This window comes from Nicotiana tabacum, chromosome 4, assembly GCF_000715075.1.
Source record: "Nicotiana tabacum cultivar K326 chromosome 4, ASM71507v2, whole genome shotgun sequence".
In the NCBI taxonomy this organism is placed as follows: domain Eukaryota; kingdom Viridiplantae; phylum Streptophyta; class Magnoliopsida; order Solanales; family Solanaceae; genus Nicotiana; species Nicotiana tabacum.
The window spans coordinates 36859627-36931715 of record NC_134083.1 but is presented as its reverse complement, the minus strand read 5'-3'; the positions used below and the strand labels follow the sequence as shown (position 1 = coordinate 36931715).

Below are 72089 nucleotides of genomic sequence, written 5' to 3'. Positions count from 1 at the left end.
GCATAATATAATACACATTTAGATTGAAACATATAAGAAACTAGCTATAAAACGAGAGTGCTTTAAAAAACCAACTTTTTAATCCTCATCGACGTATTGTTCCTCGTCCGAGAATTCTTCGTCCTCACTTGTTTGAGCTTCATCAGTTGATTCTTCGTCCTCATTTTCTATAATTGTTACTTCATTTATATCAACTTCTTCCAATATGCGTTCAGGATGTTCCAAATTATTTTTTAACTGATCGTCCACTATTTGGTGAACATTGGAGATATCGTTTTGATATGCAACATCTAACATATTATCGACTTCCACCCTACCTACATGCTTAGTTTTTATTACAACCCACCAATTGGACTTATTCCGCCGCAATGGATAAGGAGCATAATACATTTGCCTAACGTTATGTGCAATTATGAAAGGATCATAGCGATCATACTCCCTCGTATGATTAACCTCAATTATGTTGTATTGGTTGTGTACTCTTGTACCTCTTGTTGGATTTGGGTCAAACCACTTGCATCTAAAGAGTATCAATTTCTTATATGGCCAACCTGTATATTCTAGTTGTAATATTTCTTTGACCACACCATAATAATCAATATCTCCAACTTGGTTGCCATCACCACCTTGAACCCACACCCCGTTATTGTTGCTATTTTTATTTTTAGAGCAATCATCTGTATGAAACTAATAACCATTCACTACGTACTTAGACATTGTTGTGACCTGAAGCCCAGGTCCCCAAGATATATCTTTCAAAAATTGATTTACATCATTATTTGGATTATTTACCTACATAGAGTTAAAAAAATTCATAAGTTAGCACAACTTATGAATCAATTTTTATACATTCACTACATATTATGAATCAATTATGAATCAATTTTTATACATTCACTATATATACACTTACAAACTGTTTGAACCACGTATCAAATCTCGTATATACAGCATCATGGCCAAATTGACCCACGAAGTGACTGTGACATATCAAATATTTTTAGTAGTTGCATCAATATGTAGTCACAGTAAATTTTATATTTTGATAACTAATAAATCAATACTTACTTGAGAAATGGTACAACTTCGGGACAATTTAGCAACACATGAAGTGTAGCTGACTTACACACACACACACACACACACACACTTACAAACTGTTTGAACCACGTATCAAATCTCGTATATACAGCATCATGGCCAAATTGACCCACGAAGTGACTGTGACATATCAAATATTTTTAGTAGTTGCATCAATATGTAGTCACAGTAAATTTTATATTTTGATAACTAATAAATCAATACTTACTTGAGAAATGGTACAACTTCGGGACAATTTAGCAACACATGAAGTGTAGCTGACTTGTACTCCATATCACTTAAACTTCTCTTTCTAACATCCTTAGAACATCGGCCTGGTTGATTGAATATGGACATTGGTGGATATAATAAATCATTCACACATTCGACCGTGTACCTATTGGGCCTATTCCTAGAACATGGCACGTTACTCTCAAAATAATAAGAACAAAAATGTGCGGTTTTCTTTGCAAGATAGGCTTCGCATATAGATCCTTCAATCGTATTCCTCTTCTTAACAAATTGTTTGCATTTGCCAATTGTCCTACATAATCTCATGTTAACCAAGAACATTCAAATAAAATAGAATATTACATCAAACTTATAATATTACCTCTCAAAGGGATACATCCATCTGCATTGAACAGGCCCTTCAAGTCGTGCCTCATGTACAAGGTGTATTGGAAGGTGTTCCATCACATCAAAAAAACCACATGGGAATATTTTTTTCATCTTACTAGAAATTACACGGTTGTTCTGGTCCATCCGAAGTAGGTTTTCTTCCCTTAATATGGTAGAACATAAGTCTTTGAAAAACAAACTAATCTCTGTGATGGATTTCCAGATTCTTTCAGCCAAATCACAAAAAACAATAGGCACTAAGGTCTCCATGAAAATATGGCAGTCATGACTTTTCAAATGGCTCAACTTCCCTATCTCCATATCTACTTTTTTTCCAAGATTCGACGCATAATCCTCAGGCATCTTCAATTTTGTAACCCAATCACAAATTTGTCATCTTTCCTCCAAAGTGAATGTGTAACATGCTTTGGGCTTGAACACCTTACCATTGTTTGCTGTCTGCAAGTATAATTCAGGCCGCCTGCAATATTCTTGTAAGTCCATTCTAGCCTTCGGGTTATCTTTTGTCTTACCTTTAACATCCATCACTGTGTTGAACAAATTATCAAAATAATTCTTCTCAATATGCATGACATCAAGGTTGTGTCAGAGAAGATTATCCTTCCAATAAGGCAACTCCCAAAATATACTCTGTTTCATCCAATTATGATTAACACCATATCCGGGGAATCTATAAGGTGGAGCCTCAGTAACTTTACTGAAGTTCTGGACCCTCTCCCAAATTTCCTCACCTGAAAATATCGGAGGTGGAGAATCATATTCCACTTTATTCTTTTTGAATGCATTTTTCATCCTTCTAAACTCATGATCATCAGGCAAGAATTGACGGTGACAATCAAACCATGATTGCTTTCGGCCATGTTTCAAAGTGAACGCTTTACTATTTTCCATGCAGTAAGGACAAGCTAGCTTCCCAGCAGTCATCCACCAAGACAACATTCCATACGCAGGAAAATCATTAATAGTCCACATTAAATTAGCACGCAAATTGAAATTCCGCTTAATTGATATGTCATATGTTTCAACACTATCATACCACAATTGTTTTAGCTCATCAATCAAAGGTTGCAAATATACATCAATCAAACTTTTCGGATTACGTGGACCGGAGATAATACAATTTAAGAATATATATGGACTAGTCATACAGAACTCAGGTGGTAGATTATAAGGTGTAAGAAAGATAGGCCAACATGAATATGGTGTCGCAGATATAGAAAAAGGCGTGAAGCCATCCGCACACAGACCTAACCGAATGTTCCTTGGTTCACTAGCAAAATCTGGATATGTCCTATCAAAGTGCTTCCAAGCTTCTCCATCTGAAGGATGACACATAACACCAGGTGGTCTTCTATTTTCAAAGTGCCATCTCATATGAGGAGCAGAACTCATCGACGCATATAACCTCTTTAACCTAGGTATAAGAGGTAAATAATGCATCGCCTTGACAGCGACCATATTCCCGCTGGAAAGCCTCTTGAAACGAGGCTTTTTGCAAAATTTACAACTGTCTAAAGTTGCATCATCTTTATAATATAACATGCAACCATCTTCACAACAATCAATTCTCATTGACGAAAGTCCTAACTTAGAAACCAATCTCTTTTCCTTATAGAAATCACCAGGTAAGTTGATATTAGGGTCAACTAGTTCACTCATAAGGTCAATGAAAGAGTCCATGGCTGCTTGAGAAATATTCCAATTAGATTTGATACTTAGTAATCTAACTGCAACAGACAGCTCAGAGTGCAGACTTCCTTCACATAGTGGACGACTAGCTTCCTCTAACTGTTCATAAAAACGTTTTGCATCATCATTAGGAGTTTGTTCAACATTTTCATTGGGCTCACCCCCGAAGTGCATCCCAAAAGCATCTGTAACCATATCCTGAATTCTAGAATCAAGATTTGTATTCTCCACTGACCTACTACTTTCACCAACAACCATGTTATGAAATATCCCATGGCTACCATCGATCTCTCCATGATTAGTCCACACAAAGTAATTCTCTATAAACCCCTTCCTATAAAGATGAAGCTTAACTTCCTCCAATTTTTTAAACTTCATACAATCGCACCTGACACAGGGGCACCTAATTACTCTTTCACTTTGGTATGGTGGAAGTGACATTGCATGTCTAATAAAGTCATCAACCCCTTCTACAAAATCCTCCCGCAATCCCCGCCGATTAGGATAATTCCTATTGTACATCCAAGTACGATGTTCCATCTATATAAATAAAACAAGAACAAATTAATTTATTCTATAATTATAAATTAATTATATCTTTTTTAGTTAATTCAAGATAATAATTGGCTCCTAATTACACCAATTTATATCCTAAAAGTTCAATTCATATCCAAAAGATCCAATTCATATCTTAAAAGTTCAATTCATATCCTAAAAGTTCAATTCACAAGAACAAATCCTAAAAACTAAAATTTCAATTCATATTCTACGAGTTTAAACATAAACTAACTAAACTAAAGAAATTCAACCCATACCCTAAAAGTTCTATTCACAAGAACAAATTAATTTATTCTATAATTATAAATTAATTATATCTTTTTTACTTAATTCAAGATAATAATTGGCTCCTAATTACACCAATTTATATACTAAAAGTTCAATTCATATCCAAAAGGTCCAATTCATATCATAAAAGTTCAATTCATATCCTAAAAGTTCAATTCACAAGAACAAATCCTAAAAACTAAAATTTCAATTCATATCCTACGAGTTTAAACATAAACTAACTAAACTAAAGAAATTCAACACATACCCTAAAAGTTCGATTCACAAGAACAAATTAATTTATTCTACAATTATAAATTAATTATATCTTTTTTAGTTAATTCAAGATAATAATTGGCTCCTAATTACACCAATTTATATCCTAAAAGTTCAATTCATATCCAAAAGGTCCAATTCATATCTTAAAAATTCAATTCATATCCTAAAAGTTCAATTCACAAGAACAAATCCTAAAAACTAAAATTTCAATTCATATCCTACGAGTTTAAACATAAACTAACTAAACTAAAGAAATTCAACTCATACCCTAAAAGTTCAATTCACAAGAACAAATTAATTTATTCTACAATTATAAATTAATTATATCTTTTTTAGTTAATTCAAGATAATAATTGGCTCATAATTACACCAATTTATATCCTAAAAGTTCAATTCATATCCAAAAGGTCCAATTCATATCTAAAAAGTTTAATTCATATCCTAAAAGTTCAATTCACAAGAACAAATCCTAAAAACTAAAATTTCAATTCATATCCTACGAGTTTAAACATAAACTAACTAAACTAAAGAAATTCAACTCATACCCTAAAAGTTCGATTCACAAGAACAAATCGTAAACCCTAGATTCTAACTAAACTATTCATGACAATACAAAGTTAATAATTCAATTCTAACTAAACTATTCAAGACAATACAAACTCAAAATTGAAACACTCATCAATTAAAACTAATTCATAACTAATTAATTAATAAAACTAATTAACTAAATTAATTAAAACAAGACCTAAACCCTAATCCTCAATAAAATGCAATGTTCAAATAATTGAAACACTAATCAATTAAAACTAATTCATAACTAATTAACAAAACCTAAAAATAATAAATAAATGGGTTATAATTCAAACCTAAAATTTTTAGGAGATGGAGAAGGACAGGGGCGGCAGTGGCAGTGGCAGCGGCGACGGCGACGGCAAGGGCTGGGCGGTGGCGATGCGGGGTGGGGAATGGAATTTATGCGAGGGAAATAGAGAAGGAGGGGAAGGTTTTGAGTGAGGAAAATAGAGAAGGAGAGGGGAAAATAAGAGAGAAATGGGGGTTCCCCCGTTTTTCAATTCTCTGATTTTAGAATTACCGACCAAAGTTGGTCGGTAATTTTGGTCGGTACATTAAGTGTTGACCGTTTGACCAAAAAACCGACCAACTTTGGTCGGTTTTTTTTTTAAAAAAAATTAAATTTTTTTTTTTGTGTTTTTTTCTTAAAATATTATAAACTATAAAAAAATATTATAAACTACAAGCATTTATTTTATTTAACTATGCAATTATTATAAATAATTATAAACTATAAGCATAATCTTTATAAATAATTATATTAACTATTTAATTTTAATAAATTATAATAGCATCTATCTAAGTAAATTTTTTAAGTTATAATTAAGTATGTGAGTAATTTCTCTCACACACACATACACTATATTGTAATTGATGCTAATAACTTCTTTTTTCATTCGTTCATCACTAATAATGCATGATATAGATTAATCGATATATAGGTCGAGACGTTTTGATGAATCATCGATTAATATTCATCGATACATCTAAGTAAGTTATAAGTCGATGAATCAATTTATAAATAAATATATTTGATGATAAAGTATATATACTAATTAGTATCTTCCCAAGTCTATCCCTAAAAGAACCCGACCCTGTGGTCCTAGCGCTTCGTATTCTTATATATATACGGCTATACATATATATATATATATATATATATATATATATATATATATATATATATATATGTCAAAAATGTTTAGTATTAATTTTTTTATTTTTCATTCATTCATCACTAATAATGCATGGCATAGCTAGATTAATCGATATAGGTCGAGACGTTTTATTTTTACTATTAGTCGATATAGGTCAAACGTTTTATTTTTAATATTCATCGATGCATCTAAGTAAGTTATAAGTCGATGAATCAATTTACAAATAGCATGTTATATATAGTATATGTTAGTGTATTCATTATTTGTATTACAAAAGTGTTAATGAATTACATTTATACTATTTAGATAGTAAATATAAAAGTAATTCGAAAGTTTGACGAATGTTGACTATAATTCCAAGAACATAATCGGGAGCAAAGACCGCCGAGTTCTTTAAAATCACAACCAATTCTATTTCCAGCAGAAACAAATACAGGAACAATCCAGAAAATGTGCAGCAGTGGTAGCGAGAAAGAGGAAGGAAAAGAAAAGAGAAGAAAAAGGGAAAGGGGGGGGGGGGAAGGAAAGGAAGAAATATGCCCTTAACGGTGGATTTCTTGCTGGTGCGCCGCCAGATCGATCGGCCACCGGAAGAAATTGTAACATTGTGGACATTCATGGGTATTGTCGCGATGAGCTTTCTGGTTATGAAGTAGTAAAGCGGATGAAGTATCAAACGTCCTTCGATGGCAGTTGTAGCAGATAAATTCAGGGTTGGGGTTGGGGAGCAGGAGGAAGAAGAGGATGGTTAGCATCAGCCATGCATGAACAAGAAAAACAATTGCGACTTTCAACTGACTGACTAGAGGGAATATATATAGGCGGGTCACGTGAGTTCATGGCAAAATTGTTAGTTTGTTAAGAGAAGTTAACAAGGTCAGGAGTCGGTACAGTGTCATATCATTTGCTTGGTGTAAGATTTACCGCCTCAATTTTGATACTTATTACCCATTGCAAGTTGAGTTAAAATGTCTACCATGCAGCACTATTTCCACCCTCTCTTTTTTTCACCAACGAACGGTAAACTACTTTTCACTCTTGAAAAACAAAATTGAGAAATATGAATGGGAACATTTGTGTAAATACTCTTTACCCGAAAAATAGATAACAATTGAATTTATACTTGGCTCTAAGGATATGTAATATAACTTGGTACAAACCGAGAAAACGTATATATATCAGTACTGAAATTAACTATAAAGAGACAAATGCATACCAAAAAAATCAATTAGCTTTGGCCCTCGAGTTCGGTCACCCTCGAAATAAGTGAGTATTCCGCTAGTATATGAACAGAGTAACATATAATCAAGCTTTCAAAAAAAGTAATGTGTTATTTTTATTGCCTCGGAATATGTTCTACAAATGATCAAAAACCCCTGTATATAGTGAGGAAGTCCTACTTTATTTATAATTCTAAATATATAAGGAATTTCATGATAGATTAATTAATTGGTCTATCCTTGATATGCGTCGGAATTTTCGCCAAGATTCTCGCCCTAATTACGGATATACCGGCTTTTTTGTTTTCTGGCTTGATCTCGATCTTGGCCGATCACACACTTTATCGGTCTCAATCTTGGTCGATCTCGGCCGATCTCTATTCTGCTCGGTCTCAATCTTGACCGATCTCGATCTGTCTCTATTTTACTCGGCCTCTGTCTTGACCGATCTTGATCTTGATCTTGGTCGATCTCTGGGACACGAGCTCGGCAACCTAACTTTGCATCATAACTTGATATTACACGAGGTTGAACCTTGATCTATCATATTCCAGTCTCGATTAGTCATATGAAGGGCAAGCTCGGTTTTGACCGTATACAGATAGTTCTTTCGTTTCTCGGAAAGAAGATGGCGAGAAACGATATGAATTTCTGAACTCCGACTTGATGGGTAATGACATCAGCGACGAACCCGATTATGACGTATGCGACGAAACATCCCGTCGGTCCAGTTACCAAGGCATTAAATACCTGTCAGTTGTTGGTCAGCCATTACCGGTTCCGAACCGTCGCTAGCAACCTATAAGAGCCCAATCTTTTCTAATTCAAACTTTACACTCAAAGCTTCTTCTCTACTCTTGCATCTTCTTCAGAAAAATCCCTTTGCTCCATATTTTTTAGACCCAAATTTCTAAAACTCTAATTAAACCGCATATCATCCTAATTCTCTTTTCCCTTGTTCATCAATGGCGAAAACCTCCAATACAGTGCTGCAAAAAGAAGCTGCTTCTTCATCACGACCTGCCGGCGATGAGGATGCGGCGGAGCCCCACCCTGAGGAATTCGTTCTGGTAGGGTGCTCTATCGTCATCGACTTTAAGTTCGAAAAAGCCTCCTTGGTACCGGGCCGATGTGAGCCGATCTCGAGGTACATGTGTTCAATCACCAAGAAAATCCTCGATAAAGTAAAAAAGGAATGCAACTGGGGTGAAAAGCATGTGGTAGTCCCATTGCCTGAAGAATTGATCACTACCCACGTAGAAGGGTTCTTAAGTGTTTATACTTACCCCTTCACGTTGGGTTCCTTAGACCCTGTCATTGTCGCCTTCTGCAAGATATACGACGTGACCCTTGGCCAAATCTATCCTTGTTTTTGGAGGATAGTGATTCTCCTCCGATTCTTCTCGAGCAAAATCAAGGGGTGTCTTTTCACCCTCGATCATCTTATGCGGCTTTATAGTCCCCGACTCTATCGAGGTTGGTTAATCAACCTTGATCGCCGAGCCACCAAAGCCTTGTTCTCGCACATAGACGAGACTCGTGACCGAGGTTGGATGGGCCGATTTGTTCGAATCAAGACTTCGGACCTGATCCCTACTGAAGACATGTCGTTTCCTGAGAAATGGAATATGAATCGTGAGTAGTATTCCCCTTTGAACGTTTAATTTTGTGGCTCTGCTTTTCATTTTCTTTATCCACTTTTTCTATGTTGTTACAGTTGTGGCCCAAATGCCGGAACTGATTCCGAAACTTAAGCAATAGGTTGAAGGTATGGTGTTGCAGAGACCATACTCCGAGCGTGCTTGGATGGAATTATCAAAGGGTCGATGGGAGGCCCGCAGTCACGGTAAGTTTCTTCTTAGAATAGTTATTGTTTGATCTTTTTCTCTAGCTTAATCACCTTTTTTCCTTTGTAGGCCTCGAGAAGGACATTGCCATGAGGCCCCCGTCTGGTGACGAAGAAGTCCCTGCTCTGAAGCAGGCCAAAGAGAAGAAGAGAAAAGAGGCTTCGAGTTCCCTAGTCTCTGAAAAGAAAAACCGGTGAGGAAGTCTCGTTAGCCCAAGGAGGGCTTCGGTGTTATGCCTTTGGATTTGATCCACCGATTAAGGGATGAGCCCAAAGAAGGAGAAGAGGAAGTAGCATGTGTGCGAACTAATGTTTTGATACAAAAATCCTCTGAATCGGCGGAGGTTGGTGAGGGAACTCTGGTGATAACTCATGAACCATAAGAAGTTGAGGCCACTCCGTCCCGAGCTGAGATGAACGAAGGAGAGACCGGGGGCGAGGCTTCTCGGACAGCGGAAGATATCTTGAGGTACGAGCTCAGGATGGTCGATATTTATAGATCCCCTCAGATTTCGGATGCTATGTTCCGTGAGGCCAGCATATTGGAAAGTCGATCTTACGAGGGTATTCAGGGGGCAGCCGATATCCATGTTTTTTTGTATGGGCTCGAGTCCGCTGCCTCAGAGGATATTACCTGGTTCAGTAGATTACCGGAACCGAGGAAAGTATCATGGTCGGGAATTGTCGGGTCATCGTTGAGCCCAAAACTGGTGGACCGATTCCCTACCCCGAGTGTTAATCCCGGTCGTAGGCGGAAGATAGTGCTTTCCGTCCCGGATGATGCTCGAGTTTTCTCTCTCCCCGTGGGGATTGCTAGTTACCTTAGATCCTTGGTGATCGAGGAGGATCAAGCCGTAATGAACGCGGTAGGAGCCGCTTTCCTTTTCAATGAGGCCTAACATGCTCTAAATCGGGTATTTCCGAGGGTACCTCTATTATTTCTCTTATACTTACAGTTGTATATAATTCTAACATCTTCTTCCTAGTTTGCAGGCTTCGGTGTTGCATCATGAGGCTTTCCTCCGAATCCGGTAGGAGCATGAGGCTGAGGTTCGGGACCTCACCGAGAAGAATGACACCTACAAGCTTCTTAGTGAGAAGCTTCAGGCAGATTTGGTAACGGCTCAAGATGAGCATGCCGAGATGGCTAAGCAGGTATTTCGAGTGCTTCATGATAGTGAAGATGAATTGGACATAACTACTAATGATCCGATTCTGCAGGTTTGACAGAGGCTCGAACAAATCGGACGGCTCCAAACGTAGGTGAATGCGATAGAGGCTGAGGCTGAAGAATTCAAAAAGAACATGGACATTCTAGCCTCAAAAAAGGAGATCGACCAAGCTCAAATGGAGTCGGCCGAGGCCCAGATCCAAGCTACAAAAGAGAAGGCCTCGGTGCAGGTCGAGAAGATTAAGGAGCTTCAGTATCGGTTGGATTTGGTCGTTTCTGATAAGGCAAGCTTGGCCAATGAACTCGAAGTGTCCAGATCAGAGGTGGCTGTAGCCAGATCTGAGGTGGTCGTGGCCAATAAAAGAGCTGATGCTAAAGTGGCCCAGTTCAGGGTTGATGTCGAAGTCAGTGAGGCCAAGGGCATGGTTGAACATGCGAAGTGGCAAGCTCGATGTGAAGCCCTCGAAAGGTTTCAGGCCCAGGGCATCGATATCATGGCCAAGATCGAAAAGGCCAGGGTAGAGTAAGCCAGGGCCCGGAAGCTGGCCTTCCCTAAGGAAGACTCCGAGAGTTCAAGTGAATCCGAAGACGTAGAAGATCCCAAGGATGGGAGTGCGACCTCCGATGAAGACCAAGCCTCTTAGGACTTTTGTTTCCCTTTGTAATTTTTTTTTGAGGCCGTTCTTTGGCCGTTTGTAAATTTAGGCTGATTTGGCCATTGTAAAAACTATTTTGTATAAATATAAGGCTTTTATTTCCCTTTCGGCTCTCGTATTTTTCCTTTGCTTTATTTGTATTTACAAAGGTTGAAAATGCCTTAGCATGAAACAATAAAGTTGTGTTCGAGTGTTCGAACAAACCTTGCCTTTATTTTCTTTCTAGATTAAGGCGTTATTGGGGTTTGATGTTACTAAAGTTTTTCCCGGAAAACATCTTAAGTTTGAGATTTTGCCGGGGATAGCCTTTAGAACCGGTTGTGAAAGAATTTTTTATTTTTCGAAGGCCTATTTTTACAACAGATTTTGAACGTCTCCGAGCCGTGTTAAATTTGTCGTAGCCTTTTAGTTCGGGAGTTACCCATTGGGTTTGTTTTCCCATTTTATCTGGGATTTCTCGAGATAATAGTTCCCGAGTGGGGTGGCCGTGACTTTTAGAAATCGGGGTGTTGCCTATTAGGTTTTTTGCTCCCGAGGCCCGATGATTTGGGATATTTGAGTCGGATGGCAGTCCCCGAGTGAGGGAGAGATCATTCGTATTCCGGTTAAGTATTGCCCCTGGGCTTATTTATATTCGGAAGTACGAAGCTCTTTTGTAAAGAGAAAAGATAAGGAAGAAAAATATCTAAAGCATAAGATGTTTGTAAGGAACATACTTCTCTTTATTCTCTATTGAAACAGGGTTCGAGCAATCTATATGGACATGGTTTGATTCGACCGTTTGACCCTTACAATAAATCCTATCTATCGAGATCCTCCCTTTATGAAGTAGTTTTCTTTCTAGAGTTGATATTCGAAGATAACGCATATTCGAGGGTAGCCCTCCCCCCCCAAGTATTCGAGGTTGATTGTAAAAGAACCTCGAATAATGTCGAATGGATCTCCGATGTCGATTCGTGATCGGGATTGATTCTAAGTTAGCATGATTTGTTGTTGCCTCGTTAAAAACCTTGCCGAAAACACCCATCTGGGACAAAATCGGTCAGAGGAAAAAAGAGTGCAATACTTTCTTTCAGACCTAAAGACTTCGTGCCGTTTGCTAAAAATCCATCGTCATTTCTTGTCGACCACCTGCAAGCGTTAATTTGAAAATAGAAAAGAAATGGAAAAAAGGCGTACCTCAGTAGTAGTGCTGTTTTAGGTGAGATGCGTTCCAATTATTAGGCAGTTGTTCCTCATTCATCGTACCGAGCTTGTAGGACCCTTTCCCTGTGACTTCGAGAATTTGGTATGGTCCTTCCCAATTCGGACTCAATTTCCCTTTATTGGGATTTTGGGTGTTGAGGGTGACTTTTCTCAGCACTAATTACCCGACGTTAAAATATTGAAGGTTGGCTCTTCGATTGTAGTATCTCTCGATTTGTTGCTTTGGGCCAGCTAGTTGGATGAGGGCTGTTTCGCGCCTTTCATCCAATAGTTCTAGGCTTGTATTCATGGCCTCATCATTTGATTCCTTTATTGCATATCGATACCAGATACTTGGTTCTTCGACTTTATCCAGTATTAGAGCTTCGGCGCCATAAACTAATGAAAATGGGGTAGCCCCGGTACTGGACTTCGAGGTTGTGCGATAACGCAAATGGGTCCGGGCTCAGCATCGTACTAAAACCACCCACATGCAACGTGGTTAGACAATCTATTAGAATTGTAAAATTGACTAACAATGAGGCCGAATACGAGGATATGATTGCAGGTCTCGAACTAGCCAAAGGCTTAGGAGTGGAGGTGATCGAAGCCAAATGTGACTCCCTCCTCGTAGTAGACGACGTCAGCGAAGAGCTCGATTATGACGTATGTGACAAACGTCCCGTCGGTTTAGTTACCAAGGCATTAAATGCATGTCAGTCATTGGTCGGACATTACCAGTTTTGAACCGTCAGTTACAAAAGTCCACTCCTTAAATCGGTGCAAAGTTACTTGTAACTTATCTAGGTATATTTGCATTCGGTCTTCTCTAACTTCGAAGGTTCCGTTAACCTGATTTACTACGAGGAGGGAGTCACATTTGGCTTCGATCACCTCCACTCCTAAGCCTTTGGCTAGTTCGAGACCTGCAATCATATCCTCGTATTCGGCCTCATTGTTAGTCAATTTTACAATTCTAATAGATTGTCTAACCACGTTGCATGTGGGTGGTTTTAGTACGATGCTGAGCCCGGACCCATTTGCGTTAGAAGCACCGTCTGTGAAGAGGGTCCAGATTCCTAAGGACGTACCCGAAATTATCAACAGTTCTCTTTCGACCTCAGGTACTAGGGCCGGCATGAAGTCAGCTACGAAGTCTGCCAAAATTTTAGACTTAATTGTTGTTCGGGGTCGATATTCGATATCATACCCACTGATTTCTATGGCCCATTTGGCCAACCGTACTGAAAGCTCGGGTTTATGCAAAATATTTCGAAGTGGATAAGTTGTTACAACACATATGGGGTGACATTAAAAGTATGGTTTTAGTTTCCTAGACGAGTTTATCAAAGTGAGCGCTAATATTTCTAGGTGGGGATATCTAGTTTCGGCCTCACCTAAGGTCCGACTGACATAATAAATGGGAAATTGCATACCTCGTTCTTCTCGGACTAGGACTCCACTTACCGCTACCTCTGATACTTCCAAATTTAAGTAAAGATGTTCATCTGCCTTTGGCGTGTGAAGCAGCGACGGGCTCGATAAGTACCGTTTAAGCTCTTCCAAGGCCTGCTAGCATTCCGAGGTCCATGTGAAATTATTTTTCTTCTTTAGCAATGAGAAATATTGGTAGCCTTTATCGGAGGACCTCGAGATGAATCTCCCTATGCCCGGTTAACCTCTGCACCGCCTTTACATAGTCTACCACCGTGATGCCATCGATAGCTTCGATCTTGTCGGGATTAATCTCTATTCCTCGATTGGATACCATGAACCCAAAAGATTTGCCTGACCCGACCACGAATGCATATTTTTTCGGGTTTAGCTTCATGTTGTATTTCTTCAATATACTGAGAGTTTCCTGCAAGTGCTTTAAATGGTCCTCTGCTCGCAGGGACTTAACTAGCATGTCATCAATGTAAACTTCCATAGATTTCCCTATTTGTTCTTCGAACAGCCGATTTACTAGGCGTTGATAAGTGGTACCAGCATTTTTTAATCCAAATGGCATTACATTGTAGCAGTAGGTACCATATTTAGCGATGAACAAAGTCTTTTCCTGATCATCTGGGTTCATTTGTATTTGGTTGTACCCGGAATAGGCATTAAGAAAACTGAGAATCTCGTGGTCGGCCGTGGCATCGTTCATGCGATCGATATTAGGCAAAGGAAAAGAATCCTTGGGGCATGCTTTATTTAGATCCTTGTAATCTACACACATTCTAAGTTTGTTTCCTTTTTTAGGGACTACTACCATGTTTGCTAACCATTCGGGGTATTTTACCTCACTGATGGACCCTATTTTAAGAAGCTTAGTTACCTCATCTTTGATGAAGGCATGCTTGATCTTGGACTGGGGTCTTCTTTTCTGCTTCACCGGATGGAACTTCGGGTCCAAGCTTAGTTTGTGGGTGGTCATTTCCGGTGGGATCCCTATCATGTCAAGATGGGACCAAGCGAAACAATCCATGTTAGCAATAAGAAATTTAATAAGCTTTTTTCTGAGCTCGGTATTTAACCTCGTGCCCAGTTATACCTTTCGCTCGGGCAAATGTTCGATTAGTATGATTTTCTCAGCTTTTCATCCGTTGATTTGGTAGCGTAAGAATCATCGGGGACTATAAAGGATCAAGGGACCCCATAATCATCATCTTCGTCAGTCCCTTGCTTCTCTAGTTGGGTCGAGGCCAGTATTTGTGATTGTTATTTGGTCTCCTATTTTCCCTTCGAATTTGACCCCTTTATCGAGGAGAGTGTTGATATCGGGATTACTTCGTCAATGGCAAACATTTCTTTTGCAGCGGGTTACTCCCTGTAGACTGTTTTGATTCCCTCTTGTGTTGGGAATTTCAGGACCCGGTGAAAAGTCGAGGGCACTACTCTCATGTTGTGGATCTATGGTCTCCCGAACAGGGCGTTATACCTCATGTCGCCCATCACATGGAACTTTGTCTCTTCGATGGTCCCGGCCATATTTACTGGAAAAGTTATCTCGCCCTTAGTAGTTTCATATGCCATGTTGAATCCGTTTAGCACTAGGTCAGTGGGCACAACCTGGTCCTGCAGACCGAGTTGCTCTACAGCCCTCGATCGAATGATATTGGCCGAACTACCTGGATCAATTAACACAAACTTAACTTGAGTCTTATTCATGACTACCGATATTACCAGTGCATCGTTATGTGGTTGCATGATTCCTTCTACGTCTTCGTCATTGAATGATAAGGTTTCTTTCGGTATGTAATCCTAAGCCCGAGATCGCTTCTCCCTTATGATTGACACCTTAGTGCATTTTAACACTGGCCCTTGGGGAACATCGATCCCTCCGATAATCATATGAATAATGTGTTGCGGATCTTCTTTCTCGTTTGTCTATTGAACTCTCTGTTTTTGAAGTGATTCTTGGCCTGATCACTTAAAAACTCCCAAAGGTGCCCTTCATTGAATAACCGGTTCTCTCAACTGCTTGCAATCTTCCGTTCTGTGTCCATGAGTGCCATGATACTTGCATACTTTATTGGTTTTCTCTGGGCTGGATCGGTCTACAGAGGCCGAGGCTATTTAGTATCTTTGATGCGTCTCATAGCCAATACGATGGTAGATGCATCAATATTGAAGTTATACTCTGACAATCGCGGTGCTTCCTTAGGTCCGGTATGCCTATCGAAACCATTCTTGCTCATCAGCCCTCAAGAGCCTTGGCCTCGATCACTTCACCTTTCACCTCGTACGGAGTTGTGCCCAGGTCCGTTGCCCCTACGATCTCTATTATACGGCTAGTATCGATCCCTGTTCAACCTTGGTTCTCGATCGACGTCCCTTTTGATAATGGATCCAAAAGGAGCCCCCAGCTGGTCGTCCTCGACTCTAATCTTTGATTAATATCGATTACGTATATCGGCCCAGGTAACAACCGGGTACTCAATCAAGTTCTGCTTCAATTGTTGTGAAGCCATTGAGATCCGTTCATTTAGTCCTTGGGTGAAACCCTGAACGTCCCAATCGTCGGTGACCGGTAGTAGATCCATTCGTTCCATTTGGAAACGAGATACAAACTCTCTGAGCATCTTGTTATCTTTCCGCTTTACCTTGAAAAGGTCCGACTTCCTAGTTTCGACCTTTATGGCTCAGGCGTGTGCTTTTACAAAAGAATCTACAAGCATGGCAAAAGAATCGATAGAGTTAGGTGGTAAATTATGATATCATATCATTTCTCCCTTTGACAGGGTTTCCCCGAATTTCTTTAGTAACACGAATTCGATCTCGTCGTCCTCTAGATCATTTTATTTAATGGCATACGTGTAAGAGGTGACATGCTCGTTGGGGTCGGTCGTTCCATTATACTTAGGAATCTCGAGCATGCGGAACTTCTTGGGGATCGGTTTGGGATCCGCGCTCGAGGGGAAGGGCTTTTGTACGAATTATTTGGAATCCAAACCCTTCAATATTGGCGGCGGCCCCGGGATCTGATTAACCCTGGAGTTATAAGTTTCCACTTTCTTGTCGTTTTCTTCGATCTTCTTTTCCCCTGACTCTATTCGTTTTGTCAGTTCCTCGAGCATTTTTATAATTTCGAGGATAGTCCTCGATTCTTGTTCATTTGACCTTACCATAGCTAGCCCCGTTCTGTGGGTGACTTCTTGGGGTGAACCAGGCTCAGCCCTGCTCGGTGCCTGGGTTTGGCTCTGCAACTGAGATATCTCCACCTATTGAGCTTGCAGCATTTCGAAGATCATACGCGGGTTGATCCTGTCTTCTCTAATATTTTGGGTATTTTGAACCACATATCAGGTTCCACCATGGATTCTGTTTTCGGGACCAGAATGTTGGTTTGCTTCGATGGCCACATGTGAATTAACATCAACTGGATTCACGACCCAAGTCCCAACAGGGTCAGCAGGTGGCCTTTCATCCCCGGGCATCACGTTGTTATTCTAACCATGATGGACAGATTCGTTATCGATATGTCTGAGAGTTCGTCATTTTTAGCCTAAAATCAAAGATACTTCCAATAGCAAGTATAAAATAGTGTGTTTTACAGAGATTTGTATCAAATAACCACTATTATCCTTAGCCCCACGGTGGGCGCTAAACTGTTTACCCAAAAAATGGATAACAATTAAATTTATACGTGGCTCTAAGGATACGTGATATAATTTGGTACAAACTGAGAAAACGTATATATATCAATAGTGAAATTAACTATAAAGAGACAAATGCAAACCAAAAGAATCAATTAGATTTGGCCCTCGAGTTCGGTCACCCTCGAAATAAGTGAGTATTCCGCTAGTATATGAACAGAGTAACAAAATAATCGAGCTTTCAAAGAAGGTAATATGTTATTTTTATTGCCTCGGAATATGTTTTACAAATGATCAAAACCCCTTTTATATAGCGGGGAAGTACTGCTTTGTTTATAATTCTAAATATAGAAGGAATTCCATAATAGATAAATTAATTGGTCTATCCTTGATATGCGCCGGAATTTCCGCCGAGATTCTCGCCCTAATTATGGATATACCGCCTTTTTTGTTTTCTGGCTCGGTCTCGATCTTGGCCGATCATACACTTGATCGGTCTCTATTTCGCTCGGTCTCAATCTTGACCAATCTCGATCTGTCTCTATTTTACTCGGCCTCATTCTTAACCGATCTTGATCTTGGTTGGTCTCTGGGTCACGAGCTCGCAACCTAACTTTACATCATAGCTTGATATTACACAAGGTTGAACCTTGATCTATCATGTTCCAGTCTCGATTAGTCATATGAAGGGAAAGCTCAGTTTTGACCGTATACAGATAGTCCCCTTGTTTCTCGGAAAGAAGATGGCGAAAAACTATATGAATTTCCGAACTTCAACTTGAGAGACAGCGGGGGATCCCAAAGTCCACTGTCGAGAGACAATCTTGTTAGACTAGTTTTAATCACAATGCTACAGGACTAATGAGAAACACACGAAGAGTGATGCATCATTATTCACTATAATTTAATTCTATCCTGCTTTTTTTTTTGCGGTTGTGATAAGTTAATTCAGTCCTGCATATTCTAGAGGTTCGTTTACTAGCTATCCATATTTGAGTAACACAATTAGTTGATTAAATCATTCCAACTAATTTTTTTTTAAAGGATGTGACCTGAATTTGATATTGCGAGTTACTTACACGGATCGAATGAGAACTTCTCAATGTTATCTGGGGTGACATCAATGACTAATAAAGGGCCTATAAAATTAATTTATTATTTGTTTACCCTTAAAACGGATAACAATTAAATTTGTACACGGTTTTAAGGATATATGGACTAGTTCAATGCAAATAATCAAGAATATTAGATAAACGAGTTAAAGACAAAATAAATGATCAAACCAGTTGTAATGTTACGGCCCAGCCCGAACCTAGGTTGAATAGTAGTTTCGCCATCGATTGGACCCTTGGTTAGAACCCAAATTGGATAAAGAACAAACAGTTATGTAAGAACTTTTGCAATAGCTAGAAAGCAGAAAATGAATTTGTATTACCTTGCTTTGCATGTTACAATCTCCCTATCAAAAGAAAAATCCTCCCATTTATATAGTAGGAGAGTTTCATCCTTAGTACAAGTATAAAAAGGTTAAAATCTTCTTTTCTCGTTAATTACTGATTTATAAACGAAATCGAGCAAGACACGCATCGTGATATACGTTCAGGTACGAATATCACGGCCTTTTATCCGTCGTGTGTAACCGTTTACTGTGTTTCCCGAGGTTTTAGAATTCGTTCTGGGTCTGGGGAGTGTTTCTTTATCATGCCCGGTGATGAACACATCGTTTCTTCTTTCGTGGGTCTCGATGCGAAAGGTTTTCGGCCTCGGTTTCAATCTCGTGTGTCCGTTCCCTTATTCTGTTTTCTTCACCGGGAAATTGAGGTATGCTCTATCCCCGATTTTACCCATATACAAATACTCCCCTCGTTTTCTAGAGAGTAGGTTTTCTGAAATGATGGGAAACGATATATAAACCCTGATTTCTTCCCCCGTACATTATAACTGAGATGACGGGTAAATTGAAACGTCCCATTAGTCGTATCGTTTTGACTTCGGACACGTGTCATTCATCTGCTGGCTGTCTTCGAATGTGAAACGTCGCGCATTGATTGCCTTTTCCCCTATAAAGGCTTCAACCCTCTTCACTTCTTCCACTTTCTGATTCTAGACTTCACCTTTGAACATTCTACTGGCTTTTAACTTTTCCAGATCTTCATACATTATTCATTGAGCTTTTATATCTTTATCTTCATACTTCATCTTTGAACCTTCATCCCAGACCTTCATACATTCAGACCATCTTCAAATCTTCATATTTTCTTTAGACCTATATTTTCCAGATTATAATGGCAAAAACTTCCAAGTCAGTGCCTCAGCAGGCTGCCCCTTCATCTTCCCACCCGATCGCAGATGCCGAGGTGGCCGTTCCCGAGGTGGCTCGGGAGCCCCCCATGAAGAGTTTCATACCCGGGAGTTGCTCTATTGGGGATGACTTCAAGGTCGAGAAAGCCTCTGGTCAACAAGACCGTGGCGAGGGAGCATGGAGATACATATGCTCTGTCACTTAAGAAACTATACTTGTAGTCCGGAGAGGACTGTAAATGGGAGGGTAAGGATGTGGTCGTTCCCTGGCCCAATGACAATATCACCACTCACATGAAGGGCTATCTGAGTGTTTACACTTACCCCTTCATGCTCGCTCTGGTGGATCCCATAGTTCTTGCTTTCTGCAAAAGGTACGAGGTGTGACTTGGGCAAATCCACCCGTCCTTCTGGAGGATCGTGATCCTCTTACGCCATTTTGTGAACAACACTGAATTTCCTCGGTTCACCCTCGATCATCTACTCCGCATGTACAATCCCCGAATCTGAGGGGGACTGATCAAGCTCGTTCACCAAGCAAGCAAGTCTCCTTGCTCGAGCATAGACGACGACAGAGACCGAGGCTGGTAGGGGAGGTTCATTCGGGTGAAAATTAAAGACCTAATCCCCTCCCCCCCCCCCCCCCGAGTTTTTGCCTTCCCTGAGGAGTGGAACGCATCCCGTAAGTATTGTCTTTCTTAGGTATTTATTTTTCTTTTTATCCTTTCTCTCATCACCTGTGTTTGTGGTTGTGCAGCTATTACCCAAGTTCCCGATGTAATCCCCCGATTCAAGGAGTGGATCGAAGGGATCTGTAAGCAGATGTCGTACTCCGAGCGCACATGGCGCAAACTTTTGAAGGGCAAATGGGAGGCTTGTTCTTATGGTGAGGTTCTTCCCTAAATAGTTACCACCACGCTCTTAACTTATATAGTGCTAACCTATTTTCTTTTCTTACAGGTCTACCTAAGACCACTGAACGTAGGCCGTTAGATGAGGATGGGGATCCATCCTTGCTTGGCGAGCCCTCCATTTTGGGACAACCCGGGGTTACCGCGAAGGAGGAGAAGAAGAAGAAAAAAAGAAATTCCTCGGGTTCCTCGGACCCCGAGGTGAAAAGGAAGAAAAGAGCGGCCACACTAGCCTAGAGGCCCAAGAAGAGCACCAAGTCCAGGGTACCGGACCCTGACTATCTCTACCGACTTAGGGATGAGCCTGAGAAGATGACCTCTTCATCGTTCATGGGTTGCCGCTTAATGAGGGGGAGAAGGCGACGACCGAGAAAGAGGACCACGAGGTCGATCCCCTTCTAACTCAGGAACCTGGGGGGAGATGGAGGCTGCAGCCTTCCAGGAAGCCGCTCATGTACCGAAGGGGGCGACCGATGTCATCGACATCATGGAGACGCCCTCCTATACCGAGTCCATGCGGGCAAAGAAAAGTCCAAATTTTCCCTTCAACTCGTTTTTCTACGGCATGGACATGGCCACACTAGGGGATTTTTTCGGGCTTGGTCACCTGGAGGTAGGGCTGTTCATTTGAATCGGATATTTGAAATCTGAACCGATCCGCTCAATTTTGGATTTCGGATTGTGTTTATTAAAATTTAGGATATTTGGATCGGATTCGGATTGGTATAATTGTAACCCGATCCGATACGAAATCCGAAATTATTAGGGCATGTATAAATATTAAACTTTAATTTCGAATAGTGAGTACTTCCTTTACATCTTCCTCCAAGTTATTACCTTTACAATTGCTGGATTTATCTCACAACTCGTAATTTGGAGTTGTGATTTCGGCTAAGATCTGGTGAGAAAAGGTCCTTCTGATGGTCTGTCGAAGAACTGTCTACTCGGGCAACTTGGGCTTTTTAATTTTAAGCATATATAAGGGGGGTATAGGTGATGAAAGCTCCGACCTGCCTCCCCCATACGTGCTGCCACCGAGCTGTATCGAACGAGCTACCTTAGGGCAACCTCAAGGGCCTGCCTAGATGACTTAAAGGAGTGTCAAAGATATCCATACGAGTTTGGGAACTCTATGGATGGCGCAACGCCTTTGGGCTAGCATTGGGCATCAAAGTGGTGCTGGAGGCTCGATGTATGGGTTTGGAACGAGACCTCCGTGCCAATTAGATACTTGATGCACCTATCATAGGGGCATCATGTGTCGACTTATGAGCATGGCTTGGGTTCAACCATGCAAGCAAGGGTCTGTTTGCCTAAAGGTGCAGTTGTGGGGCGACACTGCACTATTCGGGATGGAAGCGTGTCGCAAAGGCAATGTATGGGCATGGCACGAAAGACGCGCATGACAATGGCCAAGGGCTAAATGTTGCCTTACTCGGGCGAAGCATGAGCTAGTCGCGGATGCACTAGGCGAGTGTCAAGCTTGAGGATTGGGCTGTGCACGGGGGAGCGATCCTCAGTCTTGGGCGAGGGACAAGACACGTCTTAAGCCAATCCCCCAGGGCGCGCATGGATTGTGATCCTAAGATGAAGCGTCACGACATGTCTAGGGCCAATGGCCTAGAAATCTTACGGGCGGCACAAGTTGGGGCGAGCCTACGGGCGAGCCCCACCAACAGGCACAGGATCGTGCTTGGAAATCCTGGGAAAGGAAACAGGCTGGCCTGCAGCGAGGGGAACTGCAGGTGCCGCACGGGCGAGCAGGTGCCACTACCCAATGTAAGAATTTGGGCCCGTGACACTTGGTATCAGAGCTGATTAAGGCCATACTATGCCATGGCACAATGTCAAGGCAAAGGGTGGATATGGCGAGTGCATTTTGGATGTCAGTGCAGAGATCACGTCAAAGAAGAGACTGATATTCATATGCCACCAAAGATCGAGAACCCGATACTGATGGTCAAAGAAAGAAATGGGTGATTCCATTGTCTTTCGAGAGTCTAAGGTGCTACTGAATGAGGTGATATGCCGATGAGTCGGATGGCCAAGAGAAAGCCATGTTTGCCTGGTCGTGCAACCATATTGCGAAGAGTGGGAGCCATAGACTATAAACTTGGGCATGATCATAGCGGAGATCTTGTCAAGGATGCATGTAACGTATCAAGTTGAGTGTCTTTCCTATGGGAGAAGACCTTTGGGTTACCTGAGGGCATTGCCAAGGTGAGGAAATGAATTTGAGGGTATAGCGAAGCTTCAAAATTGGGTGAGTTTCCAAGTTAGAAGGTGTCATCATTCTGGAAAGGAGTATGTTGAATGATCGGGGACCGTGAGTTTCCAGGTGTGAAGCACACCGAACCGGGAAGCCGTGCTAGCAGGACCAAGAGGGTGCCTGTCTATAGGGCGAGTATTGAAGTACTACCGGGAGCATTGACTACTTGCTGAGGAAGTGACAGTTGGAAAACAAAGAGCTTTGTTCGGAAATGCGGCGATGCTATGACTTTGGGAATGTAGTACTCACCAAAGGTCGTCCCAAGAGCTGGCCAAATGCCAAGTGGGACGATAGAGCTTAGATGTATCCTCCACATTTAGTGTGGGAGGATCCCGCCTATGCAAGAGGCATATGTGCGAAGTCGTGGGTCTGGAAGCGAACACATCTTCAAGGTAGTGATGGATATTAAAAGCTACGGGAGCTATGCCAAGAGGGCGTCTTAATGCTACGGGAGCGAAAGGCTACGGGAGTCATGCCAAGGGCATCTTAAGGCTACGGGAGCAGCATCAAAAGAGCACATTGATGTGCTAGCCTGTGAAAGAAAGCTTCAGACGGACATGAAGACCGTGAGGGTCATGGTGTAATTGACTAGTGTGGGTCAACTACTACAAAGTTAGACACTAGAGGGTGCAAGTGCGGAGGAACTTTCCAAGTGAACACCGAAATGAGGTGAAGTGCAGAGGCACGCTTGGAAGATACTTGGGGGGAGAAGTGCATGGGGCATGACTCCTTTTAAGAAAGGACTTTGAGGAAGTCCAACCCACAGGACAAAGGGAGCTAAAATGGGCATACCTGAGGGGGCAGACTCCGGGATGTCTTAAGCCATGATGTGTCATCGGGGACGATGACATTATGAGTGTGGGAGGATGTCACAACTCGCAATTTGGAGGTGTGATTTCGGCTAAGATCTGGTGAGAAAAGGTCCTTCTGATGGTCTGACGTAGAACTGTCTACTCGGGCAACTTGGGCTTTTTAATTTTAAGCATATATAAGGGGGTTATAGGTGATAAAAGCTCCGATCTGCCTCCCCCATACGTGCTGCCACCGAGCCGTATCGAACGAGCTACCTTGGGGGCAACCTCAAGGTCCTGCCTAGATGACTCAAAGGAGTGTCAAAGGTATCCATACGAGTTTGGGAACTCTATGGACGGCGCAACGCCTTCGGGCTAGCGTTGGGCATCAAAGTGGTGCTGGAGGCTCGATGTGTGGGATGGTCAACCCCGCGGGCTGCCGAATGTTGGAACGAGACCTCCGTGCCAATTGGATACTTGATGCACCTGTCATAGGGGCATCATGTGTCGACTTGTGAGCATGGCTTGGGTTCAACCATGCAAGCAAGGGTCCGTTGGCCTAAAGGTGCAGTTATGGGGAGATACTGCACTATTCGGGATGGAAGCGTGTGTCGCGAGGGCAATGTATGGGCATGGCACGAAAGACGCACATGACAATAGCCAAGGGCTAAAGGTTGCCTTACTCGGGGGAAGCACGAGCTAGTCGTGGATGCACTAGGCAAGTGTCAAGCTTGAGGATTGGGATGTGTACGCGGGAGCGATGCTCAGTCTTGGGCTCTGGACAAGACATGTCCTAAGCCAATCCCCCAGGGCGCGCATGGATTGTGATCCTAAGATGAAGTGCCACGACATGTCTAGGGCCAAGGTCCTAGAAATCTTACAGGCTGCACAAGTTGGGGCGAGCCTACGGGCAAGCCCCACCAACAGGCACAGGATCGTGCTTGGGAATCCTGGGAAAGAAAACAGGCTGGCCTGCAGCGAGGGGAACTACAGGCGCAGCACGGGCGAGCAGGTGCCGCTACCCAACGTAAGGATTTAGGCCCGTGACATTTAGCTATATTGGCACCATAGTACTCTCATAATAGTAGAAACATGACTATTACAAAGAAAATATACATATGAGTTTGCACCTTTGATGCATAATAATCAGATCCGAAATCCGAAAATCCGATCCGATCCAAACTTTAAAATCCGATCCGATATTAATTCGGATCAAATTCGGATTGCATTTTGTAGACTCTGAAATTCGAAATCTGAATCCGAAATATGCTAAATCTGATCCATGCACAGCCCTACCTGGAGGTCCCGAAGAAGGATGAGCCTTTGGGAGTTGGCAGGCCGAGTTTAAGCCCAAAACTAGTGAAGCAATTTGTCACACCGAGCATAAGAGAATGGTCGTTCTCACTATCCCGGAAGATGCCCGGGTCCTGTCAACTCCCGTAGGCATAGCCAGCTACTTCTGATGCCTGGTGACCGAGGAGGACCATTCCAAGATGAACGAGGTGGGCATGTCGAGCCTCTTCAACGAGGCGTAACAGACGTTGAATCGGGTAAGGCGTCAGCCCTTTATATCCCTTTGTGAATCTTTCTTTAGTCTTTGATGTCCTTTACTAACTTCATTATTTTTCAGGCTTAAGTGCTTCATCATGAAAGCTTCCTCGGGTACCACTTACAGATTAGTCAGCTCGAGTTCGAGCTCAAAGAGCAGATCCAGAAGAAGGACATGAACAGGGATCTTAGTGAGCAACAGGACGAGGTCCTTAAAGACCTCCCGATTCTCCAAGATGAGATGGAATAAGCTTAGAAGGAAGTCTCAACCCTGAAGTGGGAACAAGCCGACCTGGTTAAGAAGGTAAAGATCTTTGAAGCTAAAAACGAACAGCTAGTCGTGGTGGTTACAACACAACTTTGCAGGTCCAACAGAAGATAGACCTGATCGACAAGCTGCGGGCTGAAATAGACGAGATCAAGGCCATGACCGAAGTGTGGAAGGGAAGGATGGACTTGCTGGCTTCAAAGAAGGAAGTTGCGAAAGCGGAGCTGGCATTGGTCGAGAACCAACTTTGGGTGGCGAAGGATAAAGCCGATAATTGGCCTCGGTTGAATGATGATCTTCGGGCACAACTGAGCTCGACTGTCATGGAACGGGATGCTCTCGGAAGAGAATATGCGGCACTGAGGTCCAAATTAGATACAACCTCTACTGATGTCGAGGAAATGGTGGCCCAGTACAAGGCCGGTGTGGAGGAAGCCAAGACCCGCTTAAAGACAAAGACTGAATACATAAAGTGGCTGTCCCAGAGAGAGACCCTCGAAGAGATCCACGCCCAAGGTTTTGCCCTATCGGCCGAGGTCGAAAAAGCTAAGAGGCTCAAGGCCGAGGCAAAGGAGCTCTAAGAGCCTGAGGGTCCCGAAGGCTCCGAGGGTTCCGGTAATGATTCGGGCCCAGATAACAATTAAATTTGTACGCGATTTTAAGTATATGTGGACTGATTTAACACAAATAATCAAGAATATTAGGTAGACGAGTTAAAGACAAAATGAATGATCAAACCAGTTATAATGTTACGGCCCAGCCCAAACCTAGGTTGAAGTGGTTTCGCCATTGATCGAACCCTTGGTTCGAACCCAAATCGGATGCAGAACAAACAGTTATGTAAGAACGTTTTCAATAGCTAGAAAGTAGAAAATGAATTGGTATTGCCTTGGTTTGCGGGTTACCATCTCCCTATCAAAAGAAAAAACCTCCTCTTTATATATAGTAGGAGAGTTTCATCCCTAGTACAAGTCTAAAAAAGATAAAAATCTTCCTTTCCCGTTAATTATTGATCTGTAACCGACATCGAGCGTGATCCGCACCGTAATATCCTATCAGGTACGAATATCACGGCCCTTTATCCGTCGTGTTTAATCGTTTACCGTATTTTCCAAGGTTTTAGAATTTGTTCTGGGTCCGGGGAGCGTTGCTTTATCGTGCCCGGCGATGAGCACATCGTTCTTCTTTCGTGGGTCTCGATGTGAAAGGTTCCCGGCCTCGATTTCAATATCGTGTGTACGTGCCCTTCTTCCATTTTCTTGTAAGGAAAATCGGGGTATGCTCTATCCCAGATTTTACCCGTATACATTATCAATAATAGCTAAGGCCAAAGACCAAACAAAATATTCTGTAGAATAGACAAGAGAAGTCAAAAATAAGGACCACCATCACTATAAAATTACATTTAACAGATTTACTTCTTCTGATAATTGTTTTTTTTTTGGGACAAGTTACATTTAACAGATTTACCAGAATTACAAAATAGGACCATACCAAGAGGACTCATCTCATCTAGACCTTCCAAGTGAACAACAAGTGCTATTTTGATGCCAAACCTTTGGACTACTTTAGCCATTTTGTCGACCTAAAGAAAAGGGCGCTTTAATTACAAACTGGATGTAGCTAACACTAAGCACAATACCCAACCAAATCATACAGAAAGATAGAACATGAGATGTATTAGCTCCTCAATATTCAGAATTGATGTGTACAATATTCTTATAACCACATTCCGTGAGCATTATCATATCAGTGTAATTAGAAGTTGAAGATTTACCAGGTCTTCTTTGTAAACTCCAACTACAGCAAAAGGCACTCGTGCTGGATTCAGCATGGGCCCGAGGATGTTGAATACTGTCTTTACTTTGAGCTTTTTCCTGATAGGTCTAACAATCTTCATTGCTGGATGGTAGATTGGAGCCATCATGAAACCAATTCCAGCCTGAGCTACACACTATTGTACTCCCTGAATCCAGCAACATTAAGAATCACCAAATTTTAAAATTAAAGATAATGAGTGATTCCACATATCCGAAGTCTCTAGAGAATTTTTCAGTTAATTCTTGATTAGTAAAAAAAGTAAATGATGTTAGGCAGCCTATAAAAAAAATCTTCTAATAAGGTGAATAATATTATTAAATTGGGAAACTTCCTGTATACAAACAGTACGACATAAAATACAGAACCTACACAGCGGTATCGTGTTAGAAATCTGTATTCAAAAATATATTCAAAACCAGTAGCAATGGAAATAATCAGAAATGTAGAAGAATAGAAAATGAATCTGAGCCCACTGAATTCATAGTGTTTCCTTAAGGAACTTAATCCCCTCCTAGTGCCCGAGGTTTAGAATTAATTCCTCCCAGGATAGAACAGATAACCTCATCGGTGTAACGGTACTTCAAACCCCAGTGATCAACGAACTCAAAGAGCAGTAGTAAATCACACTTACTGTTTTCTTTTCTGTTAAAACAATGCAGAAAGAATAAGGAGAAATTAGAATTTTCGTAAGGAAAATCTGAGGGAGAGTTCATGTATTTATAGCCAAAAAATGTTGGGTTATACTGAAGAGTTACAACTCTTCAGGTAAGGTTGCAACTCAAAATGGATGTTTTATAAAACGGCCATTTATGCAAATCGCCAAATTCAAATTATAACGAAAAAATTAAAACGGAGGAAAATTTTATAGTAACGGTCTAATTTGGATTAATTAATATTGCGTTAATATTAACAAATAAATTTGGTCAAAAAAATTAATCAACTAATCGATCATTTGACCAAATCCAAATCCAAATCCTAATTTGAAGCCGAGCGAGCGATGACGACGACGACGCGAGGCTTGTCTTCTTCTCAACTCTTTAAGAGCTAGAAGAAGAACAATTGTATATATACCCATCAAAAGTCTTTTCCTCCTCCAATATGGGATAATGTCCCTTTGTCAAGGAGGGAAAATCAAAATTTTTATTTTTTCCTTCATTTTTCATTCACCCTCATTTAAGCTCTAAGAGGCTTAAACCCAACAATCCCCCACATGAATGGGGAATGGCTATATCACGGAAATATGCATGAAAAACTATATGATTTACAAGCAAGGATTAATCGCATCTGGATAAGTAGGTTTCCCTTTGAACTTTTCGTAGTGAACTTATATCGGATATACTCGATCAATCGGTAGATTTGATATCTTTGAACCGTCGAACTTTGGTGTATACCTAGACAACCATAAGTCACAAAATTAACCCTTAACCATCTTTAGTTCTCATTGTTGTGTTCGTTTCAGCCATGAACAGCGCCTGGTTTCATAAGTGCGTAGAAAACTGGCCTTACAAAGTTCTTCTTGAAGCGCCTAACACTTCACACTTACATAGGCGATTCCTAAACGTGTCATCCCGTAGATACACTATTTGATATACCCCATATCAATTTAGAAACCATTAAAAAGCCTTAATATTTTATCCTTGGTACTGAACATTGTCTCATCACGAGAATGGACCAAAATATTTAGTTGACAATGTTGAACCATCATTAATGACTTTGTTTGATCTCCTTAAACCTAGATCTTGGGATCTCCAGTCTTCTAGGTAGAGTTACCGCCACAATGACTTGTCGTAGGCCATAGTCCCATTCCCCTCGATGATTTCTCAACTACCTCTCTAGTTAGGCCTTTCGTAAGTGGATCCGACACATTGTCGCTTGGCTTTACGTAGTCAATTGTGATGATCCCCCTAGAGAGTAGCTACCTAACGGTTTTATGTCTTCTTCGTATATGACGAGATTTACCATTATGCATAACGCTCCCAGCCCTTCCAATTGCCGCTTGACTATCGCAATGTATGCATATTGGTGCCAACAGTTTGAGCCAAAATGAAATATCTTCCAAGAAATTCCGGAGCCATTCAGCTTCTTCACCGGCTTTTTCTAAGGCTATAAAATCAGCCTTCATTGTAGAGCGGGCAATACAAGTTTGTTTGGATGACTTCCAAGATATCGCTCCTCCACCAATAGTGAATACATATCCACTTGTGGACATAGAATCAGTTGAACCGGTGATCCAATTTACATCACAGTATCCCTCAATCACCGCAGGATAATTACTGTAGTGTAAAGCAAAGTTTTGGGTATATTTTAAATATCCCAAAACTCGTTTCATCCCCATCCAATGAGATTGACCTGGATTACTCGTATATCGACACAATTTACTTATAGCACAAACTATATCTGGTCGAGTACAATTCATGATATACATTAAACATCCCAGCACACGAGCATAATCCAATTGTGATATGCTTCGGCCTTTGTTCTTTGCAAGTGCAAGATTCACATCAATCGGAGTCTTTGCAACTTTAAAATCTAAGTACTTGAATTTTTCAAGTACTGCTTTTATGTAATGAGATTGCGACAAAGCTAGACCTTGAGAAGTCTTATGGATCTTAATACCCAGAATTAAATCGGTAACTCCCAAGTCTTTTATATCAAACTTGCTAGTTAGCATATGCTTGGCCGCATTTATGTTAGCAATGTCATTACTCATTATCAGCATATTATCCACATATAAGCAAACAATGACTATGTGATTTGTAACATTTTTAATGTACACACATTTATCACATTCATTTATCTTAAAACCATTTGACAACATTGTTTGGTCAAATTTCGCATGCCATTGTTTGGGTGCTTGTTTTAGTCCATAAAGTGACTTAACAAGTTTACATGCCTTCTTTTCTTTACCTGGAACTACAAACCCTTCAGGTTATTCCATGTAAATTTCTTCCTGCAAATCTCCATTTAAGAAGGACATTTTAACATCCATTTGATGAATTTCAAGACCATATATCGCAGCTAATGCTACTAATATTCGTATGGACGTAATTCTTGTAACTGAAGAGTATGTATCAAAATAGTCAAGACCTTCTCGGTGTCTATACCCTTTGGCCATAAGTCTTGCCTTATATTTGTCAATAATACCATCATATTTCATTTTCCTCTTAAAAATCCATTTAGAACCCAATGATTTATTGCCTGGAGGAAGATCAACCAATTCTCATGTATGGTTGTTCAGTATGGATTCTATTTCACTATTGACTGCCTCTTTCCAAAATAATGATTCCGAAGAAGACATAGTTTCTTTAAATGTTCGAGGCTCATTTTCCAATAAGAAAGTTACAAAATTTAGTCCAAATGAAGTAGACGTCCTTTGACGTTTACTACGTCTTGCATCCTCCTGATTATACGTACTTTCTTTTGTCTCTTCCCGAGGTCGTTTAGATCCTTCACCAATCGACTCACATTCTTTTTTATACGAATATATATTTTCGAAGAACTCATCGTTATCTGAATCTATAACTGCATTATTATGAATGCCGGAATTTTCTGATTTATGCACCAGAAAAAGATATGCTTTACTATTGGTCGCATATCCTATGAAAACTCAATCAAAGGTTTTTGGTCCTATCTTTACTCTTTTGGGTTTAGGAACTTACACTTTTTGCCAAACACCTCCACACTTTAAAATAATTCAAGTTGGGCTTCCTTTCTATTTTTCATATGGAATGGATTGCGTTTTGCTATGAGGTACTCAATTTAATATCCGATTAGCCGTAAGAATAGCTTCCCCCCACAAGTTTTGTGGCAAACTAGAACTTATCAACAAAGCGTTCATCATTTCCTTTAATGATCGATTCTTTCTTTTCGCAATCTCATTGAATTGGGGCGTGTAAGGGGCCGTTGTTTGATGAATAATTCCATATTCTAAACATATCTCTTCAAAAGGAGATTCGTATTCACCACCCCTATCACTTTTTATCATTTTGATTTTCTTGTTAAGTTGCGTTTCAACTTCATTTTTGTATTGCTTGAATGCATCTATTGCTTCATCTTTACTATTAAGTAAGTAAACATAGCAATATTGAGTAGTGTCGTCAATAAAAGTTATGAAATACTTCTTTCCACCGTGAGATGGTATTGACTTCATATCGCAAATATCTGTATGAATTAAGTCTAAAGGATTTGAATTCCTTTCAACTGACTTATAAGAATGTTTAACATACTTAGATTCCACACATATTTGACATTTTGATTTGTCGCATTCAAACTTAGGCAATACTTCCAAATTAATTATTCTTCGCAAGGTTTTATAATTGACATGTCCCAAACGTATATGCCATAAATTATTTGACTCAAGTAAGTAAGAAGAAGCTGAAATTTTATTATTATCAACAACCATTACATTCAGCTTAAAAAGGCCCTCAGTAAGGTAACATTTTCCTAAGTACATCTCATTCTTACTTATTACAACTTTGTCTGAAACAAACACACACTTAAACCCGTTCTTGACGAGAAGTGAAATAGAAACTAAGTTCTTCCATATTTCAGGAACATGACAAACGTTGTTCACAGTCACCACCTTGCCAGAGGTCATCTTTAGGAATATCTTTCCATAACCTTCAATTTTGGCCGTTGCAGAATTTCCCATAAAAATGGTCTCGTCGGGTCCAGCGAGAGCATATGAAGCAAATGCTTCTCTAACAGCACAAACATAGCGGGTGGCACCAGAATCAATCCACCTCTACTTAGGATTTCCCACTAAGTTGCATTCAGACAACATAGCGCACAAGTCATCAATATCATTATTTGTTTGAACCATATTTGCTTGACCATTTTTCTTCTCTTTCTTTGGAGCACGGCATTCTGCAGCTTTGCGTCCAACCTTTCCACAAGTGTGGCAGCAATTTCCCTTGAATTTCTTCTTGCTGGGATAGTTGTTTGGTCCAGAAGACTTCTTCCGCTTCTTCGGATTAGTTAGAGCAGTTTCAACAATATTTGCTCCCATAATTTTTGAGTTCCCACGTGTCTTCTTTTCTGCAGCTTTATTGTCCTCTTCGATCCTCAATCAAACGATGAGATCTTCGAGTTTCATCTCCTTGTGCTTATGTTTCAAGTAATTCTTAAATTCCCTCCATAAAGGAGGCAACTTCTCAATCATTGCTACAACTTGAAACGCCTCATTGATGACCAAACCTTCAACAAAAAATTCATAATTAGTAATAGAATTAATACTTTCAACATAAGCATTAATTCGGATTATACCTTCAGCAAGGAGATCATGAATGATAACTTGCAGCTCTTGAACTTGGGTAATGGCAGGCTTGTTGTCTACCATCTTATAGTCCAAAAACTTGGCTGCAACGAACTTCTTCAAACCGGCATCCTCGGTTTTATACTTCTTTTTCAACACCTCCCATAGTTCTTTTGAAGTTTTCACATTACTATAGACGTTGTAATGTGAGTGCTTCCATGCCTGAGTGCTTCCATGCCTCTGTCACCATAAAACGTTCATTCTCAGGAGTTGATTCCGGCAGAACTGGAATGTCCTCTTTGATGAACTTCTGTAGACTCAAAGTAGTCAAATAGAAGAACATCTTTTGTTGCCACCATTTGAAGTCAATCCCAAAAAGTTTTTCGGACTTTTTCGCCGGAGCCGGTGGTGGCACAGAACGACTGGAAGACACAACATTGCTCGTAGAGCCAACCACATGAGTTCTTATTTCTGTCATTTCTATTAATCACAAACCATAAATAAAATTAATTAACAGTGAAGTATTTAAAATCTTCAAACCGAATAACTTTAACAGAAACAGATTACATACAACAGTGAAGATTTTATTTTTTCAAACCGAATACAAAATGAGTAGAAAATCCGAAGATTTTAGTCTTCAAATTGAGAGTAGAAATCGCTAGGATTTAGTCTCCCACAAACAGAATATAAGATGAATACAGAAAAATAAATTAAGTTCCTTAAGCTTGTTAGAAATCTGTATTCAAAACCAGTACAATGGAAAAAATCAGAAATGTAAAAGAACAAAAAAAATCCGAGCCCACTGAATTCACAGTGTTTCCTTAAGGAACTTAATCTTCTCCTAGTACTCGAGGTTTAGGATTATTTTCTCCAAGGATAGAACGGATAACCTCACCGGTGTAGTGGTACTTCAAACCCCAGTGATCAACGAACTCAAAGAGCAATAGTAAATCACACATACTGTTTCCTTTTCTATTAAAACAATGCAGAAAGAATAAGGAGTAATCAGAATTTTCGTAAAAAAAATCTAAGGGAGAATTCATGTATTTATAGCCAAAAAACGTTGGGTTATATTAAAGAGTTACAACTCTTCAGGTAAGGTTGTAACTCAAAATGACTATTTTATAAAACGGTCATTTATGCAAACTACCAAATTCAAATTATAACGGAAAAATTAAAACGGAGGAAAATTGAATTACCGTTACAGTAACGGTCTAATTTGGATTAATTAATATTGCGTTAATATTAACAAATATTTTAATAAAAATAAATCTTTCTTTAATCAATCGATCGATCATTTGACCAATTCCCCGAAGCCGAGCAACAATAATGGCGGCGCAAGGCTTGCCTTCTTCTCAACTCTTTAAGAGCTAGAAGAAGAGTAATTGTATATATACCCATCAAAAGTCTTTTCCTCCTCCAATATGGGACAATGTCCCTTTGTCAAGGAGGGAAAATCAAATTTTTCCTCTTTCCCTCCATTTCTCATCCACCCTCTTTTAAGCTCTAAAGGCTTAAACCCAAGATATAGTTCCCTACAATGACATTTTTACTTCACTCTTAACATCATTTGGCCATAGTTCCACAAAATACAGCAACAAGAAATATGGCAAACAAACATCAACCCTCTGTGGCAATGAGTGAGAGCAAACACAATGAGCACATGTGCAGGTACGAGACATAAGTCCTGTAGAAAAAAGTACGTGTTACTCCTTCCATCATACTACTTAGAAAAACTATTTTAGTCCAACATAGGTTCAAGAGAAAGGCTATTAGCAACTTCAGAGATCATAATCAAAATAAATAATATAGTGGTTTTTGAACTGGATGCACTGACCTCCTATTTATATAGGTAGCACTAAAACTATACGAGTAGAAAGGAATACAGGAAAGAATAAACTTTCAATACACAGCAGTATCTGGATAGCTCATCCAATCAGTTTAATTAGGTGAATATGACAAGTATTTATTCTGAATAAAAGCTACTACATCCAAGCTACAGAAATCAAGTTGGCACTAGTGGTTCTTTTAGCACTTACAACTACTACGGCATCCCACAAATTCTTTCAGCTCTAGATTTTTGCACTTGTTAAGGAAACCAAAAAAACTTTGCATTGAGAATTAAAAAAAAAAGAAGTATCAATCAACCTTGGCAACTTTTGCACCACAAGCAGCAGTAAGTATTGAAGCACCTGTTGAGATATTCACTGTGTTTGCACCGTCTCCTCCGGTCCCAACTATATCAACCGCGTCACCTAATCCTTCCACTTGTCTACAATGCTCTATCATTGCCCTTGCCAATCCCACTACCTAACCATCGCCATTACCACATTACAGTATATATCAATAATACATATGGTTAATGTCCAGCTTATGCTTATAAATGGAATCAGTGAAAGCAAATACACTGAAGAACAAGGTGCAATCTTCGTGTAATCAAAGTCATGTTTCAAAAGTGTACATCAACATTTAACGTCTATGGCTAAATGTGAGTAATATTTAAGATTGGCACTTACTTCTTCAAATTAAGGTTTCTCCTATAGCTCTCAAAAGAACAAGAAACGCACTAATTAAAGCTTCATCAGCTCCATTCAACAAGTAATCAAGAGAATCTTCTGATTCAGATTCCGTCAAGTCTTTCCTACTAATTAAAGCCTCGATCAGCTGAAGCATTCAAAAGAAATCGTGGAAACAAAAACCAATTCAGAACCATAATCAAACTATGAAAAGATTTTATTAAAAAGAGGGTCAAATTTTACCTCAGTGAATGAGGAAATGGAGCCTATGGAGGAATGGTTATAGGAATTGGTCAAGGCAGAGAGATGAGTTGAAAACTTGAAATGGGTGGTCTTGATATTAGTATTTTGAAATAGTAAATTGGTACTGACCAGTTTGCAAAGATAATGATTTGTAGAGAGGTATGAAGAAGAAGGAATACGGCACTGTAACAGAGCCATTTTAAGAAGCAGAAAGCTCTTTCAGGTGTAGTAAATGGAGTGTTGGGATATGAAATCCAGTTCCTTACTCAAGTACAAAAGGGTCTAAAGGAATATAAATCATATGCAATTAATGCTGGGGTATGAGAAACTGGGAACTACTTCTGCTTCTTTTTGGCGTTTCTGGATGCATTTTACTACTCAATAAATTCTACAATTCTCCAAATCTCTCCGCATTAAAAAATAATTAGCAATTCTCCTATAATGGTACTACTAAACTTACTTTAACCAAAAACTAGAAACCTATTCAAAACTATTTTGAATATAAATTTTAACTAGATATAAATTAAATATATTAGTAAAATTTAAATCTTCAACAATTTTTATTTTCTACTATAATTTTGAATTAGTTTTTCAACAATTTGCTCTTATATTTTTGTCATGTTTTTGTTTATATTTTTATTTTTTACCAGTCAAATTATGATAATTGCCAAGTGGCCTGCTTCATAACTCATAAGTTTAGGTGTGCGTCCAGAAAAGCTGACGTAGGAGTTTTTTTGTCTTCTCCCCGGTTTTATGTATGATTAATTTTGAATAAAAGATTCGATTAAGGGTGTAAAACATTTCGTACTAAAAACAATTTTATTTTCAAGATTAAGTCCTACATTTTCTAATTAAGGACAAAAAATACTCACCACCTAACAAACTTTGGTGGTTGACATAGGGGTACCAATGCGGTTATGTAATCTAAAAGAAAATATAAACAATCTTTTCACATCAACTTCACCTAGAATAATTGTTAATGTTTTAACAAATATAAGTCGCTCGCCACACTCTATATGAAGCTTGTTGACTAGTTATGGAATTGAAAATGCTACTGTTGGCATGTGTGAAGTTTGTTTTGATAATTGAAAAAGGAACTCAAGCATGAACCAGGTTCATATACATAGTGTACACAGACACGGATAAATTCGAGCACAAGGTATGCACGTAAAGGAGATAAGCTTAAGTAGTTATATCTGATATCTCCTGAACTAAAAGGTTGCATAAGTGATAAGGAGAAGGACTCCTTACTCGAAAAGAACTCTATCCTAGATAAGGGAGGAGTTAGAAGTTGAAGATAAATAAAACTCTTCCACCAAGGAAGAGTAAAGCATTAGACTTCTAGTTATTTCCTATTCTACTAACTCTATATATTGCAGGATGTTCTCATTTTACAGGCAAGTACAAACGTTGAAGTTAAACGTGAGTTGAGAGCAAAATAGCAAGGCATTTTGAAAACAACTCTTGTATGATTCAAGTGTGCGAACCTGAAGCTACATGAACCAGATAGAAGAACCAATTCTAAGTGTCTAACTTTACTCTAGTATCACTGTAGTAGGTGTTTCAAACTGTACCTTTCAACTTTATCAAGAAGCAATTGTACTAGGTACTATGAGTGTTGTATTCAAGTTAGAGGTAACTTGAAGTTGTCGGAATATCTAGAGGTTGGTTACCACAAAGGGATTAGAGGTAATCCTTAGGTTTACAAAGAGTTTTGTAAATGCTGTTTTGGTTCAGTGATTTAGTGAAGTGTTGGAAAAAATCCTACTGAGTAGTAGGTCGTGGTTTTTGCACCTTTTGAGCCAGGTGTTTTTTACGTGAAATACTTGTATTTTTTACTTTCCGTATTTATTATTTCGCAACAGTAGTATAAGGAACACATAGAAGAACCAGGTCTTTCAATAATCTGTACACGTAAAAATTTAATACCACATAAATCACTCACACCCTCTTGTGTGGTATTGAAGTACAAAATATCAATTGGTATCAGAGCAGGTTATCCTTAAAGAGGCTAATACCTTAGGAATAGATCAAGATGAGTGCACTACCTGAAAACTGTAAAGAGTAATCCACCACTAGGCCACAATCCAATGATCACTACTATTGCTTATGGAAGGAGAGGAGAAGAGATCACTTGCAGATGATTAATGGATGCTTCAAATGTGGTAAAACGAACCACATGATCAAGAACTTTCCTATATGGGAAGTCTAGTTGATTAAGGAGAGATCTAAAAGAAGAAACGGAAAAAAAGAACATGTTCATGATAAAAAAAAATACAACAAAGGGTCATCCAAAGCAATGGTTGCTGCCTGGGAAGAATGTTCAGATGAGGACATTGATGATGATGATGATGATGAATGATGATGATGATGATGATGATGATGATACTGAACGAGCTCTTATAGCAATTCAAGAATCTAAAGATGAACCTGATGAAGATTCTGAGATAAGTCTTCTGGACCTAAAGGATAAAATTAAATTCCTTTCTAAAGATAGATTATCAGAACTATTGCTAACTTTAATTGATGAATCTAAGAATATAAGTTCTGAAAAAGAACAGTTGTCAAAAGAGTGTAATTTTTTAAAACAAAGTGCAAAAACCTGAAAATTAGGGCTTGTGACACTGAAAAATAAAATATTATTTTGAAGAACCAGGTTCATGCACTTGACACATCTGTCTTAGAAATTAGATCTAATGATCTGAAATTAAAGTTAGGAACAGGTAAAGAAATAGCTAGTGTCACACAACTCACACTAGAAAAAAATTTAGGAAAGGTAAAATATGAGCTAAATAAGAGGGATGAACAGGTAAGAGTCCTAACAGAGGATTTGAACAAGGTCAAGCATGAGCTAGATAGAACTTGTAAATGGAACAGGTCCTCTGATGCACTTTCATGGCTACAAGAACATCATAATAGCAACAGAAGAGGACTTGGCTTTGGAAACTCTGCACCTAAGTGGGATCCCAAAAGCAAGTACCTCACACTCCCTAAGAACAAGATTTGCACACACTGTGGTAACACCGGTCACTATAAAAGTGAATGTACTGCAAAAGAGAAGGCAAGTCAAAAGAACAAAAAATCTGTTCTAGGGAAAAATAGGCTGCCAAGTTGGGCTAAAAAGAATGTGATTTATCCTTTTGCCTACCCCTGATTTTTTTTTGTAGGTCCAAGTGAAGGGGAACAGCCAAATATAGTGCATGGATAGTGGCTGCTCAAAGCACATGATATGAAGCAAGAACTAATTCCTTTCACTTGAGGACCTTAAAGAAGGTAATGTCTCCTTTGGAAATGGAAAGAAAGGTGAGATCATTGGGGTTGGAAAGGTAGGTAAAACTGATTCTCACTCTATTGAGAATGTCTACTTGATAAATGGACTGAAGTACAGTCTAATAAGTGTATCACAATTGTGTGATAGAGGTAACATGGTAGCCTTCACCTCTACAAAATGCTTTGTGATTAATCTTACCACTGACAAGATAGTTTTGCAGGGAAAAATAGTGAACAACATATATGTTGTGGATCTGTCCACACATTCAGATAATGAACTCACTTGATTAAGTGTGTTGGATACCGATCCCCTCCTTTGGCACAAGAGACTTGGAACCCGTTTGGATTGGCTTAAAAAAGTGGCTTTTAAGCAGCTTTTAAGTGCTGGAGCTTATTTTATAAATAAGCAGTTACATGTTTGGATAAAAGTGCTGAAACTTAAAAAAAAATTGTTGAAGTGTTTGGCAAACAAGTGCTGGTAAGCACTTTTTTCTATTAAAAAGACAAAATATCCTTAAAGCTGTTAACATTATAAAAGAGCTTATTACTACACTATATTTAATTATGAATTAATGCAAATAAAAAATAATTTATATTTTAATTTAATTAATTAATTTAGATAATTTTTATAAATATAATTCTTGAATGCTCATTTTTCACCACTTTCAATCATAAAAGTCTCAACCTATTTAAAATATCAAATTATTTTGTTGAATTCCTCTTTCCCTTTTGGTCCATTTACTCTTGAAAAATTAAAGATGTAGTTACATCCATGGAAAGTTGAAGGAAGCTCATTTCTTTTTATGCCAGGTATGGTAACCATTGACTTATATGCGGACAAATACATAAAAGAAATTTCTCTCTTAATAAAAATATTTTAATAAATTTAACAAATGTCTAACCAGCTAGTGTTTTTACTCTCTAATTACAAGTATCAAGCTTCACAAATTTCATTAGCAATCAAATCACGAAGACCCATCCAAACGAGATCACTTTGCTCTTTCACATTTTTCGCATTTATATTGTTATTAGTTCTCAAAGATGTACCAACATCAGGATCAACAGATGGAACATATAGCTCATTCTCAGCTCCTCGGAATGCATCATTCATATTGCATTTCTTTCTAATATAGTTATGAATGGCCATAGTAGCAAGTACGATGTCTCTTTGAGTGTCAATTTGATAGAAGGGTATGTCTCGCAAAATAGACCATCTTGCTTTCCAAACCGTAAATGTGCGCTCTACAATATTTCTACAAGAAGAATGCAAATAGTTAAATTTTTCAATTTGTCCTCTTGGTTCACGTAATTCTCTTGTTGCACCGCGGCGGAATTGTGCTAGGTAGTATCTCACATTATCTCCTTTGTTTGGAGCCATGTATCCCTTCATGTGCGGATATCCTACATTAACTAGATAATACTTATTTCCAATTGGACGTAAAAAATTGAGTTCTGGTCTACGAAGGGCCTCACCAAATATGCGACTATCGTGAGATGCTCCTTCCCACCCAGCCCATGCAAATGTAAAACACATATTAAAATCTATGACAGCAAGAATATTTTGAGTCGGATAACCTTTATGTCCAATATATGGTTTCTCTTGACCTTGCGGTAATCTTGCTTTAACATGTGTGCCATCAAGTGCTCCAATACAATCCTATATACATATACAAGTATAAATAAAACTTAAGTTAATAATACTTATAAAAGTTAAGTTATAAGTTTAATAAAAAATAATTAGGTAAAATTATTACTTACTCTAAAGAAAGGGAGATATCGACCGTTACATGGCTTGTGAGCTCCTGCACCATCATTATAATTTGGATGTGGTCTTATAATATCTCTAGCAAGTTCACAAATGGCCTTTAAAACACTATGAAAGTGTCTATAAATTATTTCTTCCGAATGTTGAAAGATTTCCTGTATCAATCGATTTCCAGCTCCATGTGCACAAGTCATCAAGAACATGCCTAATATCTCGTGTATAGACATTCCGCGTGTGGGTTTAAGCCCATACTTTTCAGCTAAATCATTCGATAAATCAACAAACACCGACTTCCTCAATCGAAAATTTTCATAACAACGAGTCTCGTTTCCTCTTAATATCTCTTGAATAAATGCATTTCCAGAGCGACTAGATGTACGACAAGGTTCCTTACATAGGTATTTTTTGTAATACATCAAAATTAATTTACCTGTTATTTGGCACAAAGCCATCCATTCCTTCTCATCTTGCTCCCTCCGTATTTCCTCCAATTCTTCTTCATCTTCATCATCTGACGAATAACTTGGATAAGGATCTAACAAGTCGCTAAAGTTCGAATTCTCCATTTAACTGAAATGGAAACATAAAGTTAACTAACTGGCTAATTGCAGACCATCTCAACCCATTTCTCCATTTTCCATTGCAAACTAGGAAACATACACATAACTAAAGCTAGGAATTATTTTCCATTACTTCATTTCTGCCGGACAACACATGACCATTGCAAGTTAGGAAACATACAAGGATGCATATCATAATATCTTTAGTTGTCATATAGATATTGTTATGCATCAGATTAGTAGCTACCTATACAGCACCAGAACACATCTCACTATAATATAAAGAAGGGGAAAGCAAAATGGTAATCTTCTTTTACTTCTTTTGTGTAGATAGGTAGGCAACAATCAAGCAAATGAAAGGTAGCCACTAATTTGATGTTGTTAATCCTCAAATGAAAGGTAGCAAATGAAAGGCAACAATCAAGCAAATGAAAGGTAACTACATCCCAGGCAACGCATAAAGCAAAGATGAGTCCTACCATCAATGAAGTTAGCACCATAACTGAAGGTTACACATAGATGTGTAGGAAAATATTCCATGCATGTTTACATATAAAAACCATAACGGAAGCTTACACATGAAACCATAATAAAGATTACACATACAACTATAATATTCGAATACGGAACAATAAAAATATTCAATCACAACAATACATTATCCATTTTTCTTGAGGTATAACTGATAGTTAAACTTAACCAAGACTTGCGAGCTTCATCAGTAGGCATCCCCAAAAACATTTGTCGGTTATTTTTCTTGCGAAACATATTCATAGTGAAACTGTAAATTTCACACCCTGCTAGAATATTAGGAATTTATTCCAACTTGCCAATACACTTTTCGATGGATGTTTCATCAACTGCAGGAGATGTTGCAGTGCTTTTTCTAGACATAAACTCTATGAGAGAGTGTATATCCTCTTTTATTAATGTTGCAGCTGTTTTTTTCTTTTTTCTTACTTGACTGCTAGTGCTAACACCATCGGTTGATTTTTGTCTTTTTAGTGATGGTTCTGGAAACATAACAGAATTTATATTCTGTAGATCATCACTTTCATCGCTCATTTCATCATTAAGAAGAGTAAAGTGTTCTTTGTCACAACCATTAATATCATTTATTCCCTCTTCGTCAAGATTTAGTTCAATGCCGGACGATTGTTCTTGATTTCTGCACGTGCTCTTTCTCCTGTGGCAACAACATCAGCAAATAGTGCGTCGTAGCGAAACCATATGAGCGAAAGATCTTTGTTCCTAAATTTTTTATATCGAGCATTCTCCTTAAAAAAATTCAAAGCCACTTTAAGCTAAAAAAGAAATTTAGCAATGAAAAAGAAAAAGAACCACACATGTAGCAATATGAGAGATGTACCTTAATTTTTCACTCCCACCAATCATCATCTGCTATAATTGTATTTTTTGTGGCATCCCATCCTAAACCTGTCTCTCCTCTCATCAACTGCTTAAAAAGTGTCCATTCGGCTTTCATGTAATCCCAATGGTTTTTCAATTATTTTTTATTATACACTATTCCCGTCTTCTTTTCGAACTTATTAATTATATTTTTTCACCCATCTTTAGATAAGTAAGTGTTTGATCTATTTTTCTTTCTAATCTCTTGCTCACATAACTCAATAAATATAATATGAACCTCATCGTCCCACTTAGCGTTACTTTCCGTCATGATTGAATGTAAATAATCTGAAGAAAGAAGAAAGAAATATCTAATTAAAGTAGAAGAAACTTCCTCATTAGTTGAGTGACTAATAAAATATCCAATATATCCAGTAGGCTCTATTTACTGTGATAACTTAACAGGTTTGCTCATAAACAGGAAAAGTCAGGAAAGTTTAGTCCCCAATTTTGGTACATGGATATTTCATAAGCATTTGAGTGTTCTCCCCACCACGATAATTATTTTGTGAAGCTAACAAAAATATACAACGTAACTAGGTTACTGCACTTACGCCAATTGCCACAATTTACATTTATTTCTAGATTTACAAAAATATCGACGCCTACAACCAACACATAAGGAGGGCTCCGATCCTTTTCACATACGACCTTAATTATAATATGTGCAAATATAAGGAGTAAAGAATTAATGTAGTTCTCTTCTAAAACGCTATACAAAATACATATTGTAGAAACAGAGGAAGTAGATGGAATCGAGAATGACACCGTAATATCAATAAATTATCACGATTACAATAAGGATCGAGAAAAACTTACAACGACGATTGATTTCCACTTAAATGTTTGAGGAAAAGTCAAGAAAAATGAAGATAAAGCATAGAGGAAGAGGAAAGAAGAGGAACGACAGTCTGCAGAAGTGAAGGAAATAGGAGAAGTATGATGTTTTAGGGTTTTTTGACTGAGGGTAATTTTGGTATTATGAAAATTTATAATGGACAAGAAAATAATTTTATTGGTCAAACTAAAATGGATTTTAAGCCAAAATCGAAAAAGTTGGGGTCAGCCAACTTGCTGCTTTTGGCTTTTTTAAGCACTTTTTAGCTTTTTTTTAAGCAGCTTTTCTTTTTGCCAAACACTCCAAAAAATAAAAAAGGGCTTAAAAGCTGGTTTGACCAACTTTTAAGCCCATCCAAACACCCTCTTGGACATGCCAGTCTAAGCCAACTCAACAAACTAGTTTCTAAGGACTTGGTGATAGGGATGCCTAATATTAAGTTCAAGAAAGATAAATTTTGTGAGGCTTGTGCAAGAGGGAAGCATGTAAGATCCTCTTTTAAAAGCAAGAAAATGGTAAACACCACCAGGACGTTGGAACTGGTCCATATGGATCTTTGTGGACCAATGAGAACATTGAGCAGATGTGGTAAGAGATATGTTATGGTGCTTATTGATGATTACTCTAGGTTTACTTGGACGTTATTTTTAATATCTAAATATGAAGCATTTGACATGTTCACTTCATTTGTTAGAAAAACTCAGAAACAACTAGGTAATCAAGCTCAGCTAGCCATGCGCGAGCTACATCTCCCATAGCAAACTTTTGTGATGAGCATGGCATAGATCATAATTTTTCTGCTCCTAGGACTCCACAGCAAAATAGAGCAGTTGAAAGAAAGAATAGGACACTGGAGGAGATGGCTAGGACTATGCTACTTGCTAGTAAATTGCCCCATAGCTTCTGGGCAGATGCTGTGAACACTGCATGCTACATCATAAATAGGTGCATGACTAGACCTCATATTGAGAAGACTCCCTATAAGTTACTTAAAGGGAGAAAACCAAATATATCTCATCTTAGGGCATTTGGATGTAAGTGCTTTGTGCACAATAATGGAAAAGACTCCCTAGGTAAGTTTGATCCCAGAAGTGATGAGGGAGTATTCTTGGGATATTCTTCACATAGCAAAGCATATAAGATATATAACAAAAGAACTGTGTGTAGAAGAAAGTATGTATGTTGTTTTTGAAATTAACATTCTTTCTGAGAGGTAGGAACACAATGATGAAGAAATTGGGCTGGTAAGAAACTCAAATGAAACTGATCTCGTCCAATTTCACTTCTCTATTTGAGGATATGAAAATGATCGATGCAATAGTAATACTCAACAAGGAGTCGGGGTCGATTTTTTACAGAAAGCTATGAATGGGTCTTAAGGATATATATTATAGTGCATGAACTTGAATTATCTCAAATTGTACTTCCACAAAATTTGGTCGTTTCTAGGTCTAGTTTTAAAATTTTAACCTAAGATTACAAACTAAGAATTTAAACTAGAAAATTATTTTTGGTTGTTTTTCAAATGATATAAAAGGCCCAGGGATATGACCTTCACCCAGGTGTTCGCTTAATGGGTTGTAAGCCTTAAAGCTTGTTTTATTGGTCGGGATATATTATAGCCATCAACACTCAAATACCCACTCAATACCTCTCGGTCAGAGAGTGATTTTGTCCAATTTGGCTTTCTCAAGTCCAAATGGGTATTGAACAAAGCAGTTGATAATAAACTCAAGTCGGGTTTTACTATCTCTTGATTCAGCCCTTTAATTGGATTTATCAATCACTCGATTGACTTAATTCCGTGCTAACCAAGTTTTCTAGACTAAGTCTCTCTTTCTCAAATATAGACCCAGTCAATTAGGCATGAAATAATATTTACAACCATTAAATCTTCAATTAAAAGCAAGAACAAGGCTAGATAATCAACACCCAACCATAAACAAGCAATAAGTCAAACACCCATCAAGTTCACACACTAGGGTTGGGTCACAACCCTAGTAAAAATCTTTCTACTCATGCTTAAATTAGAACATAAAGAAGAGAAAGTGATAATTAAAACCATATTAATGACTAAAATGATAAAACTAATATTCAAAAAGCTCAAAATAGCTAAAACTACTAAAAGAAGCAAAGTAAACAGTTGCTGATGTCAAAAGTTCCAAAAGTTGCCCTAAAAAGTAAAACTATTCTATTTATACAGTGCTGGAATTTTCGGACAAAATTACCCTTTCGGAGGTTCAACGGCCGCACAATTCCATCTGCGGTCTGCACTTTTCTTCAGCTTGGCAGGATTGGACTTTTGCGACCGCACAATTCTGAACCACGGCCGCATCTCTCTCTTTCTGTGGTCCGTACATTTCTGAGTGCGGCCACACAACTCTCTTTTTGCGGTCCGCATATTTCTGAGTGAGGCTGCACATCTCTCTTTCTGCAGTCTACACATTTCTGAGTGCGGCTACACATGGCTCTTCTGCGGACCGCACAAATGCAATTGCGGCCGCACAACTGATCTTCTGCGGCCGCACAATAATTGTGCGGTCCGCACAATAATTGTGCGGTCCGCACTTCCTTTTAGCTTGAAATGAGAACTCCTTAAACTTTTGATCTTGCTTAGATTATGCGGCCACACATTTCATATGCGTACCGCACTTTGCACTTGTCTCTGATAAGCCTGCCTTCACAATCTGCGGCCGCGAATGATATTCTACGGTCCGCACTTTGAGCTTTTGTGCCTGTTTTTGTTCATGAGTTTAGATCACTCCTTCATGAGTTGGATTTCATCTTATTGGCTCATTTTCCAATACTCCTGCAATTAAGCATATTGTATCAGTTTTTGGGAACACAGTTAAACGCTTTTGGGATAAAACGAAAGCTAAAAGGCGCTAATAAGTAGTCAAAATCCCTACTTATCAACTCCCCCAAACTTAAACTTTTGTTTGTCCTCAAGAAAATAAGGTAATTCCCACCTCCACAAGTTAAGAGTTATTCCAGCTAATCTAAGATGCATCAATAACACATCAATTGGGACCAACAATTACCCACAACACTTATGAATTATCAACAAGACAATGATTTGAATTCTTAAGCACAAATAGTTTTAATGTGACGCATGAGCATCAAGAGTTGACTTTATTCATCAAGGAAGCTCGATCTTTCATGTAGGTCATTATGGATCCCAAACTCTTCCTCCTCTACTTTCCGTTAGCATATCTTACTTAAGAATGTAGCACTCAATTCAAATATTTGTGAAAAGTTCGCTCATCTCTCTCAAAAGAATGTCACAAGTACGTCTCTAAGTACCATATGCTTGCCCCTCATATAGATCACCGCTAATGTAAGTTCACTAGGTTAGAAATCATGTAGGGCTTTTTCGGAATGTAATGAAGGCTTTTGGACTAAGGTTGGATATGTTGGATTAGAACGGGTTCATCTTTCCTTAAGCACTCCATTTTCTCTTTTCGGCTCATGTTTTGCCTACTCTTTGAGGCATTTTCTTTTTCCTTACGGGAACTAGAGAGACTTAGCATCACTCTTTCTTGGTCATTATATTCATTTTCTCCTCTCCACTTTCTCCATGCTTTGCATCATTACTCTTTCTTTGAATCCCTTCGACTCTTCAACTTATTCACTTTCGTTTTGCATTTTTGTTCTTTCTTTCTTTTTTTCTGGCCTTTCCTTTTCTTCATTTCTTTTATCTTTTTGTGCTTTGATACCTTTTTCAAACTCCTCATCTCTCCCCCAAACGTATGTTTTAGCCAATTGTTTCTCAAGAGTGTTAAGGGAAGCTCGGGTGCCAAGAGAGGGTCATTTCAAAAATGGGTAAAGGCTTGTAACATGGTTATCAAATGAGAAAAGTTTTAGGTTCAAATGGATTGACTAGGGATAACAACATCGGTGGGTCATGGAAAATTTCAAACGGGTCAAGGAGAACATATAATCACTTCTCAAGCCAAGCAAAACTTAAAATTTCGCCTAGAAATACATTCGGGGCAAGTTCTAGACCATTTGCACAGGTACTTGGACTTGCAACAAAAATATCTCACCTCTCACGATTGTTAAAGAAAAATAGAGTCGAGGGACCACAACGAATATATTCAAGATTGAAAATCACTATGGCTTGACTAAACCACTCGACGATTGCCTAAGTCAATACAAGAGTTATAAGGTCACTTACTAGAGCTATTTTTCTTTTTAAAACCTTGTTTTTAACCATAAGCACATAGTTAAGTGTGTTGGTACCAAGTGAAGCATGTTTGACTCTTCGAGCTTAGCTCAATTAGGTCTTTTTATTCATTATTACTACTATTCTTACCTAAACACCAAAAACAGACTCAATCCCTTAAGAAGGTTTTCACGCCATCCATCGTTGGGAAGAATCACTGGGTTCACACAAAACTACCTTTGGAAAGAACCGTGGCATTAAGAAAACCAAAGGCTTATTGACCACTAAAAACATAAAAAGAAGCTACAAAATTAATAAGAAGTTACTAGACTAAACAAGAAGCTACTGAATTAAACATTGACTAATAAGAAAACAAAATAAAGAAGCTACAAAGCATAAATGAATATACATAATGAGAGAGGAAAAGAGAAAATATATACATCAATAGAGAGAGAGAAGAATATATACATAATGCAAAGAAAAAAAATGTTATAAGTTATTATAAACCAAATGTCAAATTATCCAAATATCAAATAGACTCCACCCCCCCCCCGAATAAAAATAAGCATTGTCCTCAATGCTTAACAGAATAAGGAAAGGTAAGAGTAAAGAGGACTCCTTATGTGGTCTTGGACATCTCTGTGTCCATAGCAGTCACCGCCCTCAGTGTCCTCTAACTAGATCTCATCATCCCTGGTTCCGGGAGTAACTGGGTTGGTGAACATCTGGCACACCACCTCAGCAGTGTCGGCAGCCATATCTAGCTCCTCAAACTGGCCAGCTGGTACCACAGGAACAGGTGGTGGTGCTGGAGCTGCTGATGCTGGTGGGTCTGACCCTATGAGCAAATCGAATGGAAGCTCCCCAGCTGCTGCTATCTTGGTCACCTCTATCCTCAGTAGGGGTGGGCATAAAATCCAAAAATCTAAATTTCGAACTAGAACAAATTAATTCGGTATTTCAGTTTCAGTATTTTCGGTATTTCGGTATAATTCGATATTAAATTTTCGGTATAACGGTACGGTCCTCGGTAATAAGATCTTGAAATTTCGGTATACCTAAATACCGAACTTTTAAAGAATTTCATGTGCTTCCTAATTCCTATGCTAGTCCTACACTGCCCTAGCCCAACCCAAAATTTTAAGTTTGTATCTCTAGCCCAATAAGACTAGGCCCAACTCCCTTACTCTCTTAGTCTCTTTCCCTAGTTTCTAACTATAGGAATTAAAATTAGGTTTCTCTCCACTCTCAAGTGTCAAGAAAGAAGTGAGCAGATCGGCTGTGAGCATGTGACTGCGACTGCGATGATTCATCATCCTAAGGGCCACACTATACCAAGATTTGGTAACCCCTCTTAACATATTTATTAGCTTAACTTCATTTAATGTAGCCAATGTCATTTAACAACAATAACAAATACCATCTTCTTCTTTTTTTCAGATGAGAAAGGATTAGAAACCATGCTTAGCTTTATCGAGAAGGTGCAAGCAGAAATTAGCAAGTGAATAATTTAAGAAAATCATTTTTTTGGGAGGTAGCTCCTCGTTTGGAGCTTCCTTTTTTCTTTAATTTTAAAATACAAATTGCTTCTAATAATAACACTTCTTATGTTGTATGGAAGAAAATACTAGCCTTATTAGAAAGATGAAAGATTCATGACCATGCTATTGTTTCTATGCGGTGTGGCAATGATTATTTTAGATCCTTAATGTATTTCTCTTGTTTATTTGTATGTCATATTTGGTCAGGTTATCTCTAGATATGGAAAATAATGGAAGCACTACTAGCATTGTTGATGTATAGTTACAACTTGCAACTTGAGTGGTAAGTTTAATACTCTATTTGTTTGGTGATATACTTTTGTAGTTTTGTTCTATTATCATCAAAAAATAATATTCTAACTTATGATTTATCTTCTTCTTTTTTTAGGTTCAAGTCCAATCATGCCCCGTGCTCCTAAAGTACGCTCGCATATTGGGAACACTTTGAGGTGATAGAAGATAAGGGAGAAATTCGCAAAGTAGAGTGCAAGCATTGTGGTCGAGTCTATAATGTTCATCCAAAGAGGGATGGCACATATTGTTTAAGGAAGCATATTAGGGGTTGTATTGAGCGTCTTCCTGAAATCCTTATTTAAGACTAAGTTGATTCGAGACTATTAGTGTAAACTTGAATTCTGTTTGGTAGGCTTATGCCCTCTCTGTGTTTGTTGCACTGTGTTTAATTCTGCTGCTACTCGTTAGTGGTTGTTGCATGATGCATCTGTGTTTTTGTTGCATCTGTGTGAAAAAGTGTAAACTTGAATTAGAAATTCTGCTGCTGGGTTAGACATTCTGCTGCTAGGTTAGACATTCTGTTGCTGGGCTGCTGCTTGTTACTACTGGCAGCTAATGTTTCCAGTTTCTTAGTTCTTTATTTTGCACATGCATATGGCTTACTGTGAGTCTGTGAGACTACGACATATGACGAGGGCCTTCATCTTACTATCTTAGCTTGTTGTGATAATTTATTTACTTCTTTTCCTTTTCAAGTACTTGTTGTGATAATCAAGTGTGTATCCAGCTTGTTTCTGCTTGCTTAATGCTTAGGCTCTTAGAACTTAGCAATACGTGATACATGAATATGTATCAAACCGAAATCGTACCGAAACCGTACCGAACTAAAATAAGAAATATTGAACCGTACCGAAATACTTTGGTACAGTATTTGGTATACACAATTGATAAACTAAATACCGAAATACCGAACTGAAATTCTTAAATACCGAACTGAAGTACCAAATGCCCACCCCTAATCCTCAACCTGTCAATTGATTTCTTGGACGCCTGGGATTTCCTTATTTTCTTTACCTACTTCCCAGTTCCTCAATCACTGATCCATGTGCTACCAAGGTGTTCATGATGGTGGTCTGGTTCTCCAAGATCTCCAATGTGTCCTCCACTGTCGAAGGAATATGGGGTACCAGGATGGATGACTGTGCTACAACAGCACTGGATATGTCAGTCAACTTTGTTGTGGCTGTCTACATCCAGGTGTTGAGGCTCGCCAGTATTTGGGAGACCCGCAGCTCAGATAGTGGATGAGTGGGCATGGGCACCGGCTTCAAAACCGATGTGGAAGGCACTGATGCTGAAGGACCTGAAGAAAGAGGTGGAGGCATAGCTTCTGCACTATCAAAAGAATCTACTGAAGTAGATGGCACATCAACTGTCCTAGCAGCTACCTCGGCAGGCTCATCAAACTGGCCTGCAGTAGTAGAGGGCTGACCCTTCTTCTTTGGGTTTCCACCATCCATCAACGAATACCACAAGAAAGGCTTTTTCGCCCTCCCCTTGGTATCAAAATCCTTTGGTTCCACCCCCACATCTATGAGGTACTCAGTGATAGTGTTTGGATATGGGTAGGAGGTGTCACCTTGCCTGGGAACCAAGGACATGTTGACCGACATCACGGTACACCCATTGATTGGGTACTCGGCCATGATCGAGGCAACTAGCACAGCTCGCGGTATTGGTAGATTTGTTTCATTCCGGCATGGGTCTATTCTTCTACACACAAACGTCTTCCATCCCTTTGCCTCAAAATCCAGGGTGTTCCGCTGAATTGGAATCCCTACTGTGATCCATGGTGATGGTGGTCTCGGAGCTGCCAGAAGCTCAGCTAGCCATGCGCGAGCTACATCTCCCATAGCAAACTTTTGTGATGAGCATGGCATAGATCATAATTTTTCTGCTCCTAGGACTCCACAGCAAAATAGAGCAGTTGAAAGAAAGAATAGGACACTGGAGGAGATGGCTAGGACTATGCTACTTGCTAGTAAATTGCCCCATAGCTTCTGAGCAGATGCTGTGAACACTGCATGCTACATCATAAATAGGTGCATGACTAGACCTCATATTGAGAAGACTCCCTATAAGTTACTTAAAGGGAGAAAACCAAATATATCTCATCTTAGGGCATTTGGATGTAAGTGCTTTGTGCACAATAATGGAAAAGACTCCCTAGGTAAGTTTGATCCCAGAAGTGATGAGGGAGTATTCTTGGGATATTCTTCACATAGCAAAGCATATAAGATATATAACAAAAGAACTGTGTGTAGAAGAAAGTATGCATGTTGTTTTTGAAATTAACATTCTTTCTGAGAGGTAGGAACACAATGATGAAGAAATTGGGCTGGTAAGAAACTTAAATGAAACTGATCTCGTCCAATTTCACTCCTCTATTTAAGGATATGAAAACGGTCGATGCAATAGTAATACCCAACAAGGAGTCGGGGTCGATTTTTCACAGAAAGCTATGAATGGTCTTAAGGATATATATTATAGTGCATGAACTTGAATTATCTCAAATTGTACTTCCACAAAATTTGGTCGTTTCTAGGTCTAGTTTTAAAATTTTAACCTAAGATTACAAACTAAGAATTTAAACTAGAAAATTATTTTTGGTTGTTTTTCAAATGATATAAAAGGCCTAGGGATATGACCTTCACCCAGGTGTTCGCTTAATGGGTTGTAAGCCTTAAAGCTTGTTTTATTGGTCGGGATGTATTATAGCCATCAACACTCAAATACCCACTCAATACCTCTCGGTCAGAGAGTGATTTTGTCCAATTTGGATTTCTCAAGTCCAAATGGGTATTGAATAAAGTAGTTGATAATAAACTCAAGTCGGGTTTTACTATCTCTTGATTCAACCCTTTAATTAGATTTATCAATCTCTCGATTGACTTAATTCCGTGCTAACCAAGTTTTCTAGACTAAGTCTCTCTTTCTCAAATATAGACCCAGTCAATTAGGCATGAAATAATATTTACAACCATTAAATCTTCAATTAAAAGCAAGAACAAGGCTAGATAATCAACACCCAACCATAAACAAGCAATAAGTTAAACACCCATCAAGTTCACACACTAGGGTTGGATCACAACCCTAGTAAAAATCTTTCTACTCATGCTTAAATTAGAAGATAAAGAAGAGGAAGTGATAATTAAAGCCATATTAATGACTAAAATGATAAAACTAATATTCAAAAAGCTCAAAATAGCTAAAACTACTAAAAGAAGCAAAGTAAACGGTTGCTGATGTCAAAAGTTCCAAAAGTTGCCCTAAAAAGTGAAACTATTCTATTTATACAGTGCTGGAATTTTCGGACAAAATTACCCTTTCGGAGGTTCAACGGCCGCACAATTCCATCTGCGGCCTGCACTTTTCTTCAGCTTGGCAGGATTGAACTTTTACGACCGCAAAATTCTGAACCACGGCCGCATCTCTCTCTTTCTGTGGTCCGTACATTTCTGAGTGCGGCCACACAACTCTCTTTTTGCGGTCCGCATATTTCTGAGTGAGGCTGCACATCTCTCTTTTTGCAGTCTACACATTTCTGAGTGCGGCCACACATGGCTCTTCTGCGGACCGCACAAATGCAATTGCGGCCGCACAACTGATCTTCTGCGGCCGCACAATAATTGTGCGGTCCGCACAATAATTGTGCGGTCCGCACTTCCTTTTAGCTTGAAATGAGAACTCCTTAAACTTTTGATCTTGCTTAGATTATGCGGCCACACATTTCATATGCGTACCGCACTTTGCACTTGTCTCTGATAAGCCTGCCTTCACAATCTGCGGCCGCGAATGATATTCTATGGTCCGCACTTTGAGCTTTTGTGCCTGTTTTTGTTCATGAGTTTAGATCACTCCTTCATGAGTTGGATTTCATCTTATTGGCTCATTTTCCAATACTCCTGCAATTAAGCATATTGTATCAGTTTTTGGGAACACAGTTAAACGCTTTTGGGATAAAACGAAAGCTAAAAGGCGCTAATAAGTAGTCAAAATCCCTACTTATCAACTCCCCCAAACTTAAACTTTTGTTTGTCCTCAAGAAAATAAGGTAATTCCCACCTCCACAAGTTAAGAGTTATTCCAGCTAATCTAAGATGCATCAATAACACATCAATTGGGACCAACAATTACCCACAACACTTATGAATTATCAACAAGACAATGATTTGAATTCTTAAGCACAAATAGTTTTAATGTGACGCATGAGCATCAAGAGTTGACTTTATTCATCAAGGAAGCTCGATCTTTCATGTAGGTCATTATGGATCCCAAACTCTTCCTCCTCTACTTTCCGTTAGCATATCTTACTTAAGAATGTAGCACTCAATTCAAATATTTGTGAAAAGTTCGCTCATCTCTCTCAAAAGAATGTCACAAGTACGGCTCTAAGTACTATATTCTTGCCCCTCATATAGATCACCGCTAATGTAAGTTCACTCGGTTAGAAATCATGTAGGGCTTTTTCGGAATGTAATGAAGGCTTTTGGACTAAGGTTGGATATGTTGGATTAGAACGGGTTCATCTTTCCTTAAGCACTCCATTTTCTCTTTTCGGCTCATGTTTTGCCTACTCTTTGAGGCATTTTCTTTTTCCTTAGGGGAACTAGAGAGACTTAGCATCACTCTTTCTTGGTCATTATATTCATTTTCTCCTTCTTTACTTTCTCCATGCTTTGTGTTGCGACCAAACACACTCACGCAAGTATACGCGGTCGTCAAGTAATAAAGTGACTAAAAGTCGGATGTCGAACCCACGAAGACTTATGATTAACTATTAACTAAATTAGACTATCCTAATTATCTAAACAAGAATTAAACCTAAAAATATTTTATTCTAAACTAATTAAATAAAAAAATATAAATAATGAACTTTGAACAGAGAAAGAGCAGATTTTTTATGATATCAATGTAATGAAAACGATCTAGGGTTATGGGCTATCTAACAATCCTATTGTATTCTTCAATTGAATTGACCGACTAATTTATCTAGCTTATTGGTTGACAGGGTTAATATTGCTCATAAGAATCTGTCGAGTTCTTACTCGCCTATTCAAGCTAACCTAACGCCTATATGTCTATAGAGTTAGGATCAACAAGAACGCATTTATAATTCCTGTAAATCAACCAAGCAAGGCAATTAGGTATATGTCTATCCTAACCACGAATCCGTTCCCCGATGCCCGAGTTCAAGAACTTGCTCTACTCAATCCTATATGCAATCTAGAATTCCCGCTTTCGAGTTCAATTCTAGATTCGTAGATAGTATTCAATTGGTGATCAAGCAATTAAATAATTAAGCGCAAGATTGAATAAATAAACCAATATGATAAATCAAGAAGGCAAAATCAATATCAGAATAACAATAGTCATGAAAGAACCACAACCCTAGAACGTGAAGTTTAGCTCCACATAGACATGGTAGCCAAACAACAAATCATACAAAGAAACATAAAAATTACTAAGTTTGGTGGGAGAAAGATGGAACTTGATGAATTCCGGCCTCCACAGCTTTGTCGTGGCTTTTTCCCCCTTCCCAATATGTTAGCTGACCTAAAAGAGGCGTTTTTGGCTTATATATTGCGTACAAAAGTCGTGGGCCAAAGTTCTCCTATTTCTAATCCAAATCAGCTTCAGGGATTGATGCTAGGGTGGATGCGTCACATCCACCTCGTCCTCCACTTCTCAGCTTCGCATGCAAGGGTGGATGCTTCGCATCCACCCTTTGTTCCTCCATCTCAGCTTTGCCCATGTGCGGATGCTAAGGCGGATGCTATGGGCCGACTTCACTGCTAAGGGTGCACGAAATCTGATTTATTTTCTAGATTGGATGCGACGCATCCAACCCCTCTTCCTCTAGCTAGAGCACCTTTTCTTCATATTTTTGCACTCCAAACACCCTAAATCATCACACACAACTCAATTAGTCATAAAATCAATAATTAAATCATATTGGGCATTTTAAAGATCAAAAAGCGATTAAAACATGGGTAAAGTAATATCAATACATATCGAAATATGCCCAACATCACCACCCCACACTTAAATCTTTGTTCGTCCTCGAACAAACCATCAATATAGTAGACGAAACAAAATTAAGCTCTTATCATTCAAAGCACACTACACATATGACCATGGCTATTTGCTACAATTAGGCTCTAGAATATGCATTACATACACTTCCCTTTACTTATGTCATTCTTTAAAAATATTCAAACAAAGACAACATGCTCATAATAACCCTAACCTCAAAAACCGACTCAATGTCACAATGCACTCATGGCTTGAACATCCAACATCATAGAGAAGTCTAATAACGTTACCTATCCCTCGTGAAACCATGTGCCCTCACAACAAGAACAAGAGAGCGAGTTTAGTCCACACATTCGAATCTCATGATCAAATATATTTTAATGACTCACATATATCAAAGAAAATCGCTAACTCTCACAAAGAAGTCACATGCATGAAATTGGTACCATAGGCTTGCCCTTAATGTAAATCACTACTAATGTAAGCTCGCTCGATCTAAAATCAATTAGGACTTTTTCATGGTTGTACTGTAGGCTAAGGGATGGGTAGGATATATTTAAGGAATAGTGACTCACCCTCCTAAGCACTTTAATACATCACGAAATTACTTTAAGCGTATTTTCTTCAACACCACTTCAATTTCACAAACAATATCACCCCTAAAAACAATCCCTTCTTCTTTAAGCACTACTTTAGTTCATACCCACTAGCAAGAACAAGACAACAATTTATTCATTTCTATTTTTCCTCTTTTTTTTTTCTTTTTTTTTTTCAATTTCCGCTAGTGGTGTAGTATTTTACAAAATAAGTGCATCCTTCTTTCTTTCATTGGTTCCACTCAAAAGTCACCCCACACTTAGTCCCTTCTTACTTCTTTTAGTGCTCATCTAACAATTAAAGTGCTTTAAGAGGTAAAAGGATCAAAACAATGTCAATTAAGAATAAAAAGGGTATATGTTTGTAATGTGGGTACCAAATAACAGGTCTACATGCTCAAAAGGGTTAACTAGGGATAGATTTTATTTGTGATAAGCAATAAGCTCAAAAAGATCAAAGAAAGCCTAAAATCATTTTTCAAACCGAGCATCACCTCAAATTTCGCTTCAACTCACATACCGGGCAAGTTCTAGACACAAGTACAATACATGGACAATACAAAAACCTCACCACACATGGCACATGACTCACTAAGGGACGGTCCCATTCCGACTCTCAAATAATGCAAGTATTCACGGAGCCACGAGATATTAAGTATTAAGCGCAAAGTGAACACAAGTCAAGAAAACGAGAAATAGTCGTCACAAAACATGTTATCCAATATATAAAGGCATCAAGATTAATATCAAAATATAGGGGAGATACTACACATGCCAAAGCATAAATATGCTACTATGAAACAAGTCGAGGGCGCTTAGGTTCATCATTCTTCCTCCTTTTATTTCCTAAATTCCTAATCTACTCGGAAAGAAAAAAACTACCCGGTTCAAACTACATCCCATGGAAAAGAACCGAGGCACAAAGAAAAACCATAGGGGATTATTACTACCTAAAGAAAGCTAAAAGACATATTTTTGGATTTTTTTTTTTTAGACTTTAATCCCTCAAGAAAACTGTCTAGGAGATCAATCGTCGGGAAAAGTCCAATTTTTCTACTTTTTTCATTTTTTTTTCCACAAAAGCTACTACACTTAAGAATGAGTACTACAACTAAGCTAAAATAGCACAGAAACTCATCCAAACGATCTCCTCACCCCACACTTAAAATTTTGCAATGTCCTCAATGCACACTATAAATAATAAGAGGGTAAACGAGACTCCCTGGTAGGCCAAAGGCCGAAGCAATAGCGGCTCACGAGGTACTCAGACTTCCCCCAGGCATCGTCCTTTGTGTGGGAACCCCACACTTAGTCCTCACCATCTAGCTCGCTTTTGTACTCTTCTAATGGCTTTGCTTCCTATGCTCATAATCCTACAAAACAAAAATAAATACTACAAAATAATAAAAATAAAATAAAATAAAAAGTAAACAAAAATAAAAGAAAGCAGTAAAGTTGGGTTGCCTCCCAACAAGCGCCTGATTTAACGTCGCGGCACGACGTGAACCACTTTTTGCCTCCACCTCGAACTTATGAATTGAGCCTCTAATATGGAATCCAGTTTGCGGCTATGCTCCAGTGGTGGGGCTACAAAGATAACCAGGCCAAGTAATAAATTTTTCACTCTACACTTCTCGGCCTTTAGATGAGGAATGTATTTTTTGCTTTTTGGCATGACAAATTCAAGAATATAGGCACTCTCATCCTTACTCTTTGACCCCCTCATTGGCTCAGATGGCTCGATTACTATCTTACTATCTAAACACAATGTGAAAAAATGAATGGAATGAGGACCAATACGCCCTAACTCTAGAATTGTATTACTCTTTACATCCTCATATTTACATACACAAGAATCTTCAAATATAACATTATCTACTTCCTCACATGGCTCTAGTGTACTTTTCTCAACATGGGCATCATCAACAAAAATATGCTTGAGTGATTGGCTCTCCACTTTTACCTCCTCAATTTGGCGTATAAGCTCATTTTCAGCTTTACACAACTCATTACTGTTTTGTTGGGTGTTAGACGTATCAACCTTTGTATCCAATTGAGCCTCTAAGTCGTGAATAGTAGTGCCAAATTTATCGATCTCTTGTCCCAATTCGGCTCTTCCTTCTATAAAGTATCTCATCTCATTTGTAATTTTCTCACGTTGAGCCTCATATATTTCTAATCTTTCGGATTGTTCCACCAGCGACATATGGCTCAAAATCTCCACTTTTTCAAAATTATCTTCTTGCTGATACTCGCTCTCTTCATTCAATTCTTCCATATTGACCTTCATTCTTGTGATTGCTGCCCTCATTCTTTTCATACCTTTTTTGAGTTCATCATGTTGCTCTGCTACTTGCCTCAGAATATCCCTAATATATGCATCAGGTTCCATATCCTGCACTTCATTGCCCCTATCAAACTCAAAAACATCATTAGAAAGATCGTAATAAGGGCTCAGAGAAGGATGAACAGGATTAGGACAACCATCCCAATGGCCATCTTGACCACCACACATATTACAAATATTCCACTCAAAGAATTGAGATTGTGCGCACAAATCGGTCCCGGAAATATTCTGACAATTTTTCCACCAGTGGGGTCCTCCACAATATGGACAAGGATCATCAAAATAAGAATAACCATCATTCGAATAATTTTCATTCCAAGATGCCATGTTAAAATAAATAACAAATACTAACTAAACTAAAAAAAATGAATAGATAAAAAAAATGTCTAATCTAGAAAAATAGCTAATTTCTAAGTCCCCGGCAACGGTGCCAAAAACTTGTTGTGACCAAACACACTCACGCAAGTATACGCGGTCGTCAAGTAATAAAGTGACTAAAAGTCGGATGTCGAACCCACGAGGACTTATGATTAACTATTAACTAAATTAGACTATCCTAATTATCTAAACAAGAATTAAACCTAAAAATATTTTATTCTAAACTAATTAAATAAAAAAATATAAATAATGAACTTTGAACAGAGAAAGAGCAGATTTTTTATGATATCAATGTAATGAAAACGATCTAGGGTTATGGGCTATCTAACAATCCTATTGTATTCTTCAATTGAATTGACCGACTAATTTATCTAGCTTATTGGTTGACAGGGTTAATATTGCTCATAAGAATCTGTCGAGTTCTTACTCGCCTATTCAAGCTAACCTAACGCCTATATGTCTATAGAGTTAGAATCAACAAGAACGCATTTATAATTCCTGTAAATCAACCAAGCAAGGCAATTAGGTATATGTCTATCCTAACCACGAATCCGTTCCCCGATGCCCGAGTTCAAGAACTTGCTCTACTCAATCCTATATGCAATCTAGAATTCTCACTTTCGAGTTCAATTCTAGATTCGTAGATAGTATTCAATTGGTGATCAAGCAATTAAATAATTAAGCGCAAGATTGAATAAATAAACCAATATGATAAATCAAGAAGGCAAAATCAATATCAGAATAACAATAGTCATGAAAGAACCACAACCCTAGAACGTGAAATTTAGCTCCACATAGACATGGTAGCCAAACAACAAATCATACAAAGAAACATAAAAATTACTAAGTTTGGTGGGAGAAAGATGGAACTTGATGAATTTTGGCCTCCACAGCTTTGTCGTGGCTTTTTCCCCCTTCCCAATATGTTAGCTGACCTAAAAGAGGCGTTTTTGGCTTATATATTGCGTACAAAAGTCGTGGGCCAAAGTTCTCCTATTTCTAATCCAAATCAGCTTCAGGGATTGATGCTAGGGTAGATGCTTCGCATCCACCTCGTCCTCCACTTCTCAGCTTCGCATGCTAGGGTGGATGCTTCGCATCCACCCTTTGTTCCTCCATCTCAGCTTTGCCCATGTGCGGATGCTATGGGCCGACTTCACTGCTAAGGGTGCACGAAATCTGATTTTTTTCTAGATTGGATGCGACGCATCCAACCCCTCTTCCTCTAGCTAGAGCACCTTTTCTTCATATTTTTGCACTCCAAACACCCTAAATCATCACACACAACTCAATTAGTCATAAAACCAATAATTAAACCATGTTGCACATTTTAAAGATCAAATAGCATCAAAAAGCGGTTAAAATATGGGTAAAGTAACATCAACACATATCGAAATATGCCCAACATCACTTTCCATCATTACTATTTCTTTGAATCCCTTCGACTCTTCAACTTATTCACTTTCGTTTTGCATTTTTGTTCTTTCTTTCTTTTTTTTCTGGCCTTTCCTTTTCTTCATTTCTTTTATCTTTTTGTGCTTTGATACATTTTTCAACCTCCTCATCTCTCCCCCAAACGTATGTTTTAGACAATTGTTTCTCAAGAGTGTTAAGGGAAGCTCGAGTGCCAAGAGAGGGTCACTTCAAAAACGGGTAAAGGCTTGTAACATGGTTATCAAATGAGAAAAGTTTTAGGTTCAAATAGATTGACTAGGGATAACAACATCGGTGGGTCATGGAAAATTTCAAACGGGTCAAGGAGAACATATAATCACTTCTCAAGCCAAGCAAAACTTAATATTTTGCCTAGAAACACATTCGGGGCAAGTTCTAGACCATTTGCACAGGTACTTGGACTTGCAACAAAAAAATCTCACCTCTCACGATTGTTAAAGAAAAATAGAGTCGAGGGACCACAACGAATATATTCAAGATTGAAAATCACTATGGCTTGACTAAACCACTCGATGATTGCCTAAGTCAATACAAGAGTCATAAGGTCACTGACTAGAGCTATTTCTTTTTTAAAACCTTGTTTTTAACCATAAGCACATAGTTAAGTGTGTTGGTACCAAGTGAAGCATGTTTGACTCTTCGAGCTTAGCTCAATTAGGTCTTTTTATTCATTATTACTACTATTCTTACCTAAACACCAAAAACAGACTCAATCCCTTAAGAAGGTTTTCACGCCATCCATCGTTGGGAAGAATCACTGGGTTCACACAAAAACTACCTTTGGAAAGAACCGTGGCATTAAGAAAACCAAAGGCTTATTGACCACTAAAAACATAAAAAGAAGCTACAAAATTAATAAGAAGTTACTAGACTAAACAAGAAGCTACTGAATTAAACATTGACTAATAAGAAAACAAAATAAAGAAGCTACAAAGAATAAATGAATATACATAATGAGAGAGGAAAAGAGAAAATATATACATCAATAGAGAGAGAGAAGAATATATACATAATGCAAAGAAAAAAAATGTTATAAGTTATTATAAACCAAATGTCAAATTATCCAAATATCAAATAGACTCCACCCCCCCCCCCGAATAAAAATAAGCATTGTCCTCAATACTTAACAGAATAAGAATAAGGAAAGGTAAGAGTAAAGAGGACTCCTTATGTGGCCTTGGACATCTCTGTGTCCATAGCAGTCACCGCCCTCAGTCTCCTCTAACTAGATCTCATCATCCCTGGTTCCGGGAGTAACTGGGTTGGTGAACTTCTGGCGCACTACCTCAGCAGTGTCGGCAGCCATGTCTAACTCCTCAAACTGGCCAGCTGGTGCCACAGGAACAGGTGGTGGTGCTGGAGCTGCTGATGCTGGTGGGTCTGACCCTATGAGCAAATCGAATGGAAGCTCCCCAGCTGCTGCTATCTTGGTCACCTCTATCCTCAGCAGGGGTGGGCATAAAATCCAAAAAACTAAATTCCGAACTAGAACAAATTAATTCGGGATTTCGGTTTCAGTATTTTCGGTATTTCGGTATAATTCGGTATTAAATTTTCGGTATAACGGTACGGTCCTCGGTAATAAGATCTTGAAATTTCGGTATACCGAAATACCAAACTTTTAAAGAATTTCATGTGCTTCCTAATTCCTATGCTAGTCCTACACTGCCCTAGCCCAACCCAAAATTTTAAGTTTGTATCTCTAGCCTAATAAGACTAGGCCCAACTCCCTTACTCTCTTAGTCTCTTTCCCTAGTTTCTAACTATAGGAATTAAAATTAGGTTTCTCTCCACTCTCAAGTGTCAAGAAAGAAGTGAACAGATCGGCTGTGAGCCTGTGACTGCGACTGCGATGATTCATCATCCTAAGGGCCACACTATACCAAGATTTGGTAACCCTTCTTAACATATTTATTAGCTTAACTTCATTTAATGTAGCCAATGTCTTTTAACAACAATAACAAATACCATCTTCTTCTTTTTTCAGATGAGAAAGGATTAGAAACCATGCTTAGCTTTATCAAGAAGGTGCAAGCAGAAATTAGCAAGTGAATAATTTAAGAAAATCATTTTTTTGGGTGGTAGCTCCTCGTTTGGAGATTCCTTTTTTCTTTAATTTTAAAATACAAATTGCTTCTAATAATTACCCTTCTTATGTTGTATGGAAGAAAATACTAGCCTTATTAGAAAGATGAAAGATTCATGGCCATGCTATTGTTTCTATGCGGTGTGGCAATGATTATTTTAGATCCTTAATGTATTTCTCTTGTTTATTTGTATGTCATATTTGGTCAAATTATCTCTAGATATGGAAAATAATGGAAGCACCACTAGCATTGTTGATGTATAGTTACAACTTGCAACTTGAGTGGTAAGTTTAATACTCTATTTGTTTGGTGATATACTTTTGTAGTTTTGTTCTATTATCATCAAAAAATAATATTCTAACTTATGATTTATCTTCTTCTTTTTTTAGGTTCAAGTTCAATCATGCCCCGTGCTCCTAAAGTACGCTCTCATATTGGGAACACTTTGAGGTGATAGAAGATAAGGGAGAAATTCGCAAAGTAGAGTGCAAGCATTGTGGTCGAGTCTATAATGTTCATCCAAAGAGGGATGGCACATATTGTTTAAGGAAGCATATTAGGGGTTGTCTTGAGCGTCTTCCTGAAATCCTTATTTAAGACTAAGTTGATTCGAGACTATTAGGGTAAACTTGAATTCTGTTTGGTAGGCTTATGCCCTCTCTGTGTTTGTTGCACAGTGTTTAATTCTACTGCTACTCGTTAGTGGTTGTTGCATGATGCATCTGTGTTTTTGTTGCATCTGTGTGAAAAAGTGTAAACTTGAATTAGAAATTCTGCTGCTGGGTTAGACATTCTGCTGCTAGGTTAGACATTCTGTTGCTGGGCTGCTGCTTGTTACTACTGGCAGCTAATGTTTCCAGTTTCTTAGTTCTTTATTTTGCACATGCATATGGCTTACTGTGAGTCTGTGAGACTATGACATACGACGAGGGCCTTCATCTTACTATCTTAGCTTGCTGTGATAATTTATTTACTTCTTTTCCTTTTCAAGTACTTGTTGTGATAATCAAGTGTGCATCCAGCTTGTTTCTGCTTGCTTAATGCTTAGGCTCTTAGAACTTAGCAATACGTGATACATGAATATGTATCGAACCGAAATCGTACCGAAACCGTACCGAACTAAAATAAGAAATACTGAACCATACCAAAATACTTTGGTACAGTATTTGGTATACACAATTGATAAACCAAATACCGAAATACCGAACCGAAATTCTTAAATACCGAACTGAAGTACCGAATGCCCACCCCTAATCCTCAACCTGTCAATTGATTTCTTGGACGCCTGGGATTTCCTTATTTTCTTTACCTACTCCCCAGTTCCTCAATCACTGATCCATGTGCTACTAAGGTGTTCATGATGGTGGTCTGGTTCTCCAAGATCTCCAATGTGTCCTCCACTGTCGAAGGAATATGGGGTACCAGGATGGATGACTGTGTTGCAACATCACTGGATATGTCAGTCAACTTTGTTGTGGCTGTCTGCATCCAGGTGTTGAGGCTCGCCAGTATTTGGGAGACCCACAGCTCAGATAGTGGATGAGTGGGCATGGGCACCGGCTTCAAAACCGATGTGGAAGGCACTGATGCTGAAGGACCTGAAGAAAGAGGTGGAGGCATAGCTTCTGCACTATCAAAAGAATCTACTGAAGTAGATGGCACATCAACTGTCCTAGCAGCTACCTCGGCAGGCTCATCAAACTGGCTTGTAGTAGTAGAGGGCTGACCCTTCTTCTTTGGGTTTCCACCATCCATCAACGAATACCACAAGAAAGGCTTTTTCGCCCTCCCCTTGGTATCAAAATCCTTTGGTTCCACCCCCACATCTATGAGGTACTCAGTGATAGTGTTTGGATACGGGTAGGAGGTGTCACCTTGCCTGGGAACCAAGGACATGTTGACCGACATCACGGTACACACATTGATTGGGTACTCGGCCATGATCGAGGCAACTAGCACAGCTCGCGGTATTGGTAGATTTGTTTCATTCCGGCATGGGTCTATTCTTCTACACACAAACATCTTTCATCCCTTTGCCTCAAAATCCAGGGTGTTCCGCTGAATTGCAATCCCTACTGTGATCCATGGTGATGGTGGTCTCGGAGCTGCCAGAAGCTCAACTAGCCATGAACGAGCTACATCGCCCATAGCCAGCTTTTCCAAGTATTACACCGGCACCACATCCTCCAACCCTAAGTATGTGTTCAGGGTGGTCTGGTCAAACCTCACTTTCAGATTTCTCACTTTTGTCACTTTGGTCCCCTTCTTTATGTGCGTTACATTGGCATAAAATTCTAGGACCAAGTACTCTTTGGCATCTACCAAATCTTGAGTGAATCATATCCACCCCTTCCTCTCTCTGAACTGACAAAGCACTGCAGGGTTGTATTTCTCAAGATCTTTCAACAAGAGCTGACACTCAAGAGTGAGCGATCTCAACGGTCACCTCTCTCAGAACCTATTGAATGTAGTTAGACTGACGAACCTATCTTCCTAGATTTCTTTCTTCTTTGACCTCTCAAGGCTGGCAACTCTGGTATCACCCCCTTGGCCATCATCCGGGATATCATCCACATCCACTGTAGTAGCTGGTACGTTGGGGGCATGTGTAGATGAAGGCTACGAAGCCTGACTGTTCCCTTTCGACCCCTCAGAAGAGATAGGCTCATTTCTCAGTTGGTATCTTTCCGGAGGCTGTTGTGGTTGTGATTGCACAGCCAGCTGCTCTTGCACTAAATTTCCCTCAGATGCTTCCCCGGACGGGGCATATGAACTTGATTTGGAGGGCTCCGGCTGTCTACCTCGGCCTGTTATGGTTTTCTTACTGATTACTTTTTGGAGGGCGAGGGGTAAAGTGCTTTTGCCTCTGTCCCTGGAAGGTTCACCCCTCCCCTTTGATGTATCACCACGACCACGTGATCTAACCATATTTTGCACAAAACAGCAGTAAGAGTCAATTCTAGTTCAAATGCAGGTAAGCAGAAAATTTGCAGAACAAAACATGTTGCAGGGTGGGGAAATGCGGTAAGCACAATTACAAGTGCGGTCGCAGGTCTGGTTCTGCGGACCGCATTATTTGAAAGTGCGGCCGCAAAAATAAAACCGCGATCCGCAAAATTATGAGTGCGGTCGCACATTGAAGTCCTTAAAACTGGCAACTCTCTGAAGACAGAGAATGCCCCGATCTGCGGCCGCACACACTTTTCTACTGCCGCGATTGAATTTCTGCGGACCTCACAATTTCAAGTGCGGTCCGCATTTTTGCCTAACCAAATGCCCTAACCATGCAATTATGCAGACCGCACATTTCAAAATCAAATCGGGCACAGTGCTTCAGGGTTTCAATTTTATTTTTTTTGCACAAATTAGACATGGTAAAAGCAATTAAACATGATAAACCAATTACCCATTCCCCAAATAGCAACTAACAGTTCACCCAACACAATCTACAGCCCACATGGATATTAATTTGACAGATAGTCTAAAAATAACTAACAAATTATGAACTAAATTAAGAAAATTGAAAAATTCTAGACATTATTTGAGCATACCAGTGATGAAGTGGTTTTAAGGAAGGATCAAAGGTGTTGCATTAAGTGTCAGATGAGCGAATTAGTCGAGTGCACTATTTTTGCCTTTGTTTTAATTTCTCAGAGTTTGTAAAGTTTAAACAGTATAGTGAAACCTATTATTTATACTTACAGGGTTGGCCAAAAGTTCAAGAGACGAGTGCGGCCGCAGAATTTCTTTTGCGGTCCGCACTCTTTTACCTGATGTGCATTTACCCTTTGTTGATCTGCGGTCCGCAGAATTCCTTGTGCGACCGCATATTCTGGTGTGGATCGCAGATTTCCTTGTGCGGACGCACAATGGCCATTTCTCTGACAAACAAACTTCAGAGAGTGTGCAATTTTTCATCTCAAGTTGTGCGGTCCGCACAAGAATTATGCGGTCGCAGATCCCTTTCTGTTGTGGCATTCAAAATTATTTGGTCCGCACTTTTTCCATACTTAGCTAATTTTCCTGAGCACAGTCCCTGTAAAGCATAATCATTCATGCAACACACTTCAAAACCAGTTAAAACAAAATAAGACCTATCTAAAGAAGAAGAAAAAGAACAAGAACAAGAAAAAGAAACATGGTTTGTCTCCCAAGAAGCGCCTGATTTAACATCGTGGCACGACGCAGATTACATCACTTCAAATGAATCACTGCCACCACGTGGACATCATCAGCTTGTCCCAAATAATGCTTCACCCGGTGACCATTGACTCGGAATACATCATCACTTTTGTTCTTCAAGTCCAATGCACCAAAAGGTGTCACACCAACAATTTCAAAGGGACCACTCCATTTGGATTTCAACTTTCCAGAAAACATCTCCAATCGTGAGTTGAACAACAAAACAAGATCACCCACATTGAATTCCCTGTTTCGGATGTATTTGTCATGAAGGTACTTCATTCTTTCTTTGTACAAGGATGAACTTGCATATGCATGGTACCAGAATTCATCCAATTCATTCAAATGTGCAACCTTCAAGATGGCAGTTACATCCCAATCAAGATTTAATTTCTTTAAAGCCCACATGGCCTTGTGCTCAAGTTCCATCGGAAGATGACAAGCTTTGCCAAACACCAACCGGTATAGAGACATCCCGATAGGAGTTTTGAAAGCAGTCTGATAAGCCCATAGTGCATCGTCAAGCTTCTTTGACCAATCTGTCCGATTAGCATTCACTGTTTTGGACAAAATACTCTTTATCTTCCGGTTGGAGACTTCCACCTGACCACTTGCTTGAGGGTGATAGGGAGTCGTAACTTTATGAGTGACACCATACTTGCTAAGCAAGGTGTCAAAAGCTTTGTTACAAAAATGTGACCCCTCATCGCTTATGATAGCCCGCGGAGTACCAAACCTTGTAAAATTGTTCTTCTTCAAAAATGCCACCACACTTCTTGCTTCATTGTTGGGTAGAGCAACGGCTTCAACCCATTTTGACATATAATCAACAGCTACCAAGATGTAGGTGTTTCCACAAGAACTCACAAAGGGACTCATGAAGTCAATACCACACACATCAAAACTATCAATTTCCAAAATGGTGGTGAGGGGCATTTCATTTTTCTTTGAGATTCCACCGGCCCTTTGACATTCAACACAATGCTTAACGAGATCAATCGCATCCTTGTAAAGAGTGGGCCAATAGAAACCGCAACTTAACACTTTGGTTGTCGTTCTTACTCCACCATGGTGACCACCATATGACGAAGAATAACAAGCCCCAAGAATTTCACATTGTTCCTCCTCCGGTACACATCTTATAATCTCTCCATCCGTACAAATCCAGAAAAGGTACGGTTCATCCCAATAATAGTCTTGACAATCCCGTTTGAGATTCTTCCTTTGGTTTGAAGAGAACTCATCCGGGATGATACCACTCACAAGAAAATTTGTTAGATCCGCGAACCATGGAACATCTTTCATTAAAATGTCTATGAGTTGCTCATCGGGGAAGGAGTCATTGGTTTCAAGGCCATCATGCGGCCTCCCTTCCTCCTCCAAATGAGACAAGTGGTCTGCCACTTGGTTTTCACTTCCTTTTCGGTCTTGGATGTCTATGTCAAACTCTTTCAACAAAAGCACCTATGTCATCAACCGGGCTTTGGAATCTTTCTTGCTTATAAGGTAACGAAGTGCCGCATGATCTGTGTGGACAATCACTTTTGCACCCATCAAGTACGGGCGGAACTTCTCAATAGCAAACACAATGGCAAGGAGATCTTTTTTTGTCATAGTGTAATTGACTTGAGCATCATTCATTGTCTTACTAGCATAGTAGACCGGATGAAAGATCTTGTTGATATGTTGCCCCAAAACTGCTCCAACCGCCACATCACTAGCATTACACATGAGCTCAAAATGAATGCTCCAATTCAGGGCGGTGATAATGGGAGTAGTTTTCAACTTGAACTTGAGCAATTCGAATGCTCTCATGCAATCATCATTGAAGTGAAATTTAGCATCTTTCTCCAAAAGCTTTCACAAGGGGTTCACCACCTTGGAAAAATCCTTTATGAAACGTCGGTAGAATCCCGCGTGACCCAAGAAACTTCACACGCCCTTCACGGATGTTGGAGGTGAAAGTTTAGAAATCACCTCTATTTTCGCCTTGTCGACCTCTATTCCCTTATTTAAAATTTTGTGGCCAAGGACAATACCCCCATCGACCATGACATGGCATTTCTCCTAATTTAACACCAAGTTCGTTTCTTCACACCTTGCCAAAACCTTATCCAAATTTGCCAAGCAATCATCAAAGGAATCCCCGACTACCGAAAAGTCATCCATGAAGACTTCAAGGTAATCCTCTACCATATCCATAAAGATCTCCATCATACACCATTGAAAATTTATCGGTGCATTGCATAAGCCAAATGGCATCCGCTTGAAAGTGAAAGTGCCATAGGGACTAGTGAAGGTTGTTTCTCTTGATCTTCCGGGGTAATAAGGATTTGATTATAGCCTGAATATCCATCTAGAAAGCAATAGAACGCCTGGCCGGCCAACCTATCAAGCATTTGGTCAAGAAAGGGTAATGGGAAAGGGTCTTTCCTTATGACTTTGTTTAGATTCCGATAGTCCATACACACTCTCTAATCGGTTACCGTTCTTGTTGGAATCAACTCGTTCTTATCATTGGTGACCACAGTTATGCCCCCTTCTTCGGAACGCATTGCACCGGAGAAGTTCGCGAACTGTCAGAAATGGGGTAGATAACCCCGGCATCCAACTAGTTTATGATCTCTTTTTTGACCACCTCTTGCATTGCTTCATTAAGTCTCCTTTGATGTTCAATGGAGGGTTTGGCATCTTCCTCCAAATTAATCTTGTGCATGCAAAATTCGGGGATTATTCCCCGAATATCTGCCAAAGTCCACCCAATAGCTTTCTTCCTCTTGTAGAGCACTGCCAATGTAGAGTCAACCTGCACGTTAGTCAAATAAGAGGAAAGAATAACCGGTAAAGTAGAACAAGGGCCAAGGAATTCATACCTGAGATGTGGAGGCAATAGCTTCAACTCCAATATAGGAGGCTCTTCAATTGAAGGCTTTGTAGGAGGAGATTTCCTATTTTCGAGATCCAAGGAAAGTTTTCAAGGTACATAATTGTATGACCCCTTCCCTTGCAAAGAATTTACACATTTCATGAAGCCATCCATTTCCTCATCATCAAAATTTAGCAAAACGGCCTCCAATATATCACCCACATTAATCGTGGCACTTGTATCATCAATAATCACATCGGTCACCAAGTCCACGAACGAACACACTTCATTTCTACTCGGTTGCCTCATATATTTGCACACGTGGAATACCGCCTTTTCATCACCTACCCGAAAAGTGAGTTCATTGGCTTCCACATCAACAAGAGCCTTTCCCGTAGCAAGGAAAGGTCTACCAAGAATAATCGGCACCTCATAGTCCACTTCACAATCAAGAATTCCAAAATCCACTGGGAGAATGAACTTGTCAACCCGAACCAATACATCCTCAATCACCCCCAACGGTCTCTTCATTATATGGTCGGCCATTTGTAATCTCATATATGTGGGTCTTGGTTGCCCAATTCCCAATGTTTTGAAAACCGAATAAGGCATCAAGTTGATACTCGCCCCAAGGTCACATACAGCTTTTGCAAATTTAGCACTTCCAATGGTACAAGGAATTGCGAAAGCACCGCGATCTTCCAACTTTAGAGCCATCGAATGCACAATTGCACTCACTTGGTGCGTGACTTTGATAGTTTCAAAATTCATCGATCTCTTCTTTGTAACCAAGTCTTTCATAAACTTAGCATATCCAGGCATTTTCTCTAAAGCTTCAACTAATGGCACATTTATAGAGAGACTCTTCATCATATCAATGAACTTCCTGAATTGATTCTCGCCATTTTTCTTGGTAAGCCTTTGAGGATAGGGAGGAGGTGTCTTAGGCAATGGTGCCTTAGACGGGTTCACATCCTCTTGAGTCTCTTCCACCGTGTCATCAATATCAATCCGCACTTCATCATTTGCTTACACCATATTGTTCGGGATCTCCTTTTCTTCTACCACTTGCTCATCATCCACTAGTTGCCTTTCGCTTAAGGTAGGTGCATTCCCATCTTTTTCACTTCTTGTAGTAACGGCCATAGCATGTCCCATAGTGTTCCCACCTTCGGATTCACTACCGTATCACTTGGTAGTGTCCCTTTAGGATGAGAAATTAAAGCTTGAGAGATTTGACCCATTTGCACTTCTAAGTTACGGATTGTTGTGTTGTGTGAAGCAAGTTGGGCATCGGAATCGGCATTCTTCTCCATCATTTGCTTGAACATGTCCTCAATACGACCCATTTCATTGTTTGAGGAACTAGGACCATAAGAAGGATAAGGATATGGGTTGCTCGGTTGTTGGTACATCGGGGGCCTTTGAAAACCCGACCCCTGATTTCCTTGGTTATAGTTCCACCGCCTTGGTTGTTGCCTCCCCAATTTCCCTGATTATTATTTTTTTGCCAATTCCCTTGGTTATTACTTTCACTCTAATTGCCTTGATTGTTTCCACTATTCCAATTGCCTTGATTGCTAGAATTCCAATTGCCTTGATTATTCGAAGGTCTCCATTGTTGTTGACTAGGGCCTTGGTGGTTGTTTCTTTGCCCTTGAAAGTTGTTCACATATTGGACCTCTTCATCTTGATCATTGTAAGAATCGCCCTGATCAAACCCACTATCATCTTGCACAAAATTGTCCATTATTTATTGCACTTTTGGACTTCTTGGGCTTCTTTTGTTTACCACCATATTGACTCCCTCCATAGCATTGACTTGCCTCGGGTTTTGCACTTGTTGAAGTTGAGCCTTTGCCAATTGGTTCATGGTGGTTGACAACTCGGCTATTGCTTGCCCATGGTCATGTAACTCTCTATGAACAAGAATCATATTTGGATCACCTTGTGGGACATTGGCTCTAGATTGCCATGCCGATGAAGTATCCGCCATTTCATCCAAAACCTCACACGCCTTCGCATAAAGCGTAGTCATGAAGTTCCCACTGGCAAGTTGATTCGCTACACATTGGTTGGTGGTATTGATCTCCCGTTAGAAAGTTTGTTGAATCATGTTTTCCGTCATATCATTGTTGGGGCACTCTTTCACCATTGTCCTATATCTTTCCCATATCTCGCATAGTGGTTCATTAGGCTCTTGCTTGAATACTAGAATTTCATCCTGAAGAATAGTCATGTGCCTTGGAGAGAAGTACTTTGAAATAAATTTCTCTGCAAGTTCATCCCACGTACGAATGGAATGATTTGGCAAACGTTCCAACCAATCTAAAGCTTTTCCCCATAGAGAGAAGGGAAAAATCCTTAGCCTCAAAGCATCCTCGGAGATATTTGTTTGTTTTCTTCCCCAACACGTATCAACGAAACCTTTCAAATGTTTATAAGCATATTGACCCAGTGCACCGATGAAGAACCCTCGTTGCTCGAGCAAATTAAGCATTACTTGGTTATTTGAAAGTTGCCTGTCCTAATACGGGGTGGGACTATATCACTTGCATACCCTCCATTCGGCAACACCCTGTGTGGAGCCGCTCGTGGTGAAGGTGGGGGTGGAATGGGCACATTGTCTTGAGGCAGTCGGCCTCGTCTATTGGCTTGAGGTTCAAGAGGGAGCTCATCCATTGCATCCCCATCAACGTCAACATCCCCCACAGCTATGTTTCCAAACTCGTTGTTTGCCATCAATGCACCTACAATACTCACACGTTAGTAACAAGGAAAAGAAGACATTTCAAAAACACACCTAAATATATAGCTAAAACCGCTTTTTAGCTCCCCGGCAACGGCACCAAAAATTGATCTCTTCCAATTTCACTCCTCTATTTGAGGATATGAAAACGGTCGATGCAATAGTAATACCCAACAAGGAGTCGGGGTCAATTTTTCACAGGGAGCTATGAATGGGTCTTAGGG

At 39.3% G+C, this 72089-nt stretch overlaps 1 protein-coding gene and 1 long non-coding RNA gene across 2 annotated transcripts; both read right to left on the bottom strand.

Moving 5' to 3' along the window:
• Positions 1-34386: 34386 nt before the first annotated feature.
• LOC142180198 (uncharacterized) lies at positions 34387-36497 on the bottom strand. The gene is made up of 3 exons (XR_012708360.1): positions 35327-36497; positions 35084-35231; positions 34387-34877 (listed from the first exon to the last, which is right to left on the bottom strand). It is a non-coding gene; the product is annotated as an uncharacterized LOC142180198 (long non-coding RNA).
• Positions 36498-39530: 3033 nt separating this feature from the next.
• Positions 39531-40927, bottom strand: LOC107766115 (uncharacterized). The gene is made up of 2 exons (XM_016584845.2): positions 40355-40927; positions 39531-40253 (listed from the first exon to the last, which is right to left on the bottom strand). Exons 1-2 carry the CDS (start codon positions 40925-40927, stop codon positions 39531-39533), a joined length of 1296 nt encoding a protein of 431 aa, XP_016440331.2.
• Between the last annotated feature and the right edge of the window lie 31162 nt (positions 40928-72089).

Bases quoted from the DNA above. Each gene is read 5' to 3' on its own strand.
- LOC107766115 (XM_016584845.2), bottom strand. From the start codon at position 40,927: ATGGAGAATTCGAACTTTAGCGACTTGTTAGATCCTTATCCAAGTTAT. The intron at 40,254-40,354 runs GTAAGTAATAAT...ATATGTATATAG, and splicing joins GATATCTCCCTTTCTTTAGA to GATTGTATTGGAGCACTTGA.